Source organism: Heptranchias perlo, chromosome 24 (assembly GCF_035084215.1).
Source record: "Heptranchias perlo isolate sHepPer1 chromosome 24, sHepPer1.hap1, whole genome shotgun sequence".
In the NCBI taxonomy this organism is placed as follows: Eukaryota; Metazoa; Chordata; class Chondrichthyes; order Hexanchiformes; family Hexanchidae; genus Heptranchias; species Heptranchias perlo.
Genome location: NC_090348.1, coordinates 447,431 through 519,519, shown reverse-complemented (window position 1 = coordinate 519,519; position 72,089 = coordinate 447,431). Strand labels below are relative to the sequence as shown.

Sequence of the window (72,089 nt, the reverse complement as noted above, 5' to 3'; positions counted from 1 at the left end):
GTCGACATCAATGATCAGGATTTCCCTGGAGTAAATCTGCTGTACACAGAGAATAAGGAAAGTGGTAGGAGAGTGGGCATGGAGTTGGATGGTGGTGACACGTTTCAGAGCCTTAGCAAGCAAGAGGGAGTTGGACATGAGATGATAGGTGATTAGGATGGAGGAGTTGAGAGTGGGCTTTTTAAGGAGTAAGAAGGAAACGCCTAAGAGGGAGCGATTGCTAATGAGTAACCCAATGATAGGTGGAGTTGAGTGGTCAAGAACTGAGTGAAGTGGGAGTCATGGGAGCAGGAGGTGGATCACATGGAGGAGATGTATGTGGTGAGGATTGGATTGAAGATGGGGAGACGTTATCAAGCACTGAGGGATTGGAGTTGGAGCAAAGTGAGTTTGAGGTGGTGAGCAGAAAGCCACAATTTTGCAGAGAGAAATCAATGAGCTCCTCACAAAAGAGACCTCAGATGTGGGGTTGGAGGGGGTAGGGGAGGGAGCTCGCTAGAGGTGGTTAGTAATGAGCAGACTTTGGTCAGGCCTAGGATGTTATTCAACTTGTTCAGGATGAGGTCATAGATTGTAGTACATGATTCTCTTTGTTTAATCATAATCTCTTGCCTGTGGTGTGGTGTGTAGGTATATCAACTTGACATGAAAAGGTTGGGATATATTGATGTGTAGCAAAAAGGTGATCAATCGGGCGTCCCAAGGTGGAATCCAGTAGGAATTCCGTCTGTAGCCCCAGCATACAGGGAAGTGGCTTGGGTTTAACTGTAAGAACTGTGATCACCTTAACATTATTCCAAGTCTGAAGCAATCCCCATATCTTGAAAGTGTGACCAGGTCAATTGGTCTATAGTACACAAAACAGTGAAATCTGCTCTTCAGAATCCGAACCATTAAAATATCTCCAGAGTTGGCACTTTTTCTACAGATCTTTCTAGGAGCTTCTGGTATAACTTAAAATGGCAGACTTTGAAACACAGCTGGGTAAATAGTAAACATCCATTAAAAAGCATTAAAATGACTTTTTTTTCTTTTTTATTATACAATAGTTTTATTTTGCTTATAAAACAATTCCTTCTAATTGCTGGAATATTTTAGAGGTCCACACTAGAATGTAGCTGCTCTTGTAACAGGATTTCTTTGCGATCTGTACAATCTGCAGCACATCACTTAGTAATGGAGTTAATTTTAGAAATGATCAGCTGTCTCGTAGGAACTGACTTGCAGAGGCTGAGTGACATTATGTGTGACATGTTGTCTTTGTCCATTATGAACATTCTGCTGCTGGTTTCTGAAGCGAGACCTTGGGCAGTAATGGGACTGCTGATTGTGTGGCTGAGCCTTGTTAACATACCATACATCACAGAAACTCGTCTTTTTCAGAAAGCACTTTGTGGAGAGCAATCAAATAGGTACTGTTTTCAGCTGGAACAGATGTGCTTAATGATTATTACCAGTGCTATCAGCTGTGACAAAAGACAGGCAATAATGGGCCCCTATCACTTACCTGGGTGACTCAGCAGCTACTCCTTTATGTAAGCGCTGCTGTTAATTATTAACTCTGCTTAAACCAAATAATTGTAAACAATTTTACAACACCAAGTTATAGTCCAGCAATTTTATTTTAAATTCACAAGCTTTCGGAGGCTTCCTCCTTCGTCAGGTGAACAATGTGAAAATGAAATCCTCGAAATGAAATCGCATTTATAATTCACAGAACAATGCTTGGTGATTACAGACAGTTTTTTCAACTGCCCGTTGCCAAGGCAATCAGTGTGCAGACAGACAGGTGTTACCTGCCAGGTCTCAGAATATACAAATCACCAAAAAAAAACAACAAACAAAAAAAAGAGATAGAGAGGTAGAAACATAGAAAAGACAGCAACTGACCAGTTATATTAAAAACAGATAACATTTGTTCGCTGGTGGGGTAACGTGTAGCGTGACATGAACCCAAGATCCCGGTTGAGGCCGTCCTCATGGGTGCGGAACTTGGCTATCAATTTCTGCTCGACGATTTTGCGTTGTCGTGTGTCTCGAAGGCCGCCTTGGAGTACGCTTACCCGAAGGTCGGTGGATGAATGTCCATGACTGCTGAAGTGTTCCCCGACTGGGAGTGAACCCTCCTGTTTGGCGATTGTTGCGCGGTGTCCGTTCATCCGTTGTCGCAGCGTCTGCATGGTCTCGCCAATGTACCATGCTCTGGGGCATCCTTTCCTGCAACGTATGAGGTAGACAACGTTGGCCGAGTCACAGGAGTATGAACCATGCACCTGGTGGGTGGTGTCCTCTCGTGTGATGGTGGTATCTGTGTCGATGATCTGGCATGTCTTGCAGAGGTTACCGTGGCAGGGTTGTGTGGTGTCGTGGACGCTGTTCTCTTGAAAGCTAGGTAATTTGCTGCGAACGATGGTCTGTTTGAGGTTGGGTGGCTGTTTAAAGGCGAGTAGTGGAGGTGTGGGGATGGCCATAGCGAGGTGTTTGTCCTCATTGATGACATGTTGAAGGCTGCGGAGAACATGGCGTAGTTTCTCCGCTCCGGGGAAGTACTGGACGACAAAGGGTACTCTGTTGGTTACGTCCCGTGTTAGTCTCCTGAGGAGGTCTATGCGATTTTTTGCTGTGGCCCGTCGGAACTGTCGATCGATGAGTCGAGCGTCATATCCCGTTCTTACTAGGGCGTCTTTCAGCGTCTGTAGGTGTCCATCGCGTTCCTCCTCGTCTGAGCAGACCCTGTGTATTCGCAGGGCCTGTCCATAGGGGATGGCCTCTTTGACGTGGTTAGGGTGGAAGCTGGAAAAGTGGAGCATCGTGAGGTTGTCCGTGGGCTTGCGGTAGAGTGAGGTGCTGAGGTGCCCGTCTTTGATGGAGATTCGTGTGTCCAAGAAAGAAACTGATTCTGAGGAGTAGTCCATGGTGAGCTTGATGGTGGGATGGAACTTGTTGATGTTATCGTGTAGTCTCTTTAGTGATTCCTTGCCGTGGGTCCATAGAAAGAAAATGTCGTCGATGTATCTGGTGTATAGTGTTGGTTGGAGGTCTTGTGCAGTGAAGAAGTCCTGCTCGAACTTGTGCATGAAAATGTTGGCGTATTGGGGTGCGAATTTGGTCCCCATGGCTGTTCCGTGTGTTTGGGTAAAGAACTGGTTATCGAAGGTGAAGACATTGTGATCCAGGATGAAGCGGATGAGTTGTAGGATGGCGTCCGGAGATTGGCTGTTGTTGGTGTTGAGTATTGATGCTGTCGCAGCGATGCCGTCATCGTGGGGGATACTGGTGCATAGTGCCGAGACGTCCATCGTGGTGAGAAGTGTTTCTGGTTCAACTGGTCCGTGGGTACTGAGTTTTTGTAGGAAGTCTGTAGTGTCGCGACAGAAGCTGGGGGTTCCCTGTACGATGGGTTTCAGGATGCCCTCGATGTATCCAGAGAGGTTCTCACACAGGGTTCCGTTGCCTGATACGATAGGACGTCCAGGTGTGTTGGCTTTGTGTATCTTTGGGAGGCAGTAGAAGTCTCCCACGCGGGGAGTACGTGGGATGAGAGTGCGTAGGATGCTTTGAAGGTCTGGATCGAAGGTCTTGATCAGTTTGTTGAGCTGGTGGGTGTGTTCTTTGGTCGGATCTGCGGGTAACCGTCTGTAGTGTTCCTGGTTGTCCAGTTCTCGGTATGCTTCTTTGCAATAGTCCGTTCTGTTCTGTATGACTATGGCTCCTCCTTTGTCCGCTGGTTTGATGACGATGTTGCGGTTGGTCTTGAGAGCGTTGATGGCGTTGCGTTGTGCTCGGGTGACATTCTGGACTGTCTTCTGAGTGCGGCTGATGAATCTGGCATTGACGCATTTCCTGACAGCTTGAGCATACATGTCCAGCTGAGGGCAGCGACCCTCCGGAGGAGTCCAGTTTGACTCTTTCCTCTTCAGTTGCTGTACCGCGGATCCCTCTGTCTGCTGTTCCGGATCGTCGATTGTCTCATTGGGTTCGCTGCTGAAATCTTGGGGTTTGTGGTAGAATTCCCGGAGCCTCATTCTCCTGATGAATTCCTCTGTGTCCGCCGCGAGACTAGTGGGGTCCATTTTGGTAGTGGGGCAGAAATTGAGCCCTCGGCTGAGAACTTCGATTTCGTCTGGTTGAAGGGTGTGGTCGGACAAATTGACGATAGACTTCCCTGTGGTTGCAACCGTGGTACCAGGGGAAGCTTGGTTGATGCTGGTGGTGATGCCGAGTTTCTCAAGCTTCCTGCTCTTGGTTTTCATGTAGGCAGCGTAGTTCCGTTGCCTCGTCTGTTTGGCGGTATAACGTAGCTGGTCTGCTGTGTCCTGAGTACAGGTTGAGAGTATGGACTCTATCTTGGTTTCGAGGTTGTGGCGTCTGCTGTAGAGTTGGTGTATGAGATGGTTGCGGAGTGTGCGAGAGGTACGGCGGCAGAGTCTCTCAGCGTAATCCGAGTTGTATGTGGACCTGAGTGGGTTCGTGATCTGGAGTCCTTTCGGGATCTTGTCTGCTTTCTTGCAGCTCTGTAAAATCTTGATGTCTGTGTCTAAATGCGCGATCTTCTTGGATATCCTTTCCACTGTGAGCCGGCAGTTTGTGGTGTCGATGGTAGTCATGATGTGGAGATGCCGGTGATGGACTGGGGTTGACAATTGTAAACAATTTTACAACACCAAGTTATAGTCCAGCAATTTTATTTTAAATTCACAAGCTTTCGGAGGCTTCCTCCTTCCTCAGGTGAACGATGTGAAAATGAAATCCTCGAAATGAAATAAACCAAATAACTACATGTTTTGAATATAATTTAAAATGTGAAGACTAAAATATGTATTTTTTAATAACTGGAGTGTTTATGTACACTTAAGCTCCCCAGAAGGTCAGCTGGTTAGTTTACAAAACCTTGGAAAAGCTAGAGAATCAGCAGTCGCTTCACACTTCAATCCTTCTGTGCTGTACGATACTAGTGGCAGCATTCTTGCCTCTGAGTCAGAAGGTTGTGGGTTCAAGTCCCACTCCAGAGCCTTGAGCACAAAATCCAGGCAGACACTCCCAGTGCAGTATTGAGAGATTGCTGCACTGTTGGAGGTGCCATCTTTCGGATGAGACGTTAAACCGAGATCCCATCTGCCCCCTCAGGTGGATGTAAAAGATCCCAAGTCACTATTTTGAAGGAGAGGACCGGGTAGTTCTCCCGGCGTCCTGGGCAATATTTATCCCTCAAGCAACATCACTAAGAAGATTCTGATCATTATCACATTTCTGTTTGTGGGCCCTTGCTTTATGCGATTTGGCTGCCCGTTTCCTACAACAGTGATGACACTACAAAAGTACTTCATTGGCTGTAAAGTGATTTGGAATGTCCTGAGGTTGTGAACATAAGAAGGCACTATATAAATGCAAGTCTTTCTTTTCTTTTATTCCACAGTAAGATGAACTGCAGAGCAATAGTTATGCCCAGATTTTCAATCAATACAACTTATCTCTGTGTGTGATCACGTGAAAATAATGAACAAACTAAGCTACAGCACTAACTTCTGCCTTCTCTCCTTGCACTCTCCCATCATTTGCAGTATTTTTCTCCCAAAACCAGGCTGCCATTTTGCTGTCTGTATGTGTGTTTCTCTCTTCATCCCTGCTTCACAGACAGACAAGAGAGTTTTCCAACACAATGGGTGAGAGCTGTTTTTCCCATTAGTCAGACAAGCTAACAAATCATTTATTGTATAATCTCTAGGAAAAACAACTTGTGTGTAGCATATTAACCACCCTTCATCTTGGTGCCCTTTTAAAAAATTTGAGAGCATACACATTGCTTTTAGAAACCCGGTGTTAAAAGTAACTCTTTCCCAAATCTTTTCTGTGGAAAAATGGTCACAAAAGATTCTGAATGTGACACATACCCAATAGTGCTTGCTTTGGGAAATGGTTAAACTGAGCATTATATTCAGCAGCATCAAGGAAGAAGAGCCAGGTTTCCAGACGCAGCAGTTGAATTGTTGATACAAGAAGTGGGGGGGAGGAAGGCTGTCCTGTTTGGCACCCTAGGGCGCCCTCCTCACAAGAAAGCAGTTCAGCGCACCCAGCAGGGGGAGATGGCGCAGTGTGTAAATGCGACCTCATGCATCCAGAGGAGGTGGTGCCAAAATGGAAAGATATTTTTGGAGCTAAAGGAAAACCACCAGTATCTTATACCAAGTAGATGCACAGGCATACACTCGTTCCTCCTTCCCGTTCCCATCGCCTGCTAAGCAAAGCACTCACACTATCTTACAGTCCTTTGATGCCAACCATGCGTGCCATTCTGCAGCAGGGCACAAATTCTGACTGCAGCTTATCACTGGAACTCATGGCACACTGAAATCATTACACAAGACTACGGACAAAGTTACATGATGGCTGCAGCATAGACATTCGAGTATCACTTTAGGTTAAATTTACTGTGGAGAGTTCTGCTCACAGGAGGCTTAGGTCAGAGAATTATCGATTTGTAGAGTTGCAGCCCTGCCTCCGACTTGTACTCCCTTTGAGCGTGGCTCCCTATTGGGAGCATGAGAGCACTGAATTCACCCTTTCGTGTGCTGTTGACATTTTCAGCGTCTCAACACTGCTTCTTTGCTTGCAGGAGCACAAGGTGACAAATAACATAACAGTAGGACCCTGCAACTATAAGCCTTTGAAAAGGCCCCCTTTGAAATACATGAGGCTGAGAGCATCGGGAGGCAGGAATAGGGTGAAGCCCAGAACTAGTACCGCTCTCAAGTTAAGTTGATGTGAGGCACCCAACTATTCAAATGATTCCAGGGTTTTTGCTTCCACTACTCTTATCCAAAAGTCCTTTCCATGTGTTGCCCGCTCTCTGAAGAAGAACTCCCACTACTACTTTGAACTTGTGACACCTTGTCCTACTAAAGAGTGACAAATCCCCAGGACCAGATGGTTTCCATCCCTGGGTTTTAAAGGAAGTAAGTGAGCACATTGCAGATGCCCTAACTATAATCTTTCAAAGTCCTCTAGATTCAGGAACTCTCCCTCTGGATTGGAAAATTGCACATGTCACTCTGCTTTTTAAGAAAGGAGAGAGAGGGAAACCAGGGAATTATAGACCAGATAGCCTAACATCCGTTGTGGGGAAAATGCTGGAGTCTATAATTAAGGATACGGTGACTGAACACATCAAGAATTTTCAGTTAATCAGAGAGAGCCAGCATGGATTTGTGAAAGGTAGGTCGTGCCTGACAAACCTGATTGAATTTTTTGAAGAGGTGACTAAAGTAGTGGACAGGGGAATGTCGATGGATGTTATTTATATGGACTTCCAGAAGGCATTTGATAAAGTCCCACATAAGAGATTGTTAGCTAAGTTAGAATCCCATGGAATCGAGGGAAAAGTACGGACTTGGTTAGGAAATTGGCTGAGCGAAAGGCGACAGAGAGTAGGGATAATGGGTAGGTACTCACATTGGCAGGATGTGACTAGTGGAGTCCCGCAGGGATCTGTCTTGGGGCCTCAATTATTCACAATATTTATTAATGACTTAGATGAAGGCATAGAAAATCTCATATCTAAGTTTGCCGATGACACAAAGATTGGTGGCATTGTAAGCAGTGTAGATGAAAACATAAAATTACAAAGCGATATTGATAGATTAGGTGAATGGGCAAAACTGTAGCAAATGGAATTCATTGTAGACAAATGTGAGGTCATTCACTTTGGATCAAAAAAGGATAGAACAGGGTACTTTCTAAACGGTAAAAAGTTAAAAACAGTGGATGTCCAAAGGGACCGAGGGGTACAGGTACATAGATCATTGAAGTGTCATGAACAGGTGCAGAAAATAATCAGTAAGGCTAATGGAATGCTGGCCTTTATATCTAGAGGGCTAGAGTACAAGGGGGCAGAAGTTATGCTGCAGCTATACAAAACCCTGGCTAGACCGCACATGGAGTAGTGTGAGCAGTTCTGGGCACCGCACCTTCGGAAGGACACGTTGGCTTTGGAGGGAGTGCAGCGTAGGTTTACTAGAATGATACCCAGACTTCAAGGGTTAAGTTACGAGGAGAGATTACACAAATTTGGGTTGTATTCTTTAGAGTTTAGAAGGTTAAGGGATGATCTGATCGAAGTTTATAAGATATTAAGGGGAACAGATAGGGTGGATAGAGAGAAACTATTTCCACTGGTTGGGGATTCTAGGAGTAGGGGGCACAGTCTAAAAATTAGAGCCAGACCTTTCAGGAGCGAGATTAGAAAACATTTCTACACACAAAGGGTGGTAGAAGTTTGGAACTCTCTTCCGCAAACGGCAATTGATACTAGCTCAATTGCTAAATTTAAATGTGAGATAGATAGCTTTTTGGCAACCAAAGATATTAAGGGATATGGGCCAAAGGCGGGTATATGGAGTTAGATCACAGATCAGCCATGATCTTATCAAATGGCGGAGCAGGCACGAGGGGCTGAATGGCCTACTCCTGTTCCTATGTTCCTAATGCAATTTACTTTATGTAATGAGGTGGGGGGGAGGGGGTTCAGGTAAGGGTAAATTTACAAGTCCAAGGAGAAAAGTCAAGGCTGTAGAGCAGAGATTTGGGTAAAAACAAGCACAGTGTGTTATGGAGAGACAGAGAGTTTAACAAAGGTAATAGGGCATTAGTGACTAAGGTCACATCAGGAAAAATAGTAAAAAGTTAAAATTAAAGACGCTATATCTGAATGCACAAAGCATTTGAACAAGATAGATAAATTAATGGCACAAATAGAGATAAATGGGTTTGATCTAGTTGCCATTACTGAAACGTGGTTGCAGGGTGACCAAGGTTGGGAACTAAATATTCCAGGCTACTGGACTTTTAGAAAAGACACAAAATGGAAAAGGATGGGGGGGGGGGGAGCCCCGATAATAAAGGATGAGATAGGCAGTTGTGAGAAAGGATCTTAGCTCAGAAAATCAGGATGCAGAATCAGTGTGGGTGGAGCTAAGAAATAACAAGGGGCAGAAAACACTGGTGGGAGTAGTTTACAGGCTCCCTAACAGTAGTTATAGCGTTGGGCAGAGTATAAATCAGGAAATTAGAGGAGCATGTTTCAAGGGTAATACAATAATCATGGGGGACTTTAATCTTCATATAGACTGAGCAAACCAAATTGGCAAAAGTAGTTTGGAGGACGAGTTCATGGAATGTATTCGAGACAGTTTTCTAGAACAATATGTAAAGGAACCAAGTAGGGAACAGGTTATTTTAGATCTAGTGTTGTGTAATGAGACAGGGTTAATTAGTAATCATATAGTTAAGGATCCTCTGGGGCAGAGTGATCATAATATGATAGAATTTCATATTGAGTTTGAGAGTGATGTAGTTAAGTCCGAAACTAAAGTTTTAAATTTAAATAAAGCCAATTACGTAGGTATGAGTGGCGAGTTGGTTAAGGTACATTGGGAAATTGGATTAAAAGATATGATGGTAGATAAGCAATGGCAAACATTGAAAGAAATAATTCATAATTCTCAACAAATATGCGTTCTCTTGAGGAATTCAAACTCCACGGGAAAAGTGATCCAACCGTGGCTAACTAGAGAAGTTAAGGATAGTATTAGATTAAAAGAAGAGGCTTATAGTGTTGCCAAAAAGAGTAGTAAGCCTGAGGATTGGGAGAGTTTTAGAAACCAGCAAAGGATGACCAAAAAATTGATAGAGAGAGAAAATTGAATAGGAGAAAAAGCTGGCAAGAAATAGAAAAACAGATTGTAAGAGCTTCTACAAGTATATAAAAAAGGAAGAGATTAATGCAAGTAAACATGGGTCCCTTAGAGGCTGAGACAGGAGAAATTGTAATGGAGAATAAGGAAATGGCAGAGACATTAAACAAATATTTTGTATCTGTCTTCACAGTAGAAGACACAAAAAAATACTGGAAATAGCGGGGAACTAAGGGTCTAATGAGAGTGAAAAGTTAAAGTAATTAAGTAATAAAAGTTCTAGAGAAATTAATGGGACTAAAAACCGACAAATCCCCTGGACCTGATGGCCTACATCCTAGGGTTTTAAGAGATAGTAGATGCATTGGTTTTGATGTTCTGGAATTCCCTAGATCCTAGAACGGTCGCCATGGATTGGAAGGTAGCAAATGTAACCCCACTATTCAAGAAAGGAGGGAGAGAGAAAACAGGGAACTATAGGCCAGTTAGCCTGACATCAGTCGTCAGGAAAATGCTAGAATCTATTGTTAAGGTCTTGATGACAGGGCACTTAGAAAACCATAGAATCGTAGAAAGTTACGGCACAGAAGGAGGCCATTCAGCCCACCGTGTCCGTGCCAGCCGATAAAGAGCTATCCAGCTTAATCCCACTTTCCAGCACTTGGTCCGAGGCCCTGAAGATTAAGGCACTCCAAGTACTTTTTAAATGAGTTAAGGGTTTCTGCCTCTATCACTGTTTTAGGCAGTGAGTTCCAGATCCCCACCACCCTCTGGGTGAAAAAAATTCTCCTCAGCTTCCGTCTAATCCTTCTACTAATTACTTTAAATATATGCCCCTTCTGCTAAGGGAAATAGGTCCTCCCTATCCACTCTATCTAGTCCTGTCATAATTTTATATACCTCAATTAAATCTCCCCTCGGCCTCCCTTGTTCCAAAGAAAACAACCCCAGCCTATCCAATCTTTCCTCATAGCTAAAATTCTCCAGCCCTGGCAACATCCTCATAAATCTCCTGTGTACCCTATCTAGTGCAATCACATCTTTCCTGTAAAGTGGCGACCAGAACTGCACATAGTACTCAAGCTGTGGTCTAACCAATGTTTTATACAGTTTTAGCATAACCTTCCTGGTATATATTCTGTGCCTCAGCTAATAAAGGAAAGTATCCCGTATGCCTTTTTAATCACATTATCTACCTGTCCTACCTTCAGGGATCTGTGGACATGCACTCCAAGGTCCCTTTGTTCTTATGCACCTCTTAGTATCCTCCCATTTATTGTGTATTCCTTTGCCTTTTTTGCCCTCCCCAAATGCATTACCTCACACTTCTCTGGATTGAATTCCATTTGCCACTTTTCTGCCCATCTGACCAGTCCATTGATATCTTCCTGCAGTCTACAGTTTTCCTCCTCACTATCAACCACACGGCCAATTTTTGTATCATCTGCAAACTTCTTGATCAAACCCCCCACATTCAAGTCCAAATCATTAATATATAACACACAAAAAGCAAGGGACCTAGTACTGAGTCTTGTGGGTCCCCACTGGAAACAGCCTTCCAGTCACAAAAACACCCATCAACCATTACCCTTTGCTTCCTGCCACTGAGCCAATTTTGGACCCAACTTGCCACTTTCCATTGGATCCCATGGGCTTTTACTTTTTTGACCATTCTGCCATGTGGGACCTTGTCAAAAGCTTTGCTGAAATCCATGTACACTACATCAAACGCGGTACCCTCATCGACCCTTCTTGTTACCGGCTCAAAAAGTTCAATCAAGTTCAAAAAATTCAAAAAATCATAACATGATGAGGCAGAGTCAACATGGTTTTATGAAAGGGAAATTGTGTTTGACAAATTTATTCGAGTTTTTTGAAGGTGTAACTAGCAGGGTAGATAAAGGGGAACCAGTGGATGTAGTATATTTGGATTTTCAAAAGGCATTTGATAAGGTCCTCACACAAGAGGTTGTTACACAAGATAAGGGCTCATGGGATTATGGGTAATATATTAGCACGGATTGAGGATTGGTTAACGGACAGAAAACAGAGAGTAGGAATAAACGGGTCATGTTCAGGTTGGCAGGTTGTGACTAGTGAGGTGCCGCAAGGATCAGTGCTTGGGCCTCAGCTATTTACAATCTATATTAATGACTTAGATGAAGGGACCGAGTGTAATGTATCCAAGTTTGCTGATGATACAAAGCTAGTTGGGAAAATAAGCTGTGAGGAGGACACAGAGGCTGCAAAGGGATATAGACAGGTGAGTGGGCGAGAAGATGGCAGATTGAGTATAATGTGGGGAAATGTGAAATTATCCACTTTGGTAGGAAGAATCGAAAAGCAGAATATTTTTTAAAAGTTGAGAGCCTAAGAAATGTTGGTGTTCAGAGGGATTTGGGTGTCCTTGTACACGAATCACAAGTTAACATGCAGGCACAGCAAGCAATTAGGAAGGCAAATGGTACATTAGTCTTTATTGCAAGGGGGTTGGAGTATAAGAGTAAGGAAGTCTTGTTGCAATTATATAGGGCTCTGGTGAGTCCACACCCGGAGTACTGTGTACAGTTTTGGTCTCCTTATCTAAGGAAGGATATACTTTCCTTAGAGGGGGTGCAACAAAGGTTCACTAGATTGATTCCTGGGATGAGAGGGTTGAGGAGAGAGTGAGTAGAATGGGTCTATATTCTCTGGAGTTTAGAAGAATGAGAGGTGATCTCAGTAAAATGTATAATATTCTTAGAGGGCTTGACAGGTAGATGCTGAGAGGATGTTTCCCTTGGCTGGAGAATCTAGAACTAGGGGTCATAGTCTCAAGATAAGGGGTCGGCCATTTAGGAACAAGATGAGGAAAAATTTCTTCACTCAGAGGGTTGTGAATCTTTGGAATTCTCTACCCCAGAGGGCTGTGGATACTCAGTCGTTGAATATATTCAAGACTGAGATCAATAGATTTTTGGACACTAAGAGAATCAAAGGATATGGAGATCGGACGGGAAAGTGGAGTTGAGGTAAAAGATCAGCCATGATCTTATTGAATGGCGGAGCAGGTTCGAGGGACCATATGGCCTACCCCTGATCTATTTCTTATGTTCTGCATTTACTTTTCCCATATTGTTAACTATCTTGTGTAAATTTGTAAGATCGCTTCTCTGATGCCCCCTTTCAAGACCAAAAAGCCCAAATTTCTCCAGTCTTTTGTCATAACTCAGACCTTTGACACTCGGGAATCAGCCTTGTGGCTCTGCTCTGCACTGCCTCCAGTGCTTGAATGTCTCCCTTGTATCTCGATGACCAACACTGGACATAATACTCAAGGTGGGTCTGACCAGAGCCCTGTACATTTTGACCTCAACTTCCTCAGTATTCTACTGTTCTGGCTATTGGCCTTATTAATTGCTGCTCTGCATTGGTTGGACATACTGGCCTAGAAATTCGATCGCGCTGCGCCCGTTTTATAGGCGTAAAACGATACCTGAGTGTCCAATATGGTGTGTGTCAGGCTGCTCAGCAGAAGTATTGAAAAACCTCTTTATAATATTGAAATAAGAGTCCTACGCTTGTTGTAAAATGGTCTGCTGCAGCATCCTGACTTACCATGTGATAAACTCGCCCAACAATTCAAGGTGCTAACTGCCAGCAAGGACCATTCAGCAGTACTATTTAAAGAGCTCATCTACTCTATATAGGTTAGTTGCTCATTTGTCTTCCTCGGCTGCTGATTAACTTCTGGGCTTTTATTTTAAGCTATTTTCTCTGTTCCACAAGTGAATTCTGACTTCTGGGAACAACATTTTTGCTTGTGCTGCATTGTCTGTCTGCTTTGCAAACAGTTTATTCAGTCATGGATGGCCTTTGGGTCTGGAGGATGAGGGGGAGCAACAAAGAAGACAGGAGAGAGCAGGAGCAGGAGGGGGGAGGAGGGCACTGCGCAGGAGGCCATATCCACAGCGGGTCTTCACAGAGCACTTCTCATCCCCTAACTTCACCGAGGAGCAATGTATTAACTCACAGTGCTCATTTAATTTTTAAATGCATTTTTATTTTGGTACAGAAATACAGTGAAAGTAAATAAATAGAGACCTTCTCCCTGGAGAAGCCAGTCTTCATGTATTAAACAGTTCAGTTTTCTGCTCATCAGTTTGATTCCATGAATCTGAAAATCTGCACTACAAAGTGATTATATTTGTGTGCCCTAGACATTTGCAAGATTACATTTTTCTTCAATATAATTTTTCCACTTATGAAGCTACTTTCTGCTCATAAATTCTAAATCATCTGTTGGGAGTGGGAGAGCAAGTTCTTCGAATCTGTTCACTGCTGAACTGTGTGACTGTTTGGTTCCAGCCAATGTCACAAGTCACTTTAAATGTGCTGTTGTTTTACACTAGTATTTGAGCTGCTTTTAGACCTCCGGTGTGGGAGCACAAATGATAACAAATTATTTGCTTTGTCTGGAATTGTGTCAGTTGCCCTGGTGGTGAACAATGTGATTACCGCCCATCATTACATTGTCACTACTGTTCTTTAGGGGATGCAGCAAATATTCTTTCTCTAATTAGTATCGTCGTGTCCCTGTCAGTTCTCATTTTATGGAACATGTTCTATTGTGGAACTTGACAAAAATAGTACAACATTGGGTTATCATCATTCCCATCATTGAGAATAGACCTTCTTCTTAGAATGCAATCCTATACTTTGATCTTTACATATTCTAGTTACATAAAATAATTCTTTATCTTGTCAAAATAACGTTCCTGCTTTCACAGCAGCTGCCTCATGACACAATGCCACGACTGGCTTTCAGTGTTTCAGTGCTCCCTCAAGGGAGGACTTCAGGCAGGGATCCATAAATCTCTAATTAAAACAGAAAATGCTGGTAATACTTAGGCAGCAGGCAGCATCTGTGGAGAAAGAAACAGAGTTAACATTTCAGGTCGATGACCCTTTGTCAGAACTGGAAGAAGTTGAAGATTAAACAGTGTTTAATCAAGTACAGAACTAGGGAAAAGGGGGGAGAAAGGGGAGGAGAGGAAAGAATAAAGGGAAGGTCTTTGATAGGGTGGAGGGCAGGCAAAGGCAACGGAAGAAGAGCTCAGCATTGTGTCGAGCTTGAAGTTCATTGAGGTCGGGGCCACCCCCCCATTCCCAGTCTCCCGAAGCTCCCCCTCCTGTCCCAGCCTTCCAAAGCCCCCCCTCCAGTCCCAGTGTAAATGGCACAATTCTCCTGGGCTGTGTGAGGCAGCACCCGGGAGAATCAAGCCCCATTTGTGAATGCACGGCAACCTTAAGCACAGGCTGGAGCACAGCACAGCACTCGTGGGCCATATGTTTGACAGCTCGATATAGCCAAAGGCTACTTGCCTGTGCAAAAGATGTTGTCATAGAAGAACAGCCCCTGGCAGCCAGTTGAGCTCAACTTACTTCCGATTTCTTCCCACCTCTGTTTATGATCTCACCTCATTTATACTGTTTCTAGGTTGCACTGACCTTGCCCTAATCTACAGGCCTCCACATCCATAATCCTTTACCCATATTTCCAGTACCAGTCTCTATTAAGATGATCCAGACCTGCAAAATATTTGTTCCTATTCTGATGTCTGACGGTCTTGAGTTTCCCAGAAAAACATTGGTGTTTTAGGGTTAGCGAGGCATAAAAAAAGCCATGTTACCAAAATGACAATATTGAGTCTGCAGTTTGGAGTGCTAAAGTGAATCTAAATGTAAGCATGTGCAAGCTAGCCTTGAAGAAGGCGATAGCTAGCCGTTGTACTACAGGCATATTACTGTCAATTGCTTTGCAATCTTTTAATTCTAAGATTTTAATTACAAAAATAGTACAAAATGGAAGCAATGTAAAGATTCTTTTGCGTAAAATGGTTTCCCTTACAATTTCTCAATTTTAACCTCAAATGGCTTGCACCTAGGTAGCCTATGGCAAAATGACAGAGCACTGCCCTTTCACTGAATGGAAGGATCTCCCAGGCCGAAGGAGTCATAGATTGCAGCCAGTTGTCCGAATGTGTTGCCCTCATTGATGCCAGTTTGTACGTTAACAGGAAAGCATTGCAGTCTCCAAGGAGGTCTCACAGTGCCCCAATTGCAGTCAAGGCATTGGCAAGAGTAGCAGCAGGAAGATGCAGAGAACAATCTGTTGGCAGCTACAGGCGACATCCGTGCCAATCTAATAGAGGAGACTTCTCTCGGCTGCCACATCCGATCGCTGCATGAGCAGTCCTGTGTGTTATCTTCCCTGCCCCCCCACCCCATCACAAATATGGACCCGCTCTATGTGTATCGACTCGCACGCCTCCTGTTCGTAACCCCTGATGAAAGCCACTTCCAGACCTTGCCAATAATGCCTGCAGGCACAGCTACTTTAGTGCTACCATCGTTTTAATGAAAACCCACTCCGTGAGTGTGCTTAGTGCTTCTTATCACCTTGTTTCCCCTCAGTGCCAGTGTGTGAGCTTTTAAACCCAGCCTCATGCTTCTCCTCAGTGTCAGTGTGTGGTGTGTGAATTCTTAAACCCAGACTCATGCTTCCCTTCGGTGCCACCTGAGTGGCTGGAATACATGAGGTGGCTGGTGTCCTATAGGAGCCTATTGGGACTGAGAGGGCCCGAATCTCACAGCTGAGCCTACTTGTACGCTGTGCCGTTTGTATGTCTATATGGGCAGTCTCTCTCTGTGCCCTTTCAGCCAAGTGTAGGCATTGGAGAGGCTGGCAGGAGGGTCCTGTGCTGTTATTCTGAGAGATGGAGAGCAGCATTATACATACCCAGCCCTGCCATGTCACTAGTACTCGGCACTGACTCCTCTTGGCCATTGATTTGCAGGAAAACTGACTGGAACATATCTACATATCTTGTCTGCAACCCAGCCCCAAATGTTTGGAGGCCGGAAGAGATGCCCCTCTCCAACGTGACACCCTTTGCCTCTAGGCAGCAATCTAAGCAGCCATGAGGATGCAGAGACTGCTCTTAGAACCTCTCACTCATGGTCCCTGCTGCAGTTATCCTTGAGCTGCCATCCACTCCAGGATGGACTGCATTGTTGCAAAGCATCAAGGTCCTGTGTATGGGCATAGTGGATTCCTCCAGGTTGAATTGCCATCTGCAGCCTGGCAATCTGTCTGACACAACCCCAGTTTGTACATTTTTTAAAAATTCGTTCATGAGATGTGGGCGTCGCTGGCGAGGCTGGCATTTATTGCCCATCCCTAATTACCCTTGAGAAGTTGGTGGTGATCCGCTCGATCTCTGCCTCCTTTAAAAGCAAGACCCATGAGATCTGACTCCCCAGACAGTTCAGCTGAGGGGTAATGTCTCATCACCCTTCATGTTCAACTCCCAGCTGCTCCTGCTCACTCATGCCCTGTGCACTCCCCTCTGCCTAACTCTCTAATTCCTTCAGGGTAGATGTCTCTGAATGGTTGCTTAGAAGGGATAGAATGTGAGCTGCGAAGCAGTGGCAGGGCTGGATGTACTGGGGATATATCTTTCTTTCGTTTCTCTATTGCTTCCTTTTGTCTTAGAATCATAGAAAGGTTACAGCACGGAAGAAGGCCGTTTAGTCCATTGAGTCTGCGCTGGCTCTGTGCAAGAGATCTATGCTGGCTCTAGTCTTACACCATCATTGTCGGGTAATCCTGATTTTCCAGTGATTCGTGAACCTGGACAATAGTCAGTCAAAGAATGTCATACTTACAGTAGTTTTGTTAATCAAAATGAATATTTAATGGTAAGCAAATCAAGCAATGCATGCAACCCTTTTTACACTTTGCAACAATATCATTTAATGATTTAAACAATTCACATGCATCAGGCAAAACAAGCAATACATACAACCTTAAAAACCAAGGGTTTCAGCATCAAGGCAGTTAGAGTGATCAGCAGGTTTTCTTCTTATTGGACGTCCTTTCTGTAGGCAAAGCTTTCTTTCAAGCTTCTCTGACTGCAGTGTTTTCATCGCAATGTCTTTATATGTTGTTTTTGACCAATAGGGTGTAGGATTAGGGAAAGTGCCATTTTTGTCCACTCATTCCCTTGTTGCCCATTACAAGGACTCTATGGTGGACAGGTACCTCAGTTAAAACCAGGTGCAATTACCTCAGAGCATTGGAATGTAGGCCCCTTCTTATCTGTGTGCAGACTCTCTCTTGGTCTCGGTGTCTCCTATTCTAGCTGCTTCAGTAGTTTTTAATTACTTTGTGTGGTACTCCTTCCCTTGGCAATTGTTTTTTTACAAGCCAAAGGCCTGTTGGAAACTTATGGAATTTTTTCCAATTTCTGCAGTTGCTGTGTTTGCAGTTTTCAAATATAATGTTTAAAAGGGGCACAGTTAACCCTTTCCTTCAAATGTAACACTGTTCAAGGGGTTTTAACCCCACATCATCACTTCTGTTATTTAATCATCTCCTGATCTTCACCTAATTACAGACCTTTTTTTTCTTCCCGCATCCATTTCCCTGGCTCTGTTCATCTATAACTTCACTCAGTTGTGACGAAAGGTCATCAACCTGAAACGTTAACCCTATCTTCCACTCTCCACAGATCTTGCTGAGTGTTTTCTGCATTTTCTGTTTTTATCTCAGATTTCCACCATTTTGGTTTTAGATTGGATGTACTAGTGTCTGATTATTCATCTTCAGCCACATCTAGAGGAGAAAAAGAGGGAGAGAGGTTAGAATGGGTTTCTCAGCAGCAGAGTTCACATGACTTTTAGTAGAAAGAGTGACATGAGGTTTTCATGATCTAGTTTTCTGATGGTTAATGTGGAGTAGAATAGGATGAGAAGGAAGAGAAGCAGAATGTGATGATGAAACTGTAGCTGACACCTGATGAAACTGTAGCTGACACCGGCATGGATGTTAGGGAACTTGGGGAAATAAATAGTGATGCCTTGAGGAGTGTACATATTACAGAGAGGGAGGTGCTGGAAGTCTTAACGCGCATCAAGGTAGATAAATCTCCGGGACCTGATGAAATGTATCCCAGGACATTATGGGAGGTTAGGGAGGAAATTGCGGGTCCCCTAGCAGAGATATTTGAATCATCGACAGCTACAGGTGAGGTGCCTGAAGATTGGAGGGTAGCAAATGTTGTGCCTTTGTTTAAGAAGGGCGGCAGAGAAAAGCCTGGGAACTACAGACCGGTGAGCCTGACATCTGTAGTGGGTAAGTTGTTAGAGGGTATTCTGAGAGACAGGATCTACAGGCATTTGGAGAGGCAGGGACTGATCAGGAGCAGTCAGCATGGTTTTGTGAGAGGAAAATCATGTCTCACGAATTTGATTGAGTTTTTTGAAGGGGTAACCAAGAAGATAGATGAGGGCTGTGCAATAGACGTGGTCTACATGGACTTTAGCAAAGCCTTTGACAAGGTACCGCATGGTAGGTTGTTACATAAGGTTAAATCTCACGGGATCTAAGGTGAGGTAGCCAATTGGATACAAAATTGGATTGACGACAGAAGACAGAGGGTGGTTGTAGAGGGTTGTTTTTCAAACTGGATGCCTGTGACCAGCGGTGTGCCTCAGGGATCGGTGCTGGGTCTGCTGTTATTTGTTATTTATATTAATGATTTGGATGAGAATTTAGGAGGCATGGTTAGTAAGTTTGCAGATGACACCAAGATTGGTGGCATTGTGGACAGTGAAGAAGGTTATTTAGGATTGCAACGGGATCTTGATAAATTGGGCCAGTGGGCCGATGAATGGCAGATGGAGTTTAATTTAGATAAATGTGAGGTGATGCATTTTGGTAGATCGAATCGGGCCAGGACCTACTCCGTTAATGGTAGGGCGTTGGGGAGAGTTATAGAACAAAGAGATCTAGGAGTACAGGTTCATAGCTCCTTGAAAGTGGAGTCACATGTGGATAGGGTGGTGAAGAAGGCATTGGTCAGAACATTGAATACAGGAGTTGGGATGTCTTGTTGAAGTTGTACAAGACATTAGTAAGGCCACACTTGGAATACTGTGTACAGTTCTGGTCACCCTATTATAGAAAGGATATTATTAAACTAGAAAGAGTGCAGAAAAGATTTACTAGGATGCTACCGGGACTTGATGGTTTGACTTATAGGGAGAGGTTGGATAGACTGAGACTTTTTTCCCTGGAGAGTAGGAGGTTTCGGGGTGATCTTATAGAAGTCTATAAAATAATGAAGGGCATAGATAAGATAGATAGTCAAAATCTTTTCCCAAAGGTAGGGGAGTCTATAACGAGGGGGCATAGATTTAAGGTGAGAGGGGAGAGATACAAAAGGGTCCAGAGGGGAAATTTTTTCACTCAAAGGGTGGTGAGTGTCTGGAACGAGCTGCCAGAGGCAGTAGTAGAGGCGGGTACAATTTTGTCTTTTAAAAAGCATTTGGACAGTTACATGGGTAAGATGGGTATCGAGGGATATGGGCCAAGTGCAGGCAATTGGGATTAGCTTAGTGGTATAAACTGGGCGACATGGACATGTTGGGCCGAAGGGCCTGTTTCCATGTTGTAAACTTCTATGATTCTATGATTCTATTCTATTTCCAGGCTTGGACTGCCTCTCATCTCCCTCCCTCAGAGTCTGCAAAGCTCCCTCCTTATAGGGGCGATAGGTCTTGTGTTTGGGGGCCAATCAGCTGTTGCCAATCGCCAAGGGCTGTGCTCTTTAAATATAATGCAAAAAGTGAGAATTACATTTGGGTACTGAGAGGCAGTAAAAGTGTCAACATGCAGCCTGCAGTGGGCAGGGAATGACCATTACATGCACCAGACAATTACATTCAATGTGAGACTGTGAGCGAAGGAACACTCCCAGGTGAAGGCTGATGGTGTAAATGGCAGCACACTGGACAGTGATGGTCAGCAACTCGAGCACTTTAACACAAGTGAGGGGGAGGTCGCTGCAAGCATTCTTGAAAATTGCCTTCTCTGCCCTGGTAAGGTCATTAAACATTTTCTGGCACTGAGCTGCTGTGCGAGGGGTGTAGGAGTTGGCACTACCCTGGCCGCCTGATGCCATTACTCCCGTGCCTCCTTCCTCAGCCTAACCTCATGCAGAACCCCTTCTACAGCTTCATCCCTGAATCTTGGGGCTCTCTGCTCTCCTGTAGACCTTGTACACCTCACTGACATTCTTAAGTACAAACATTTTCATGCTTTTGCTAAGACAGCATTGCTCCAGAGGGGTCTTAAATCCTGCAGCTGCAGCTAGTTCCCGTATCCCAAAGGGGAATCTCTCAATCGGAGGCGCTCAGCAGTGCACCATAAATATTGACATTAGGCAAACTCCAGAAACTACAGTGGGTCAGTCCACTCCACCATACTCTATTCAGGATTTGCACTGAGCTGAAAAATTTCAAAGTAACAGCTGGATTTTGTAGTTTTATGTAGACCTGAACTTGACAATCCTACATTGCCATAGTCGTATAATTGTGGTAAATGCAATGTCTGTATTGCTGTCCATTTGAGATGAAAGTTCCCTGCTATTGGAAACTCACGCCACTTTGTTTTTCCCCTCCATGTGTTTTGTGATTTGCGGTGGATAGGCCAGAAGAATCGACATCTGAAGATGAGAAACGGAGGTACTGTACTACACTTAATTTTCACTTTTAATCTAATGCAACACAAGTTATATGACAGGAGTAATTGCTACATATCACAAAAATTTAGTAAAGTTTTTAAAGCGATGGGAACACACTGGAGTCAGCACATTAGTGATTCTTCATATATTTAGTTCTCACTGATGGAAACTACCATTATCACCTTGAGTTGAAATCGCCACCCTTTAAGAAATGTTCATCATTACATTGCCACCTCCAGATTTGCCCCCGCCTTTAGTTGAATATAAGGCCCTCTTCTGAACTGCACAAGTAGTCTCTTTTTACCTTCTTGGCAGCATGCTTGACTGTTGTCTACACAAAAATCCATGTTCTTCAGATCAGGAGATGGCCAATACACTAAGCGTCAAGAGATAAAACGTCCTCTGTGGATTGAGGCTGCAAGTTCTCTGCATATTTCTTGCCCTAGTCACTGGGATACCCACCTGGACGGGCACTGAACTGAGGGCGTATACTGCTCCTGCTCGGTAAATAGACTTGAACGTTCAATGTGAAAGTGATCGTTTTACAATGAAACATTTTTAATGAAATATTGTTTAGCATGACAACATTTGTCAATGTCAGATACTGGCTGATGAGATGTTTCCGCTATTTGATTGTGAGCTGCAGAAAACACAAGAGGAAGGCAATAATTTAGGGTGCCTTCACACTATAACTGTAATGTTGATGCAGAGTGTAAATGGAGCCTGAGTCCAGAGCGAAGAGGAAAGAGATTTCTGAGAGGAGGTAGTCTCACTTTAAAGCACCTTGGGACTTTTTCTAGATTAAATGTGCTATATAAATGCAAGTTGTTGATTTGCTTTGCTTTGCTTCAGAGTCAGTTTAGGCCTTAATGCGTGATTTAGACTCCAAATTTATCATTTAATTCTAAATTAATCTACATATAGATTGGAAGAATCTGATTGGCAAAGGTAGCCTGGAAGATGAGTTCATAGAGTGCTTTCAGGACAGTTTCTTAGAGCAGCATGTTCTAGAGCCAGCTAGAGAGCAGGCTATTCTAGATCTGGTAATGTGTAATGAGACAAGATTAATTAATGACCTCATTGTAAAGGAGCCTCTAGGTAGCAGTGATCACAATATGATTGAATTTCGCATTCAGTTTGAGGGAGAGAAGAGTCTAAGACTAGTGTTTTAAACTTAAATAAGGGCAATTATGAGGGCATGAAGACAGAGCTGGCTAAAGTGAACTGGGAAATTAGGTTAAGGGATAGGTCAGTAGAGATGCAGTGGCAGACATTTAATGAGATATTTCATAACACTCAGCAAAGGTACATTCCAGTGAGAAAGAAAGACTCCAGGGGAAGGACGGACCATCCGTGGTTAACTAAGGAAGTTAAAGATAGTATCAAATTGAAAGCAAAAGCTTACAATTCCGCAAAGATTAGTGGCAATTCTGTCTCCCTCCTTTCTTGAATAGAAGAGTACATTCGCTATTTTCCTAGCTGATGGGACCCTTCCAGAAGATTGGACAGAATATAAAAAGCAGCAAAGAATGACTAAAAGAATAATAAGGAGGGAGAACATAAGAACATAAGAAATTGGAGCAGGAGTAGGCCAATCGGCCCCTCGAGCCTGCTCCGCCATTCAATAAGATCCTGGCTGATCTGATCCCAACCACAAATCTAAAGAACACAAGAAGTCGGAGCAGGACCTGGCCACATAGCCCCTGGGCCCTCTCCGCCACCCACAGGGCATTGACCGATCCGAACTCAGCTTCATGTCCAATTTCCTGCCCGCTCCCCATAACCCCTAATTCCCTTTACTTCTAGGAAACTGTCTATTTCTGTTTTAAATTTATCTAATGATGTAGCTTCCACAGCTTCCTGGGGCAGCAAATTCCACAGACCTACCACCCTCTGAGTGAAGAAGTTTCTCCTCATCTCAGTTTTGAAAGAGCAGCCCCTTATTCTAAGATTATGCCCCCTAGTTCTAGTTTCACCCATCTTTGGGAACATCCTTACCGCATCCACCCGATCAAGACCCTTCACAATCTTATATGTTTCAATAAGATCGCCTCTCATTCTTCTGAACTCCAATGAGTAGAGTCCCAATCTACTCAACCTCTCCTCATATGTCCGCCCCCTCATCCCCGGGATTAACCGAGTGAACCTTCTTTGTACTGCCTCGAGAGCAAGTATGTCTTTTCTTAAGTATGGAGACCAAAACTGTATGCAGTATTCCAGGTGCGGTCTCACCAATACCTTATATAACTGCAGCAATACCTCCTTGTTTTTATATTCTATCCCCCTAGCAATAAAAGCCAACATTCCGTTGGCTTTCTTGATCACCTGCTGCACCTGCATACCAACTTTTTGATTTTCTTGCACTAGGACCCCCAGATCCCTTTGTACTGCAGTACTTTCCAGTCTCTCGCCATTAAGAAAATAACTTGCTCTCTGATTTTTCCTGCCAAAGTGCATAACCTCACATTTTCCAATATTATATTGCATCTGCCAAATCTCCGCCCACTCACACAGCCTGTCTATATCCCCTTGCAGGTTTTTTATGTCCTCCTCACACTCTACTTTCCCTCCCATCTTTGTATCATCTGCAAATTTTGATATGTTGGAGAAATTAGAGTACAAGAGAAAGCTAGCTAGAAATATAAAAAGAGATAGTAGGAGTTTCTACAGGTATTTAAAAAGGAAAAGAGTAAGTAAAGTGAGCGTTGGTCCTCTAGAGAGTGAGTCTGGGGAATTAATAATGGAGAATAAGGAAATGGATGAATTGAACAGATATTTTGCGTCCATCTTCACTGTCGAGGATACAAGTAACATGCCAGAAATAATTGTGAATCAAGAGGTGAAAGGGAGGGAGGAACTTAAAACATTTACAATCACCAGGGAAAGAGTTCTGAAAAAAATATTAGAACTAAAAGCTGACAAGTCCCCAGGTCCTGACGGACTTCATCCTAGGCTCTTAAAAGAAGTGGCTGCAGAGATAGTTGATGCATTGGTATTCATTTTCCAAAATTCCCTAGATTCTGGAAGGGTCCCATCAGCTTGGAAAATAGCGAATGTACTCTTCTATTCAAGAAAGGAGGGAGACAGAAAGCAGGAAACTACAGGCCAGTTAGCTTAACATCTGTCATAGGGAAAATGCTAGAATCTATTATTAAGGAGGTTTTAGCAGGGCACTTAGAAAATCTCAAAGCAATCAGGCAGAGTTAACACGGCTTTGTGAAAGGGAAATTGTGTTTGACTAATTTATTAGAGTTCTTTGAGAAAGTAACAAGCAACGTGGATAAAGGGGATCCTGTGGATGTGGTGTACTTGGATTTCCAGAAGGTGCTGGAAATTTGACAAGGTGCTACATCAAAGGCTATTACATAAAATAAGAGCTCATGGTGTAGGGGATAACATATCAGCATGGATAAAGGATTGGTTAGCCAACAGGAAACAGAGCATAGGCATAAATGGATAATTTTTAGGTTGGCAAGATGCAATGAGTGGAGTGCCACAGGGATCAGTGCTTGGGCCTCAACTATTTACAATCTATATCAATGACTTGGATGAAGGGACCGAATGTATGGTTGCGAAATTTGCTGATGACACAAAGGTAGGTAGGAAAGTAAATTGTGAAGAGGACATAAGGAGTCTCCAAAGGGATATAGATAGGTTAAGTGAGTGGGCAAAAATTTGGCAGATGGAGTATAATGTGGGAAAATGTGAACTTGTCCACTTTGGCAGGAGGAATAGAAAAGCAGTATATTATTTAAATGGAAAGAGATTGCAGAACTCTGAGGTACAGAGGGATCTGGGTGTCCTAGTACATGAATCACAAAAAGTTAGTATGCAGGTACAGTAAGTGATTAGGAAGGCAAATGAAATTTTGTCATTTATTGCAAGGGGAATGGAATATAAAAGTAGAGATGTTTTGCTACAGTTATACAGGGCATTGGTGGGACCACATCTAGAATACTGTGTGCAGTTTTGATCTCCTTATTTAAGAAAGGACATAATTGCCTTAGAGGCGGTTCAGTGAAGGTTCACTCAACTGATTCCTGGGATGAGGGGGTTATCTTATGAGGAAAGGTTGGACAAATTGGGCCTGTATACACTGGAGTTTAGAAGAATGAGAGGTGATCTTATTGAAACATATAAGATCCTGAGGGGACTAGAAGGGGTAGATGCTGAGAGGATGTTTCCTCTTGTGGGAGAGACTAGAACTAGGGGCCACAGTTTAAAAATAAGAGGTCTCCCATTTAAGACGAAGATGAGGAGAAATTTTTTCTCAGAGGGTCGTGAGACTGGAACTCCCTACCCCAGAGAGCGGTGGAGGCAGGTCATTGAATATTTTTAAGGCTGAGTTACATAGATTCCTGATTTAACAAGGGAGTCAAAGGTTATAGTAGGTAGATGGGAAAGTAGGGTTGAGGTCACAATCAGATCAACCATGATCTTATCAAATTGCAGAGCAGGCTCGAGGGGCCAAATGGTCTGCTCCTGTTCTTAATTCGTATGTTTCAACCAAACTTGCAGTATGAATGCACCGTAAGGCTCGACCTGCTTACATATATTACATAGAATGACGTAGCATGCACAGCATAGAAACAGGCCATTCGGCCCAACAGGTCCGTGCCAGTGTTTACACTCCACATAAGCCGCCACCTCCCTCTCTACTTCATCTAACCCTTGTAAACAATTTTACAACACCAAGTTATAGTCCAGCAATTTTATTTTAAATTCACAAGCTTTCGGAGGCTTCCTCCTTCCTCAGGTGAACGAAATGAAACGGGATTTCATTTCGTTCACCTGAGGAAGGAGGAAGCCTCCGAAAGCTTGTGAATTTAAAATAAAATTGCTGGACTATAACTTGGTGTTGTAAAATTGTTTACAATTGTCAACCCCAGTCCATCACCGGCATCTCCACATCATCTAACCCTATCAGCATATACTTCTATTTCTTTCACCTTAAATGCATCTATGCTATTTGCCTCAACTACTCCTCCTGGTAGCGCATTCCACATTCTAACCACTCTCTGGGTAAAGAAGTTTCTTCTGAATTCCCTAATGGATTTATTACTGACTATCTTATATTTATGGCCCCTAGTTCTGGTCTCCCCCGCAAGTGGAAACATCTTCTTTACGTCCACCCTATCAAACCCTTTCATAATCTTAAAGGCCTCTATCAGGTCACCCCTCAGTCTTCTCTTTTCTAGAGAAAAGAGCCCCAGCCTGTTCAATCTTTCATGATGGGTATAACCTCTCAGTCTTGGTATCATCCTAGTAAATCTTTTTTGCTCCTTCTCCAGTGCCTCAATAAATTTTTATAAAATGGAGACCAGAACTGTTCACAGTATTCCAAATGTGGTCGAACCAAGGTTCTATACAAGTTTAACATAACTTCTCTGCTTTTCAATTCTATCTCTCGAGACATTAACCCCAGTGCTTTGTTTACTTTTTTATGGCCTTATTAATCTGTGTTGCTACTTTTAGTGATTTGTGTACCTATACCCCCAGATCCCTCTGCTTCTGTACCCTATTTAGGCTCTTATTCTCCACGGAGTATGTGGCCTCCTTATACTTCCTACCAAAATGTAATTCCCACTCTTCTCTATATTGAAATTGATTTGCCAATTACAGGCCCATTCTGCAAGTTTATTAATGTCCTCTTGTATTTTGATACATTTTTCCTTTGTATTAACTACACCCCACAATTTGGTCGTCCGCAAATTTTGAAATTGTACTTCTGATTCCCGAGTCCAAATCGTTTATGGAAATGGTGAACAATAGTGGTCCCAGCACCGATCCATGTGGTACACCATTTCCCACCTTTTGACAGTCTGAGTAACAGCCTTTAACGTCTACTCTCTCTTTTCTGTTTTGTAGCCAGCTTGCTATCTTGTCCCCTGACTCCACATGCTCTGAACTTAGTCATGAGTCGATTATGTGGTACCTTATCAAAGGCCTTATAAAAATCAAAATATATTACCTCTACGACATTACCTTTGTCTACTCTTTCTGTTACTTCTTCAAAGAATTCAATAAGATTGGCCAAGCATGACTTTCCTTTTGCAACATGCTATAGACAGAGCTAAGCAATTCCACAACCAACGGATCAGATCAAAGCTCTGCAGTCCTGCCACATCCAGTCGTGAATGGTGGTGGACAATTAAACAACTAATGGGAGGAGGAGGCTCTGCAAACATCCCCATCCTCAATGATGGCGGAGTCCAGCACATGAGTGCAAAAGACAAGGCTGAAACGTTTGCAACCATCTTCAGCCAGAAGTGCCGAGTGGACGACCCATCTCTGCCTCCTCCCGCTATCCCCACCATCATAGAAGCCAGTCTTCAGCCAGTTTGATTCACTCCACGTGATATCAAGAAATGGCTGAGTGCACTGGATACAACAAAAGCTATGGGCCCCGACAACATCCCGGCTGTAATGCTGAAGACTTGTGCTCCAGAACTAGCTGCGCCTCTAGCCAAGCTGCTCCAGTATAGCTACAATATTGGCATCTACCCGACAATGTGGAAAATTGCCCAGGTATGTCCTGTCCACAAAAAGCAAGACAAATCCAATCCGGCCAATTACCACCCCATCAGTCTCCTCTCAATCATCAGCAAAGTGATGGAAGGTGTCGTCGACAGTGCAATCAAGCGGCACTTACTCACCAATAACCTGCTCACCAATGCTCAGTTTGGGTTCCGCCAGGACCACTCGGCTCCAGACCTCATTACAGCCTTGGTCCAAACATGGACAAAAGAGCTGAATTCCAGAGGTGAGGTGAGAGTGACTGTCCTTGACATCAAGGCAGCATTTGACCAAGTGTGGCACCAAGGAGCCCCAGGAAAATTGAAGTCAATGGGAATCAGGGGGAAAACTCTCCAGTGGCTGGAGTCATACCTAGCACAAAGGAAGATGGTAGTAGTTGTTGGAGGCCAATCATCTCAGCCCCAGGACATTGATGCAGGAGTTCCTCAAGGCAGTGTCCTAGGCCAAACCATTTTCAGCTGCTTCATCAATGACCTTCCCTCCATCATAAGGTCAGAAATGGGGATGTTCGCTGATGATTGCACAGTGTTCAGTTCCATTCGCAACCCCTCAAGTAATGAAGCAGTCCGAGCCCGCATGCAGCAAGACCTGGACAACATCCAGGCTTGGGCTCATAAGTGGCAAGTAACATTCGTGCCAGACAAGTGCCAGGCAATGAGCATCTCCAACAAGAGAGAGTCTAACCACCTCCCCTTGACATTCAAGTGCATTACTATCACCAAATCCCCCACCATCAACATCCTGGGGGTCACCATTGATCAGAAACTTAACTGGACCAGCCACATAAATACTGTGGCTACAAGAGCAGGTCAGAGGCTGGGTATTCTGTGGCGAGTGACTCACCTCCTGACTCCCCAAAGCCTTTCCACCATCTACAAGGCACAAATCAGGAGTGTGATGGAATACTCTCCACTTGCCTGGATGAGTGCAGCTCCAACAACACTCAAGAAGCTCGACACCATCCAGGACAAAGCAGCCTGCTTGATTGGCACCCCATCCACCACCCTAAACATTCACTCCCTTCACCACCGGTGCACAGTGGCTGCAGTGTGTACCATCCACAGGATGCACTGCAGCAACTCGCCAAGGCTTCTTTGACAGCACCTTCCAAACCCGCGACCTCTACCACCTAGAAGGACAAGGACAGCAGGCACATGGGAACAACTCCCACCTGCACGTTCCACTCCAAATCACACACCATCCCGACTTGGAAATATATCGCCGTTCCTTCATTGTCGCTGGGTCAAAATCCTGGAACTCCCTTCCTAACAGCACTGTGGGAGAACCTTCACCACACGGACTGCAGCGGTTCAAGAAGGCGGCTCACCACCACCTTCTCGAGGGCAATAAATGCTGGCCTCGCCAGCAACGCCCACATCCCATGAACGAATAATAAAAATCCGTGCTGTCTATTTTTTCGTATATTTTCGACTTCTAGATGTTTTTCTATTACACCTGTGATTCCATTAGCTTTCCTAACACCGACATTAGGCTAACTGGTCTAAAGTTCCCTGGACTTGTTCTATCTCCCTTTTTAAAAAAGGAATCACATTAGCTGTCTGCCAGCCTTCTGGCACTACTTCCTTTTCTAATGAATTTTTATTCATATGTAATAGTGCCTCTACTATCTCTTCCCTAACGTCTTTTGAGATGTGCGGATGCAGTCCATCCTGAGTTCTGATAATAACGCTCACCGGATTTTCTGCACTTGGGGAATCAATTGGGGCCTTGTCTTCGCCAGGGACTTTCCCCTCAATTTGGGCGACGGAAACTGGTTTCTCCTCATGATTCACATGGGGCGGGGGATCTAGTGCAGGGAGGGGCGGCAGAGGGGGATATAAATTCTCACTATACTCATTTCTTTCTTGACCATAATCCACGTCAGGGTTCCCCAGGGTCATTGTCGTTACCACTGCATGTTGCACGCTCAGTTGTTTTTCTAACTGGCTAAGTCTGGCATGGCATTTAAGGGGGCGCTGAAAGGCTTCTCGCAAGAACCTCTTGCATCCTCTAAGTTTTTAGTGAGGCGAGTATTATCTTTCATTACAGTTTCTAGCTGGCATCGTGTTTCTTCTAAATTATGTAATGCTGATCCATGTACACCATTAACACTTTGATGTTGCATGATTGCAGCCGCCAATGCGACTTGGTATTTTAGACTGTCAATCTGACTATCTTACTCGGCAAGTTCGTTCTGCTGCTGTAGGATGATATCCCGATCTCGTTCCACACAATACGAGGCTGCGTAAGTGATCAAGTGGCTCGCCATATCCTGCCTCCATTTTTTATCGGTAATTTTCTGTTCAGTGAACGCCACGGCGTCCTTCAACATAACTTCCAGGCCTTTACCTAGGCATTCTAACAATAAGACCTGTACATCAGTCCCACTACACTTCGTCTCTATCCGGGTACTATACTTCTTCCAAAGATCCCCGTTCGGCATCTCGGTGTACTTTAGAGAGCCACTATCCGTTAGTTATTACTAACCCTCCACAAGGATTGACCGGTGATCAAGCGATAACCCTCGCATCCATTACCTTATATCCAGTAATACCAGGTTTTGGCTGTTGTCAGAAATAGTCCCTTCGTGGTCGCCAATTGTAGGATTTAAAGCCCTACTTTCAGGATTATAATTTAATCCAATCCAAGGACTGGTTCGTGACAACAACAAGACCCCCACAGTACTGGTATTATGGTTAAAGGCAAAACAGATTTATTAAGCACATCACAATTAGTACAAAGAAAGTGATACTTAACAAAGAGAAATAGTCACAGTCTGTTCCTTGAAACCTTGGAAGTATCCCTCCAAGTGACTGCGGCGCGGTCTCTCTCTCTCTCTCTCTCTCACTGTGTTCTGTTGACTGAAGAGTTCTCTTCTTCCTCACCAGAATCTTGCGTGCCTTCCTCAGCCGTTGAGGTCTCTTCTTATACCCTTTTTCAGTCTATGTGGCCGTTCACTATCTCATCCACATCTCTCAGCCTTACCATTAATCATTGTCTCTCACCTTTTAGAAGTTACATTCCAAGCAACTCCTGGTACCATCTGTGCCTTGCTGTTACAGACTTAACGGTATCTTATCTTAGAGTTTGCATTGCCAGCCTTCACAGGACCGTTGGTATAAACAAACTTCTATTCACTAGCTTGCGGGGGCTCGAGATAGAGAGGCCTGAACCTGTGTGACTCCTTGATTTAATTAACCTTCAATCCCTTTACCTACATGTCTTTTAGACACTATGCTATTCCAGCACATCCTCCCTTAGCGCCTGTGATTTCCCCAAGGTCTCCTAATTCCCACTTTTAATGTTGTCAGCATTCTTTTGGTTTTAACTGCAAACTTGACTACAATAACAATCATGCACCCTTCTCGGCCCACCAGCACTTTCTTATTAAACGCACGTTACATGGTTCATACTATATTAATACACAGTACAGTTTACATTTATGGATACATAGATTCATTGTACATTTCATTCTACTTCTACTATTGATTATAATTGTACTAAATTATATCTGTTATTGGATTAATTCTTACAATTTCTTCCTCTAATGTCATGCCCACCATGTTTGTCTCCCTGGTAAATACTGAGGCAAAGTAATTATTAATATTTCTGCCATTTTGCTGTCATTACCTGTGAGTTTATCTTGTTTCTTTTGTTATTTATGTGTCTAAAATACTTTACTATTTTTATATTTCTTGATAATTTAATTTCATAGTTTCTCTGTCTTCCTAATTTTTTTTGACTTCTTTCCTAATCTTTTCATATTCTCTTTTGTCATTCTCTCCTTTGTGTACTTAGAAAGAATCATAGAAAATTTACGGCACAGAAGGCGGCCATTCGGCCCATCATGTCTGCGCCGGCCGAAAATGAGCCACCCAGCCTAATCCCACTTTTCAGCACTTGGTCTGTAGCCCTGTAGGTTACGGCACTTCAGGTGCACATCCAGGTACTTTTTAAATGAGTTGAGGGTTTCTGCCTCTACTACCCTTTCAGGCAGTGAGTTCCAGACCCCCACCACCCTCTGGGTGAAAAAATATTTCCTCAGCTCCCCTCTAATCCTTCTACCAATCACTTTAAATCTATGCCCCCTAGTTATTGACCTCTCTGCTAAGGGAAATAGGTCCTCCCAATCCACGCTCTCTAGGCCCCTCATAATTTTGTACACCTCAATTAAATCTCCCCTCAGCCTTCTCTGTTCCAAAGAAAACAACCCCTGCCTATCCAATCTTTTCTTATAGCTAAAATTCTCCAGTCCTGGCAAAATCCTCATTAAAGTCCTCTGCACCCTCTCTAGTGCAATTACATCCTTCCTGTAATGTGGTGACCAGAACTGTACACAGTACTCAAGCTGTGGCCTAACCAGTGTTTTATACAGTTCCAGCATAACTTCCCTGCTCTTATATTCTATGCCTTGGCTAATAAAGGAAAGTATTTCATATGCCTTCTTAACCACCTTTTCTTCCTGTCCTGCTACCTTCAGGGATCTGTGGACATGCACTCCAAGGTCCCTCACTTCCTCTACACCTCTCAGTATCCTCCCATTTATTGTTTGCTCCCTTGCTTTGTTTGCCCTCCCCAAATGCATTACCTCACACTTCTCCGGATTGAATTCCATTTGCCATTTTTCTGCCCATCTGACCAGTCCATTGATATCTTCCTGCAGTCTACAGCTTTCCTCCTCACTATCAATCACATGGCCAATTTTTGTGTCATCTGCCAACTTCTTAATCATGCCCCCTACATTTAAGTCCAAATCATTAATATATATATCACAAAAAGCAAGGGACCTAGTACTGAGCCCTGCGGAACCCCACTGGAAACAGCCTTCCAGTCACAAAAATACCCGTCAACCATTACCCTTTACTTCCTGCCACTGAGCCCATTTTGGATCCAACTTGCCACTCTCCCTTGGATCCCATGGGCTTGTACTTTTCTGACCAGTCAGCCACGTGGGACCTTGTCAAAAGCCTTGCTAAAATCCACGTACATGACATCAAATGCACTACCCTCATCGACCCACCTTGTTACCTCCTCAAAAAATTCAATCAAATTAGTACTTAGTGGGCCCAATATTAGGGTGGTTGGTTCGCAGCGGGGGTCGACTGGGCAGGTGGGTAACGTGCCTGGTAAAATCGGGGTGCTCTGCATGGAATCGCAGGCTAACTGGAACCACTTACCTGTGCTTCCGGGTTTCCCGCTGGTAAGCTGCGCGGCGGGCGGACTTCGCATGCGCAGCAAGGTCTGTCAGCTGGAGGAGCCCTATTTAAAGGGGCAGTCCACTGACTGATGCTGCAAGAAATAGGCAAAATTACAGCATGGAGCAGCCTAGGGGGAAGGCTGCTCCCAGGTTTAATGGTGCCTCACTCCAGCTCTTATTTGATGGGGTGAGGAGGAGGGGGAGGACAGAGATCTCCCCCCCCACCGGCGGGCGGGAGGAAGCGGCCTGCCTCTGCCACCAAGAAGGCCTGGCTCGAGGTGGCAGAGGAGGTCACCTGCACCACCAACATATCACACACCTGCATACAGTGCATACTAAGTAGGTCAGCCGAAGTGAGTACACTTACTCATTCCCCTACACTCCGTCTGCCACATCTCCGCCCCCACCCCACGTCTCCTTCTGCACTGCCAACGCTACTCTATCATATCACGCCTCACGCCCACTCAAAGCTCATCCTCATCTTACCCACCTCGCCAGTACTCAACCCACCACTACCACTCAACCCAGTCCTCATACAATCTCATGGTTCTATCTCATACTCACCCTCTCGTGCATCTCTTTCATGGTCAGCCTCACTCAACCTGCCACTACCTGTGCTGCAGCCACAGGGCATGCATCACATATGTGCAGTAGGAAGCGTAAGGCAAACGTGTCGTGAGCATGAAGGGGATGCACAAGGGTGTTTGAGGGTTTGTCATGGTTTTTACTTATATTTAATTTCTGATCAACTCACATAACATATATTGTCACCACTACTGTCACATCTTTGCAAATCTTGTCTGGTTTGTGCAATAATGCCCTTTCCTGAGGATCACTATGAAGACCCACACCTGATGCCATCCATTGTGCCACTGCAGAGTGGGTGTAGGTGTATTTGCAGGGCTCTTTTGTGCAGACGATTGAGAGACGTCAGCAGTGTCCCTAGTGGCACTCTGGAAGGATGCGGAGGAGAAGTTGTTGAGGGCAGTGGTGACTTTGAGAGCGACAGATAAGAAGATGGTGCTCGGGCCAGCCAGGAGCAGCTTGGTGTGAAGGAGGCTGCAGATGTCCACAACTACATGTTGAGTGACTCTGAGCCTCCGTGTGCACTGCTGCTCAGAGAGGTCCAGGAAGCTGAGCCTCGGTCTGTCGACCCTATGGCGAGGGTAGTGCCTTCTGCGACGCATCTCTCTCTGCGGTTGCCCTCCCTCCTGCTGTGCAGGTGGATGTGTCACAGCACTCTGTTGTGGAGCTCCACGTGTCAGAGGTGGACAGCGTGGCTGGCGAGGCTGGTGATGCTGTTCGTCCTTCGAGGAGGTCATGACTGCAGCTACAGCAGCCCCCATCCGGAAGATGTACATCTGAGGGGGTCCGCAAGGTAGGTACATGTCTCTGGACACCGGGGTAAGTGTGCAAGTTGGTGAGTTTTATTGTTAGGAGGAGGGTGGAGGCCAAACTTTGTCCAGTGTCAGAGTGGCCTCCTGCAATGAGTGAGGGTCTCCCCCTCCCCTCCCTCCCCCCCCCCCTCTAAAGACCTGAAATACCTAAATAAATACTTCAAGTGGCACCCCGCCGGCTTTAATTGCCGGCGGGAGTCCCACATGCGGGGGCTGCGCGTGTCAGCGCATCACTGGGGAACCCGGAAGTGGGCGGGTTGGAGCCGGGCTCCAGAACCGCCCCGGGAATCCCCGATTTTCGCAGCCCCCCCGCCACGACCGCACCCGCTCGGGGGTGCAATAATCGAGCCCAGTGTATCTCTTTCTTTATTCATCCATGGTGTGTCATTACTGGCTAGTTTGTTCTTGTTTTTTTACTGGGATATATTTCTCCTGGACTCTCTTGATCACCGTTTTAAATGTTTCCCACTGCTGTTCTATCTCTTTGTCAGTAAATCTTTCAAGTTTATTTTCCCTAGTGCCATTCTTATGTGCTTCTTAAACCATATTCGTTGTGATCGCTATTGCCTCGATGTTCCCCGACGCTTACTTTTCATCTGTTCTGGTTCATTTCCCATTGCTAGATCCAGCAGTGCTTCGTCTCCTGTGCTTTTTACATATTGGGTAAGAAAGGAGTTCAGTACACATTGTAAAAACTCCATTCCCTTTCCCCTTTGCCTACCTCTTCTTGCCAGTTTATTTGGGGTTAGTTAAAATCTCCCATGATTATTATTCTATGTCCTTTACTCATTTCACATATTTGCTTATATATTTCTTCCTCCACCTTCTATTAGGTGGTCTGTAGTATACCCCTATGAGCGTGATCGATCCCTTCTCTTTTATTTCAATCCATATGGATTCTGTTTCTATGCTTCTGTTAGTTATGACCCTTTTTTCTACTGCCATTATGTTGTCTCCAATTAGTACAGCTAGTCAACCCCTCCCCCCCACCTCCTTCCCTATCCTTTCTGATTATGTTGTAGCCTGCAATATTTAGTTGCCAGTCCTGTTCTTTATGTAGCCATGTTTCAGTTAGAGAGTCATAGAGTTATACAGCACAGATAGAGGCCCTTCGGCCCATCGTGTCCGCGCCGGCCATCAGCCCTGTCTACTCTAATCCCATATTCCAGCATTTGGTCCGTAGCCTTGTATGCTATGGCATTTCAAGTGCTCATCCAAATGCTTCTTGAATGTTGTGAGGGTTCCTGCTTCCACAACCCTTTCAGGCAGTGAGTTCCAGACTCCAACCACCCTCTGGGTGAAAAAGTTCTTTCTCAAATCCCCTCTAAACCTCCCGCCTTTTACCTTGAATCTATGTCCCCTTGTTATAGTACCCTCAACGAAGGGAAAAAGCTCCTTAGTATCCATCCTATCTGTGCCCCTCATAATTTTGTACACCTCAATCATGTCCCCCCTCAGCCTCCTCTGCTCCAAGGAAAACAAACCCAATCTTCCCAGTCTCTCTTCATAGCTGAAGCGCTCCAGCCCTGGTAACATCCTGGTGAATCTCCTCTGCACCCTCTCCAAAGCGATCACATCCTTCCTGTAGTGTGGCGACCAGAACTGCACACAGTACTCCAGCTGTGGCCTAACCAGTGTTTTATACAGCTCCATCATAACCTCCTTGCTCTTATATTCTATGCCTCGGCTAATAAAGGCAAGTATCCCATATGCCTTCTTTACCACCTTATCTACCTGTTCCGCCGCCTTCAGGGATCTGTGAACTTGCACACCAAGATCCCTCTGACCCTCTGTCTTGCCTAGGGTCCTCCCATTCATTGTGTATTCCCTTGCCTTGTTAGTCCCTCCAAAGTGCATCACCTCGCACTTTTCCGGGTTAAATTCCATTTGCCACTGTTCCGCCCATCTGACCAACCCATCTATATCGTCCTGCAGACTGAGGCTATCCTCCTCGCTATTTACCACCCTACCAATTTTTGTATCATCAGCGAACTTACTGATCATACCTTTTACATTCATATCCAAGTCGTTAATGTAGACCACAAACAGCAAGGGACCCAGCACCGATCCCTGTGGTACCCCACTGGCCACAGGCTTCCAGTCACAAAAACAACCTTCGACCATCACCCTCTGCCTTCTGCCACTAAGCCAGTTTTGTATCCAAAGTGCCAAGGCACCCTGGATTCCATGGGCTCGTACCTTCTTGACCAGTCTCCTGTGCGGGACTTTATCGAAGGCCTTACTGAAATCCATGTATACCACATCCACTGCGTTACCCTCATCCACACGCCTAGTCACCCCCTCAAAAAATTCAATCAAATTAGTCAGACATGATCTTCCCTTGACAAAGCCATGTTGACTATCCCTGATTAATCCTTGCTTCTCCAAGTGGAGACTAATTTTGTCCTTCAGAATTTTTTCCAATAATTTTCCTACCACTGATGTTAGGCTCACTGGCCTGTAGTTCCCCGGTTTTTCCCTACTCCCCTTCTTGAATAATGGTATTACATTAGCGGTTCTCCAGTCCTCTGGCACATCCCCTGTGGCCAGAGAGGTTCTGAATATATGTGTCAGAGCCCCCGCAATCTCCTCCTTTGCCTCACACAGTAGCCTGGGATACATTTCGTCCGGGCCTGGGGATTTATCCATTTTTAGGCCTGCTAAAACCGCCAATACCTCCTCCCGCTCGATGTTAATATGTTCGAGTATATCACAGTCCCCCTGCCGTATTTCTATGTCCACATCGTCCTTCTCCATAGTGAAAACAGATGCAAAAAATTCATTTAGAACCCCTCCTACATCTGCCGGCTCCACACACAGATTGCCATTTTTGTCCCTAATGGGCCCTATTTTTTCCCTAGTCATCCTCTTACCCTTAATATACTTATAAAACATCTTAGGATTTTCCTTTATTTTGCTCGCCAGTGTTATTTCATGGCCCCTCCTTGATCTCCTAATTTCTTTTTTAAGTATCCCCCTGCACTTTTTGTACTCCTCTAGGGCTTCCTCCGTCTTTAGCCTTTTGTATCTGCCAAAAGCCCTCCTTTTTTTCCTAATCCATTCTCGTATATCCCCTGACATCCAAGGTTCCCTGGAGTTCTTGGAACCACCCTTGACCTTTACGGGAACATGTTGCCATTGTATGGTCTCAATCTCCCTTCTGAAAGACTCCCATTGCTCCGATGCGGATTTTCCTACAAGCAGCTGATCCCAGTCCATTTTGGCCAGATCCTGCCTTATCCTATTAAAATCGGCCTTCCCCCAATTTAGAACCTTTATTCCCGGCCCCTCCCTGTCCTTTTCCATGACCACCTTAAATCTCACCGAATTATGGTCACTGTCACCAAAGTGCTCACCTACTAGCACTTCTTCCACTTGGCCGGCCACATTCCCTAGAATTAGGTCCAGTACCGCCCCCTCTCTTGTAGGACTTTCTACATGCTGACTATATCTGGTTCCTCACTACGGATTATTGCCTCCAGTTTCCCCTGTTTTATTTTGGATGCCACTGTGTACATTGCTGTACAGGTAGTTTAAATCATCTTTAATAGTTGTTCCTTTTACTTTATATTTAACAGCACTTTTATACATATGTTTTATAACTGTATTTGTTCCTTGATTGTTATCTTTATTCCTTACCCTGGTCTGACCTTTACACTCATCTTCTGTTTCTTTTATCTTTAGGCTTTTGTTATTGCTACCAGAACCCTCCCCCTCCCCTCAATATTGCTAGTTTAAAACCTTATTCACTATTTATCCTTTCCACTCAGACTCCGGTCCCATTCCGGTTCAGGTGGAGCCCGTCCCAGGGGTACAGCTCCTTCCTGTCCCAGTACTGGTGCCAGTGTCCCATGAAGTGGAACCCCTCCTTCCCACACTAACTTCCAGCCACACATTCACCTTTCTGATCTGTCTATCCCTATGCCAAATAGCACATGGCTCGGGTCGTAATCCTGACATTACCACCTGTGAGGTCCTGCTTTTTAATTCAGTTCCTAGTTTCTGATATTCCCTTAGCAGAGCCTCCTCCCTGTTCTTCCTTATGTCATTGGTGCCGACATGGACCATGACAACTGGATCCTCCCCCTTTCCAAGCTCCTTTCCAGTTACTCAGCGATGTCCTTTACCCTTGCACAAGGTGGGCAACACACCCTCCTGGACTCTCGGTCGCAACTGCAGAGGACGCTATCTATCCTCCTGATTATAGAATCCCCTATGACTACAACATTTCTATTCTGATCCTCCACCTCCCTCCACCTTGGGCTGGCTCATGCTCCACGGTGCCATGGTTAGCGTTTTGGGCATCCTCCCTGCAGTCTTCATCCTTATCCTCATAGGTATCAATCACCTCGTGCCTGTTGGATAGGACCAGTATCTGCGGGACCTCCTTCTCTACCTCCCCTTCCCTTACGTGTTGGAGTGTCTCTAACTCTCCAGCTCAAAGACTCCGAGCCGGAGTGTCTCCAGCCAGAGACATTTACTGTAGACATGGCAATCCAGGACAATCTCGCTGACCACGAGCTCCCACATATTATAGTCCCGACACACAGCCTGTACTGCCATTCCTAGTTTTTATTTATTTATTCATTATTGTTTATTTATAGGACTAATAGAATCACATGAGATCTAGATTATATTTAGTGAATGGATTTAGCTTGATTTTGAAATAATTAGTAATTACTTTTTAATGTTTTTTTTATGTAAGTGTTGAAAGTTGCTAGATTAGTTTATAGTCCCTTGGCCTAAATCATTTAGCACCTCCTTCCCCCTCTGCACCTAATTCCCACACTCACTAGTTGAAAGTCCTCACTCTGTTGGCAATTCACTCTGTTAGAAGTTCACTCTCTGTCCTTACCAACCTCTGCTCAAGCTTGATATCTTTGATAGAACAATCTAGGCCATCCAGGTTCTATCACCATAGTGACAGCATTAGAAAAGCTAGCAACAGATGTGATGTTTAGTAAGTTCAGTTATAGTGCTTTGACTGTGACACCAGTGCAGATCAGTGCAGGAATGGCTTTAGTTTGACCAAGTGCAAGGGGGTAGGAGTATTGCCTGAAGTAGGTAGAGCAGTCACCGAGGCTGTAGATGATTCCTCATTTTCTTCAGCTCATTCAAAACTCTGCCCATATCCTTTCCCATACCAAGTCATGCTCGCCTATCACTCCCGTCTCTATTGACCTACATTGGCTTCTAGTCCCCCAATGTGTCAAATTAAAAAAATTGTCATCCTTATGTTCAAATCCCTTCATGGCCTCACCCATCCCTATATCTGTAACTTCCTTCAGCCCTACACCCTCGCCCCGAACTCTCCATTCTCCACTTTCTGGCCTCTTGCACAACCCCTCTTCCTGTGCTGCACCAATGGTAGCCGTGCATTCAGCAGCCTAGGTCTGACTCACTGAAACTCCCACCCTAAACCCCTCCACCTCACCACCTCTCTCTGCTCCTTTAAGACCCTTAAAACCCAACTCTTCAAGCAAGTCTTTTGTCACCCCACCTAATCTCTCCTCCTTTGGTTCACTCTCAGTTTTTCTTACTCCTATGTGAAATGCCTTGGGTTGTTTTACTATGTTGGTGTCAGCTGTGGCTCAGTGGGTCGCACTCTCGTCTCTGAGTCAGGTGGTCGTAGGTTCAGGTCCCACTCCAGAGACTCGAGAACATAATCCAGGCTGACACTCCAGTGAAGTACTGAGGGAGCGCTGCACTGTCAGAGATGCCTTCTTTTGGATGCGATGTTAAACCATGCTGCGTCTCAGATAAATGTAAAAAATCTCAAAGCACTATTCAAAGAAGAGCAGGGGAGTCCTCCCCGGTGCCCTGGTCAATATTTATCCCTCAACCAACATCACTAAAACAGATTATCTGGTAATTGCTGTTTGTGGGACTTTGCTGTGCGCAAATTGGCTGCTACAGCTCCCTACATTACAGTGACTACACTTCAAAAGTACTTTGATGGCTGTAAAGCGCTTTGGGATGTCCTAAGATTGTGAAAGGCGCTATATAAATGCAAGTTGTTAGGGCTGTTCATTGTAAATTCTACAGTGTTCAGCTCCACTTACAACTTCGCTGATAATGACGCAGCCCATGCCAGGCTACAACAGGATTTTGACAACGTCTAGGCTTGTGCAGACAAGTTGCAAGTAACATTTGTGTCACATAGTTGCCAGTAATGACATCTCTAATAAGAAAAGGCCTAATCACCTCCCCCTGACCTTCAAAGTCACCACCATCGCTGAGTTCCCTACTTTCAATTTCCTGGGTACTTTGCGATATGTGGATCACTTCCTGACTCTTCGAAGCATCTTCATTAGCTAAAAGGCTCAAATCAGAAATGTGATGGAATACTCACCATGAATACTCACCATGGTTGCAGCTGCAACAACGCTTGACACAATCCTCTTGAGCCTCTGCCATTGATCTCCATCTGCTCCACCACTGATGCACAATTTATGTACTATTTACAGGATCTATTACAGCAATTCACCAAGGTTATTTCGACAGCACCGCCCAGCCCTGTGACGTCTACCAACAAAAAGGGCGAGCAATAAGCTCATTGTAAGGTCACCTCCAAGTCTCTCACCTTCCTGACTTGCTCATATATTGCCATTCCTTCATTGTTGCTTGATCAAAATCATGGAATTCTCTACCTAACACCAACATGGGAGCACCATCACCCAAGGTGTGCACTGGTTTAAGGAGAAGGCCAACTCCACCTCAGGGCAGCTAGGGATGTGCAATACATGTGGCCATACCAGCATCACAAGAACAAGTAATAATAAAGAAATAAGTGGAATATAGGTATTATAGGCTGTTTGGACCATGTATAATTAGCTACTCGTGAAATATGGACTGAAAGTAGACAAAAGACAGAAATACAGTTGCATGATTTGAGCCCTGGCAAGAATAGGGTGGGTTGGAGTCAGACACCAGTTTTATGCCCCATCTGATTTTACTCTCCATTGACTTTAAAGGAGCATAAAATTGGACATGGCGTAAAACGGGAATCCGAATCCAACCCACGCCTGTTCTCACATAGGTTAAAATCAGGGCTCATTGGTGCTCAACCTGAAAGAAAGCATAACATATTATTGAACCTATTATTATACGTAATAGATGGCTACAGAAAATTAATCATTAGATTGACTGTTTGAAGCTGTGCATCAGGGTTTTTCTAATCTGATACAGGGCCAGCAATTCGACCACGCAGTGCTTGTTTTTCTTGACGGCCTCCTAAGCCTCCAGTGTTGGGGGGGCACGAATCGCATGCTCATTACAAGCCAGAAGTGCACCGCCTACCATAATCCATGTAGGCAAAAGAATCAGCTTCCAGGGCCAACACCTGAAACAGATGTTTCAGGTGTTGGCAAATAAGGGGCCTGATATCTGTTTGAGGCCTCCTCTGCAGTATTGGGCTGCCTCGACTCTGCAGTATTGGGCTGCCTTGAATACAGTCGGCACCAGGGGGGCTGTGACCAGAAAAACCAGGTCTAGATGCAGCCTAACCAAGGAGTCCTTAAAGGGACCGCTGCAGGCCTCCATCAACAAGTTAAGTGTTTAAAATATACTTAACTGAATGTGTAGCCAGGAGGAGCAGAAGCAGGAGCATGAATGTTCGTCCTGACTCCACATTCAAACCGGGGACCGCTGATGGCCACTGCTCCCACCCCATTGCGACCTCTATACCCCGCCATCGCCATCACTACCCCCCCGATCCCGGCCGGTGCCTTCATTCCCGATCCCGGCCGGTGCCTTCATTCCCGATCTGATTGTCCTTCCTTTACCGACTCACCCGAGGGCAGTTGCTGGCATCCCAGCAGCCCGATCTTCGAAGACTCTTTGTCGGCGAGCTGCCTGGGGACGCCCATTAGCTGGACCAATATTACGTGCATTTCGGGCCTATCCATTCAGGCGCGGGGATTGTTCCCTGCGCTCCCATTTTTGGGCGTGCTCAAATGTCTAGCCTGTAGTTTCTTGCTTTATATAATAAATTAGTATGTAGATTGAAAATACTTTGAAAATTATTTCAATTTTAGTGTTAATACTTTGACTTTACTGCTTGTATAATATATCCAGAGACTTAATATCGCTTATTTAAAGTATTTATTGTTGATTTATCAGAAGTAGTTTGCTGTTGTGTAAAATAATTGCTTTGAAATAATTGTTCAACTTGAAATACTTAAGGGGGCTAAAAGCAGCTACAGGCCCGAACTAATCTTCAGAACTGAATAATTATTGTGTAATTTGAAACTGTGAGTTTTCTTTCTCCACACAGTGATCTCACAGTTACTGCTTGTTTAACGGTTATTCAAGATGGTCAGTCATCACTGGAAACTATCCTCTCCACTTCTGAAAAACGACTGCAGGAGATTACATGGATAGGGAGAGGGCTCTTAAAGAAGGAGGGAGAGGTAGCCAGGGAGAGCATTAGAGTGTGCAGCCAAGATGTTTGGAGCCTTTGCCGCCAAAGTGGGGCAGAGGGCAGGAGAATTGGTAATGTCGCTGGCTGCGCCCACGATTTTCCCAATTTTCTTAATCATCTGGGAGGCTCCGTGCTGGGATTGTGCATTTGTAAGATTTACCCTTATTGGTTATATTTCCCTCGTGTGTGTAAAGTTAAGGATAAAACTCGTACTGAACTGTGAATATAAACTTATTGGTGACTTAGTAAAATACTTTTTCTTCAGCTTTTCACAAGAAGGATAATATGCCCTAAAGAGATTAAACGTTTAACACTCATCGTATTTTCTTTTTGTTTCAATAATGAAGGAATTATGGAGGAGTCTATGTTGGTTTGCCAGCAGATGCTGCCACCAAGCTTCCCAATCAAACAAAGACAACTGGGAAAGGTACCAGAGCCCCATATATTTAATTTGATGTGTACTTCAATTAGATCGATTTTTAAATTTGATTTGCTTGAACTTGCATGCATTAACTGTTAGTCACGCAAGGTGACTCCTCTGTGCCCCCAGTATCACCCAGTGTTCACTTTCAGCTTATAAGAGGCAAAGGAATTATTGAGTATCAACTTTATGTATTATTCCATTGGGACTGCACCTGTAAGTGGCACTGTCAGTGTAATGTTACATTACCTAACATTGATTGGAAAAACTTGGAAGTGTAGTGAACAGTGAGGAGGATAGTGATAGACTTCAAGAGGACACACACAGGCTGGTAAAATGGGCGGACACGTGGCAGATGAAATTTAACGCAGAGAAGTGCAAAGTAATACATTTTGGTAGGAAGAATGAGGAGAGGCAATATAAACTAAAGGGCACAATTCTAATGGGGATGCAGGAACAGAGACCTGGGGGTATATGTGCACAAATCGTTGAAAGTGACAGGGCAGATTGAGAAAGCGGTTAAAAAAGCATACGGGATCCTGGGCTTTATAAGTAGAGGCATAGAGTAAGGAAGTCATGATGAACCTTTTATAAAACACTGGTTCGGCCACAACTGGAGTATTGTGTCCAATTCTGAGCACTGCACTTTAGGAAAGATGTGAAGGCCATAGAGAGGGTGCAGAAGAGATTTACTAGAATGATTCCAGGGATGAGGGACTTTAGTTACGTGGATAGACTGGAGAAGCTGGGATTGTTGTCCTTGGAACAGAGAAGGTTGAGAGGAGATTTGTAAACAATTTTATAACACCAAGTTATAGTCCAACAATTTTATTTGAAAATCACAAGCTTTCGGAGGCTTCCTCCTTCCTCAGGTGAATGTCAAGAAATCCTCGAACCATGGTGAGCTTGATGGTGGGATGGAACTTGTTGATGTTATCGTGTAGTCTCTTTAGTGATTCTTCGCCGTGGGTCCATAGAAAGAAAGAAAGATTTGATAGAAGTGTTCAAAATCATGAGGGCTCTAGACAGAGTAGATAGGGAGAAACTGTTCCCATTGGCAGAAGGGTCAAGAACCAGAGGACACAGATTTAAGGTGATTGGCAAAAGAACCAAAGATGACATGATGAAAAACTTTTTTACGCAGCGAGTGGTTATGATCTGGAATGCACTGCCTGAGGGGATGGTGGAGGCAGATTCAAAGGGAACTGGATAACTACTTGAAGGGAAATAATTTGCAGGGCTACGGGGAAAGGGCAGGAGAGTGGGACTAGCTGGATTGCTCTTGCAGAGAGCGAATATGGGCTCGACGGACTGAATGGCCTCCTTCTATGCTGTAAGCATTCTATGATTCTATGATTGACAGCCCTACTATGCTCAGGAGAAAGCCATTAACTTGAAAATCCAAGGACCAAAACTGAAGCAGAAATGCAAAGAATCCTAGAGAACATATAACAAATAGAAGCCTGCTCATGGAAAGGAAAGAACAGTGAGTGTGAACCATAAAATACGACATTCACTCACCCTGCCACCCCCTCACTAAACAAGATTTAATCTATGGTCATATCCCACTGAGCAGGATATCGGCCCAGCACCCGCACACTGACCAGGATTTCAGCTATACTTAGGCCCAATGTGAAAGCTTTTCTCATTCCACTCTTCCCGCACACCCCCCACCCCACCCCCACCCCCCCCACCAAAGCGCAGGATTTCAGAACCCATCAGGGTTCTCTATCCCTCCACCCTCTCCCACTCAGCTAGATTTTGCCCCTACCCCATGGGGTTCCCCCACTATGCAATGCCCCCCGAGGGCAGACTCCCCCACCGAGCCAACACTCAGACGCACCCTACCGCGAGGCAAACTACCCCATGCCCCTTCACCTCCAGCCCCTCCTCCAATTGACCTTGGAATGTGCCTGAGTCAGTGACCTCAGCATGTGCCTATTTGCCACAAATTGATCATGTAGCTTCGACGGGACACCCACAAATTACACACAGTTTCCCCCCGAGCAGCATATTAATTTTTAAAATTTTTTTTATTCGTTCACGGGATGTGGGCGTCGCTGGCGAGGCCAGCATTTATTGCCCATCCCTAATTGCCCGTGAGAAGGTGGTGGTGAGCCGCCTTCTTGAACCGCTGCAGTCCGTGTGGTGAAGGTTCTCCCACAGTGCTGTTAGGAAGGGAGTTCCAGGATTTTGACCCAGCGACAATGAAGGAACGGCGATATATTTCCAAGTCGGGATGGTGTGTGACTTGGAGGGGAACGTGCAGGTGGTGTTGTTCCCATGTGCCTGCTGCTCTTGTCCTTCTAGGTGGTAGAGGTCGCGGGTTTGGGAGGTGCTGTCGGAGAAGCCTTGGTGAGTTGCTGCAGTGCATCCTGTGGATAGTGCACACTGCAGCCACTGTGCGCCGGTGGTGAAGGGAGTGAATGTTCAGGGTGGTGGATGGGGTGCCAATCAAGCGGGCTGCTTTATCTTGGATGGTGTCGAGCTTCTTAAGTGTTGTTGGAGCTGCACTCATCCAGGCAAGTGGGGAGTATTCCATCACACTCCTGACTTGTGCCTTGTAGATGGTGGAAAGGCTTTGGGGAGTCAGGAGGTGAGTCACTCGCCGCAGAATACCCAGCCTCTGACCTGCTCTAGTAGCCACAGTATTTATATGGCTGGTCCAGTTAAGTTTCTGGTCAATGGTGACCCCCAGGATGTTGATGGTGGGGGATTCGGCGATGGTAATGCCGTTGAATGTCAAGGGGAGGTGGTTAGACTCTCTCTTGTTGGAGATGGTCATTGCCTGGCACTTATCTGGCGCGAATGTTACTTGCCACTTATGAGCCCAAGCCTGGATGTTGTCCAGGTCTTGCTGCATGCGGGCTCGGACTGCTTCATTATTTGAGGGGTTGCGAATGGAACTGAACACTGTGCAGTCATCAGCGAACATCCCCATTTCTGACCTTATGATGGAGGGAAGGTCATTGATGAAGCAGCTGAAGATGGTTGGGCCTAGGACACTGCCCTGAGGAACTCCTGCAGCAATGTCCTGGGGCTGAGATGATTGGCCTCCAACAACCACTACCATCTTCCTTTGTGCCAGGTATGACTCCAGCCACTGGAGAGTTTTTCCCCTGATTCCCATTGACTTCAATTTTACTAGGGCTCCTTGGTGCCACACTCAGTCAAATGCTGCCTTGATGTCAAGGGCAGTCACTCTCACCTCACCTCTGGAATTCAGCTCTTTTGTCCATGTTTGGACCAACGCTGTAATGAGGTCTGGAGCCGAGTGGTCCTGGCGGAACCCAAACTGAGCATCGGTGAGCAGGTTATTGGTGAGTAAGTGCCGCTTGATTGCACTGTCGACGACACCTTCCATCACTTTGCTGATGATTGAGAGTAGACTGATGGGGCGGTAGTTGGCCGGATTGGATTTGTCCTGCTTTTTGTGGACAGGACATACCTGGGCAATTTTCCACATTGTCGGGTAGATGCCAGTGTTGTAGCTGTACTGGAACAGCTTGGCTAGAGGCGCAGCTAGTTCTGGAGCACAAGGCTTCAGCACTACAGCTGGGATGTTGTCGGGGCCCATAGCCTTTGCTGTATCCAGTGCACTCAGCCGTTTCTTGATATCACGTGGAGTGAATCGAATTGGCTGAAGACTGGCTTCTGTGATGGTGGGGATATCGGGAGGAGGCTGAGATGGATCATCCACTCGGCACTTCTGGCTGAAGATGGTTGCAAACGCTTCAGCCTTTTTCTTTTGCACTCACGTGCTGGACTCCGCCATCATTGAGGATGGGGATGTTTGCAGAGCCTCCTCCTCCCGTTAGTTGTTTAATTGTCCACCACCATTCACGACTGGATGTGGCAGGACTGCAAAGCTTTGATCTGATCCGTTGGTTGTGGAATCGCTTAGCTCTGTCTATAGCATGTTGCTTCCGCTGTTTAGCATGCATGTTGTCCTGAGTTGTAGCTTCACCAGGTTGGCACCTCATTTTTAGGTACGCCTGGTGCTGCTCCTGGCATGCTCTTCTACACTCCTCATTGAACCAGGGTTGATCCCCTGGCTTGTTGGTAATGGTAGAGTGAGGAATATGCCAGGCCATGAGGTTACAGATTGTGCTGGAATACAATTCTGCTGCTGCTGATGGCCCACAGCGCCTCATGGATGCCCAGTTTTGAGCTGCTAGATCCGTCCTGAATCTATCCCATTTAGCACGGTGGTAGTGCCACACAACACGTTGGATGGTGTCCTCAGTGCGAAGACGGGATTTCATTTCCACGAGGACTGTGCGGTGGTCACTCCTACCAATACTGTCATGGACAGATGCATTTGCGACAGGTAGATTGGTGAGGACGAGGTCAAGTAAGTTTTTCCCTCGTGTTGGTTCGCTCACCACCTGCCGCAGGCCCAGTCTAGCAGCTATGTCCTTCAGGACTCGGCCAGCTCGGTCAGTAGTGGTGCTGCCGAGCCACTCTTGGTGATGGACATTGAAGTCCCCCACCCAGAGTACATTTTGTGCCCTTGCTACCCTCAGTGCTTCCTCCAAGTGGTGCTCAACATGGAGGAGGACTGATTCATCAGCTGAGGGAGGACAGTAGGTGGTAATCAGCAGGAGGTTTCCTTGCCCATGTTTGACCTGATGCCATGAGATTTCATGGGGTCCAGAGTCAATGTTGAGGACTCCCAGGGCCACTCCCTCCTGACTGTATATCACTGTACCGCCACCTCTGGTGGGTCTGTCCTGCCGGTGGGACAGGACATACCCAGGGATGGTGATGGAAGAGTCTGGGACGTTGGCTGAAAGATATGATTCTGTGAGTATGGCTGTGTCAGGCTGTTGCTTGACGAGACTGTGGGACAGCTCTCCCAATTTTGGCACAAGTCCCCAGATGTTAGTAAGGAGGACCTTGCAGGGTCGACTGGGCTTGGTGTTTTGCCGTTGTCGTGTCCGGTTGCTAGTGGTCCGATGCCGGGTGGTCCGTCCGGTTTTATTCTTATTGTGACTTTTCGTAGCGAGATTTTACAACTGAGTGGCTTGCTGGGCCATTTCAGAGGGCAATTAAGAATCAACCACATTGCTGTGGGTCTGGAGTCACATGTAGGCCAGACCAGGTAAGGACGGCAGGTTTCCTTCCCTAAAGGACATTAGTGAACCAGATGGGTTTTTACGACAATCCGGTAGTTTCATGGCCATCATTACTGATACTAGTATTTTAATTCCAGATTTTTATTTAATTAATTGAATTTAATTAATTAATTGAATTTAAATTCGCCAGCTGCCGTGGCGGGATTTGAACTCATGACTCTGGATTTTAGTCCAGGCCTCTGGATTACTAGTCCAGTAACATAACCACTATGTGTTCCATGGTGTAACAATCCTGGCCTTATGAAATGTTGGCACCTGGAATTTCCGGGGCTGTTCCAATCTCCTGCCAGAACGTCAATGGAAACTCCCGAGGAACGACAAACGGTCCCTTACACTTTCTCTGGGGAATTGGACCTCTGGACAGGAGGTCGTTGAGCCTCTGGAAATGCTTGTCCTACATCTTCAAACTTACTGTCTGTTAACCATCAATATACGGGACACCGAGCGACATAAAGGGCACACCCACCATATGACACCAGCGCCCTTCATATTACGCTGAAAACCAGTTGTGAAAATCAGATGTGTGCACAGTGGTACTATCAAGTGGTTCGGTTTGTTGTTAATATTATGAGTGCTGTCCAATAGTTTAATGTGTAATTAAATTATCACTAACACTCAGATTTATTGAGTGGGGCGATCACAGTCTGTCCTCCCCTGACACCTACATGTGTACTTTCCAGCAGGGGTCACACAATAGCAATCAGGAGCCAGGCATCTCGGCTGGTATGGTATCTCCTTTTCCTGTAAATTTAGATTTTAAAAATATAAGTACAAAAAGTCTATTATTTTTTAAAAACCGCTATTGTCAACAAAATTTGCAACTGTTAAGCTAGTTCAGTACATTTAGAACCAATTAGATATTACAACAACTATTTGCATTTATACATCACCTTTAGTGTTTTAAAACAAAAGCCTCAAGGCACCACAACAGAAATAGAAATGGACACCAAGCCATGGAGGGAAAATTAGCAGGGGTGAGCGACAGCCTGGTTAAAAGTGGAATACTATTCATTGGGGAATAATATTAAACAGAAAAGCCAATATTTATCCGTTTGTAGCTACTTTGCTATTTAGGTATTGGGATGGATAACAGAAATTGGATTTATTTCTGGAAGGCTGTGTGTTAATGAGAATTGCAGTGACACTTGGACTGAGTTAAACTGTGTCTTAAATGTACATGCTGTTGTTTTTAAATGAACTGCACAAGACAAATTCTTGTTTGTTTATCAACAGTATTGTTTAAGGTTGGGATTAAAATGACAACTGTAAATTAAAATATAAAAAGAGACTGCTGCAAATCTACTGGCTCCTGAAGAGTGAAGCATTTGCCCATTTTGAGTCTGTTCGAAAGCTGACAGACCAGCTGTGTGATTCAAGATCATTTTGTCCTTCCTCTAAACGGGTTATTTTAAGTCTATTTGAGTTTCTTTAAGCAGTCTTAAGTTTTTAAAAATTTGTTCATGGCAAGGCCAGCATTAATTGCCCACCGTGCGCCCGGTGACCGTGCCTGCCCACTGACCAAGTGTGCTTCATTATTCTTTTTTTTTCCTTGGAAAGACTAGAAGCTGACACGAATGCTGAGGAATCTAATGATTAGAAGGTATATTTTTACTTAATTTGTAGTTCAGAAAAATATGTATGGATTGTGTTACTATGAGTGAGGTGAAAATTATGATTTCTAACTTGTATTAATTTGTACAAGTATTGTTCAAGCCAGAAAAAAATAATTTCTGTAACTTCTAAGGATGGAAGTTCCGTGCCCCAAATGTGGGGAATGGACAGGCGGTGGGGGGGATGGACAGGCGGTGGGGGGGATGGACAGGCGGTGGGGGGGGATGGACAGGCGGTGGGGGGGATGGACAGGCGGTGGGGGGGGATGGACAGGCGGTGGGGGGGATGGACAGGCGGTGGGGGGGATGGACAGGCGGTGGGGGGGGATGGACAGGCGGTGGGGGGGGATGGACAGGCGGTGGGGGGGGATGGACAGGCGGGGGGGATGGACGGACAGGCGGTGGTGGGGGGCGATGGACAGGCGGTGGGGGGCGATGGACAGGCGGTGGGGGGGGATGGACAGGTGGTGGGGGGATGGACAGGTGGTGGGGGGGATGGACAGGCGGAGGTGGGGAGATGGACAGGAGGTGGGGAGATGGACAGGAGGTGGGGGGGATGGACAGGAGGTGGGGGGGATGGACAGTCGGTGGGGGGGGGGATGGACAGGCGGTGGTGGGGGACGATGGACAGTCGGTGGTGGGGGGATGGACAGGCGGTGGTGGTGGGGGGATGGACAGGCGGTGGTGGTGGGGGGATGGACAGGCGGTGGTGGTGGGGGGATGGACAGGTGGCGGTGGTGGGGGGATGGACAGGCGGTGGGGGGGGGATGGACAGGCGGTGGTGGTGGGGGATGGACAGGTGGCGGTGGTGGGGGGATGGACAGGTGGCGGTGGGGGGGGATGGACAGGCGGTGGGGGGGGATGGACAGGCGGTGGGGGGGGATGGACAGGCGGTGGGGGGGGATGGACAGGCGGTGGGGGGGGATGGACAGGCGGTGGGGGGGGATGGACAGGCGGTGGGGGGGGATGGACAGGCGGTGGGGGGGGGGATGGACAGGCGGTGGTGGTGGGGGGATGGACAGGCGGTGGGGGGGGATGGACAGGCGGTGGTGGTGGGGGGATGGACAGGCGGTGGGGGGGATGGACAGGCGGTGGGGGGGATGGACAGGCGGTGGTGGTGGGGGGATGGACAGGCGGTGGGGGGATGGACAGGCGGAGGGGGGGGGTGGACAGGCGGCGGGGGGGTGGACAGGCGGCGGGGCGGGGGTGGACAGGCGGTGGTGGGGGGATGGACAGGCGGTGGTGGGATGGACAGGCGGTGGTGGTGGGATGGACAGGCGGTGGTGGTGGGATGGACAGGCGGCGGTGGTGGGATGGACAGGCGGTGGTGGTGGGATGGACAGGCGGTGGTGGGGGGATGGACAGGCGGTGGTGGGGGGATGGACAGGCGGTGGTGGGGGGATGGACAGGCGGTGGTGGGGGGATGGACAGGCGGTGGTGGGGGGATGGACAGGCGGTGGTGGGGGGATGGACAGGCGGTGGTGGGGGGATGGACAGGCGGTGGTGGGGGGATGGACAGGCGGTGGGGGGATGGACAGGCGGTGGGGGGATGGACAGGCGGTGGGGGGATGGACAGGCGGTGGTGGTGGGGGGATGGACAGGCGGTGGGGGGATGGACAGGCGGTGGTGGGGGGATGGACAGGCGGTGGTGGGGGGATGGACAGGCGGTGGTGGGGGGATGGACAGGCGGTGGTGGGGGGATGGACAGGCGGTGGGGGGGGGGATGGACAGGCGGTGGTGGTGGGGGGATGGACAGGCGGTGGGGGGGGGATGGAATATTCAGACCTGGACTCCACATGGACTGGACTGAATGATCTTTCTTGCTGTGGATTCTCTTGGGGTAATGTTAATTTTGGGCGATGGTGTAAATCGGGCGATATTGAATTAGCCGCCCGTTATACCGCCTGTTTTTTTTCCAATGAACTCAGTAGAAGGGAAGATCGTATGAGATGTACAATGGGTGGCCGATTCCATATCGCTCGTTTTACACCATTGCCCAAAGTTAAAGTTACCCCCCACTTATGTATTTGCCTTTCTCTGTATGGAATGTTTGAAGGGACTGTAACGCCAGCCATGCTGTATCGCTGGTTTAACACTTTATTGCACAAAATAGAGAAAATGCAAAGCCACCCATAATTGGCCTTGTTTTAAAAATAAAGTTTAAATATGAGCCATCCACCTTCAGTCAGAAAGTATTATATTGTGACTCAAATAAATGAAGAATCTAATGTGAACTCAGCTATACTTATAATAATACCCGGTTGGGGTGCTCGGTGGCGTCCCTCCCTGGTCGGGGCGCTCGGTGGCGTCCCTCCCTGGTCGGGGCGCTCGGTGGCGTCCCTCCCTGGTCGGGGCGCTCGGTGGCGTCCCTCCCTGGTCTGGGCGCGGCGTCCCTCCCTGGTCGGGGCGCTCGGTTACGTCCCTCCCTGGTCGGGGCGCTCGGTGGCGTCCCTCCCTGGTCGGGGCGCTCGGTTGCGTCCCTCCCTGGTCGGGGCGCTCGGTGGCGTCCCTCCCTGGTCGGGGCGCTCGGTGGCGTCCCTCCCTGGTCGGGGCGCTCGGTGGTGTTCCCCCCCACCCCGGTCTGGGCACTCAGCGGTGCCCCCCAGGTTTATTTAAGTCCTTTGCCAACAAAAATGTGTCCTTAAACTCATAGCGATAGTGAATTTTGAAATTTATAATGAAACTTTTGGATTACTGTGTTCATTTTTTGAAACTTATTAACTGCCTGTATTTATGTACTGCAAGAACATGTACCCCATTAGTTGACTTCAAGAGATCACTATCACTGCCAGTGGCCTTGGTTTTGTAAAACTAAGTAAGGTTTCAACATTCCTTCAACTCCATAAAAATGTGAATTCATATTCTTTTAAATTATTCTTTCAAGAATATTATTGCAGTAGCCATTTGTCATTTGTGTCAGTAAATCAGTCAGTACATAGATGTAATTTGCCTCTATATTGTGCATGTAGATTTTAACTGACAGTCCAGTAATATTGCTTTCTTTTTATTTCAGTGTACGCAAGCTGACACCTCACCCAGGGCAGTGTTTGCCTCTTTTTAGACGGGAGTTTCGACTGAACAGCATTCATTTTTGAATGGTTAAATAATTTTTTTATTCGGGTGCAATCAGGTGACTTTAGAGAATGGAGCTGCCTAGATTGCTAATGGTTGCCAAATGTTTCCTGTCGCTTGTGACAAAATGGAGCTTTCGTGCTGCTAGCAGGTGAAGATACTTAGTCTGTGGGCGAACAAGCTGTAAGGACTCTCACGTTGTGCATCCTCGGGATATGTTTGACTGGAGCTCCAGCAGCACTCTTGATTTCCTCCAACAAGTAAGGCTCCTGGAAGCTTCATTCTTACTTTGGATATCTCAGCAGCGCCTGTTATCATCAGGAATTACCTCATGATGTGATTGGAAGAAGAGAACGAGAAGTCCTTTAAATGACTATAGCTAAGGCTAGTGATTGGTGGTGTGTAACATGATAGCAACTTTGTATTTTTCAATTGTTTCCAAAAGTCTACTGCTTTCAACAAAGTTGTTTAAATCATGTCTTTTAAGAAGAAATAACTTGTATTATACAGCATCTCATCACTAGGACATCTGAAAGTGTTTCACAGCCAATGGATTATCTTTGAAGTGCAGTCATGGTATAAAGTATAGTCATATATAGTAGGCAAATATGGCAGCTACTTTTCACACAGCAAAATCCCACAGACAGAAAAAAATGAATGACCAGTTAAAATGTTTTAATGGTGTTCATTCAGGGAGAACTCCCTGCTCCTCTTCAAATAGTGCCGTGGAATCTTTTACATCCACCTCTACAAGCAGAACTGGGCCTCAGTTTAACACCTCTTCTGAAAGACAACTAGAAGTGGAGCAAGCCTTCAGTACTGCTTGAACCCACAATCTTCTGCCTCAGAGGTGAGAGTACTACCAACTGAGCCAAGTTGCTGAGTCAAAAACTTAATGTGAGCACGGGGTGAGCTGCAGTATTCTAGTGTATCTGATATAGTTACAGTGGCTGCAACATAGACCAGCTGATTCTGGTATTAAGGTTTAATGGTACATATACCAGGGAAATTTATTGATAGCAAGATTTTCTTCAGTCCTATTAATAATTATGCAGCTTTGTATTGCGGAAGCACATTTTAGCACATGTTCATGACTTTTCCCGATTTTACCTGCAAGTGATCTGTGGATTTTGGGTAAATTTTTCATTCCAAATCATGTCATAATAATTATAACTAAACAAGAGTTTCAAATTACCACTTGGAGACCTCTTGTGCTGTTTTACTTCAAAATCATTATTTATTATGGCTATTTATTTGAACTTTACTACATTTCTGTGATCAATTCTTGTTTTCAGTTCTGGTGGAGAAATGGTCTAAATTATATTTTCACTTTGTATTTTATAAGCAGAATGGCCAGATGTAACCTGGCAAATACTCCTAGGCCCATTGTTGTGGCAAATGCCAGAGGAGCCCAGGTTTTATTCAGAATTGGAGGAATCAATTGATCTTTTTACTGCCTATTGAAATGATCACAATATGGTCTTCCACTTAAATTGACATCAAAATCATTCTCATAAAATGCTACTCAAAGTTCATTATACTACAACTAAAATTGGAATGTAGGTTGTTATCTTGCTACCAACATTTGTTAATATGTGTGTTACCTGGTCTATATCTGGTTTAATTGTATTTGTGTAAGGATTTTCTAAATCTTAGTGATTTTACAGTAAATTAATTAGTTCTGAACTGACAGATTTTTCAACATAAAAGCTGAAAATGCTGCAATCACTCAGTAGGTCAGGCAGCATCTGTGGAGAGAGGAAGTTAGGATTAACATTTCAAGACTATGGGCTCTGACGAAAGGTCATCGACCTGAAACGTTAACTCTGTTTCGCTCTCCATAGATGCTGCCTGACCTGCTGAGTGTTTCCAGCATTTTCTATTTTATCTCAGATTTCCAGCATCCGCAGTGTTCTGCTTTTTAAATTTTCAACATATTCACCTAGTTTCAAAAGGTGTTCAACACTATTAACTGTGCTTTTATATTAATCTTCAATGTTAATCTTTTCAAAAGCTGTTGAATGAGGAATTCTGCTTCAATGTTGCACGGTCCATTTCTCTGAATAATTTGACTGTGTTTTCATTATCAGGCAGAAGAGTGCTTACTCTGAAGGTGTTGTATGAATCAACAATACAACTTGCATTTATATAGCGCCTTTAACATAGTAAAACATCCAAGGCGCTTCACAGGTTATTCCTGCTTTGAAATGTTGTGTGGTGAGGTACAGAGACTGCTTGACGTAGTAGTGTTCAACAGTTGGTGTTAGTTGAGCCAGTGAATGTTACTCACAGACAGATCCATTGCAAAGGGACCAGCCAGATACATTGGAGAGTAATTAGATGAAGAATTTGCTCTAAAAACACTTATTTCTGCACATGGTATTGTTTAAAGTTCTTATCACTGGAGTCAGACCTTGAAATTACACCATGGCATATCAGTATATGGATGCTTAATACATTTGAAATCCTTTTCTCTGCTATTTTAATAGAGATGTTAACCTGCTAAAATAATAGCAGAATTTCAGATGAACAGACTGGTATCCCATAGTGTCATTTCAAGGCCTTAGTCTCGGCATATGAACAGAAAGTTGCCTTATTTGTTTTTGTTTTGTCAAGATAAATATACAATTGCAAACATATGAAACATTTCAACCTACAGTTCAAAAACCCACTGAATCACAATCTTGCTCTGTGTAGGGACAAAAGGTGCAATATGTTGTTTAATTTGGGGAAATGCCTTTTTATTTCCACATGGTTTAATTTTATATTTAACTTTGCGGGCTCTTTTTCCTAAAGAAACTTCAGACATAAACCATGGCTTTGTGAAAAAAAAACAATCATTTGTTACACACTAAAAAATTGACATTAGAATTAAACAACATCTTGGGTTTATGCACGATTTAGAATTGCTTTAACAACAATATAAAAAACACCTTCTGACTCTCCAAAATGCATAACCTTTTGGAAAATAAAAGATTATCATAGACTAAACCTGTTAACGAAAGTTTCTATACTCATGGTTGGCTCAGGCACGTCGAGGCCCTCTGATAGACACGGGTTGTGGTGGAGTACATGGTCTTCTCTCATGATCAGGTCACCCATTTCCACAAGCAATCAGTAAGAAACAGCGAGATAGAGAGCGATGAGGTAACGAGCCCTTCCTCTGCATGGTTGGGTTTTTATAGTTCTTTTAATTTTGAACCACAGCCCTGGGGCAGTTGCTTGCCAACAGTAGGCTTCTTCAAGTACAACCCCAGGATTGATTGACACTCCATTTTGTTTTCTTTCAGTGTCTTTAATGTAGCCAGGTTAGGTAAGTCTTCAGCTGGTCTGGAGCCAGGTTCTGCAAGTTGCTATGGTGATCTATTTTCCCTCTGTGTGGTCTGTAACAAGGTGTAACTCAGCAGGCCTTTTTGTTTCAGCCTGCCTGGAGTCGACTTTCCCCTTTAATATAACTTTCTTTTATATGTATTTTTACAACATCTGCCTCCCCATCCACCCCCCAAGTCTTTTTTTCCCCAGTGAAACAAATTTTTGTTCCTTCCCTTCATTCATAACTCAGATTTATCAAAGATCTGATGCAATCTTTGTTGCCCTTCAGTGATGGCTGCTGTGTTTTAGCACTTATCGCACACATTTAATTGCCCAGAGTGCGATGCCCAACTCCCGGTCAAACCTCACCCAGTGCCCAACTCCCGGTCCAACCTCACCCAGTGCCCAACTCCCGGTCAAACCTCACCCAATGCCCAACTCCCGGTCAAACCTCACCCAGTGCCCAACTCCCGGTCAAACCTCACCCAGTGCCCAACTCCCGGTCAAACCTCACCCAGTGCCCAACTCCCGGTCAGACCTCACCCAGTGCCAACTCCCGGTCAGACCTCACCCAGTGCCCAATTCCCGGTCAAACCTCACCCAGTGCCCAACTCCCGGTCAAACCTCACCCAGTGCCCAATTCCCGGTCAAACCTCACCCAGTGCCCAATTCCCGGTCAAACCTCACCCAGTGCCCAATTCCCGGTCAAACCTCACCCAGTGCCCAATTCCCGGTCAAACCTCACCCAGTGCCCAACTCCCGGTCAAACCTCACCCAGTGCCCAATTCCCGGTCAAACCTCACGCAGTGCCCAACTCCCGGTCAAACCTCACCCAGTGCCCAATTCCCGGTCAAACCTCACCCAGTGCCCAATTCCCGGTCAAACCTCACCCAGTGCCCAACTCCCGGTCAAACCTCACCCAGTGCCCAACTCCCGGTCAGACCTCACCCAGTGCCCAACTCCCGGTCAGACCTCACCCAGTGCCCAATTCCCGGTCAAACCTCACCCAGTGCCCAACTCCCGGTCAGACCTCACCCAGTGCCCAACTCCCGGTCAGACCTCACCCAGTGCCCAATTCCCGGTCAAACCTCACCCAGTGCCCAACTCCCGGTCAAACCTCACCCAGTGCCCAACTCCCGGTCAGACCTCACGCAGTGCCCAATTCCCGGTCAAACCTCACCCAGTGCCCAATTCCCGGTCAGACCTCACCCAGTGCCCAACTCCCGGTCAGACCTCACCCAGTGCCCAACTCCCGGTCAGACCTCACCCAGTGCCCAACTCCCGGTCAGACCTCACCCAGTGCCCAACTCCCGGTCAAACCTCACCCAGTGCCCAACTCCCGGTCAAACCTCACCCAGTGCCCAACTCCCGGTCAAACCTCACCCAGTGCCCAACTCCCGGTCAAACCTCACCCAGTGCCCAACTCCCGGTCAGACCTCACCCAGTGCCCAACTCCCGGTCAGACCTCACCCAGTGCCCAACTCCCGGTCAGACCTCACCCAGTGCCCAACTCCCGGTCAGACCTCACCCAGTGCCCAATTCCCGGTCAGACCTCACCCAGTGCCCAATTCCCGGTCAAACCTCACCCAGTGCCCAATTCCCGGTCAAACCTCACCCAGTGCCCAACTCCCGGTCAGACCTCACCCAGTGCCCAACTCCCGGTCAGACCTCACCCAGTGCCCAACTCCCGGTCAGACCTCACCCAGTGCCCAACTCCCGGTCAGACCTCACCCAGTGCCCAACTCCCGGTCAGACCTCACCCAGTGCCCAACTCCCGGTCAAACCTCACCCAGTGCCCAACTCCCGGTCAAACCTCACGCAGTGCCCAACTCCCGGTCAAACCTCACGCAGTGCCCAACTCCCGGTCAAACCTCACCCAGTGCCCAACTCCCGGTCAAACCTCACCCAGTGCCCAACTCCCGGTCAAACCTCACCCAGTGCCCAACTCCCGGTCAAACCTCACCCAGTGCCCAACTCCCGGTCAGACCTCACCCAGTGCCCAACTCCCGGTCAGACCTCACCCAGTGCCCAACTCCCGGTCAAACCTCACCCAGTGCCCAACTCCCGGTCAAACCTCACGCAGTGCCCAACTCCCGGTCAGACCTCACGCAGTGCCCAACTCCCGGTCAGACCTCACCCAGTGCCCAACTCCCGGTCAGACCTCACCCAGTGCCCAACTCCCGGTCAGACCTCACCCAGTGCCCAACTCCCGGTCAGACCTCACCCAGTGCCCAACTCCCGGTCAGACCTCACCTCACCCATTTCCTGGTTGGTGAGAGCATGTTGAAATATTAGCATTCATTCTCATTTGTCTTCCTAATCATTTAATTAGTAAAATGACTAATAAGAATGTGGTGTGGCACTGGTAGTCTTTCATGTTATGTTCTTCATATGAAATGCACTCTGGTTACATTTTAGCCCCATTTTTCTTGTTTATCTTGTTTCCCAATGCACGTGGATCTGGAAAAAATTCGACTTTTGTCCCAACCAAAGTGGATTTTTCAGGCTACCAGCGGTCCTGTCTCTGGGAGAATATAGTCTGGTCTGGGGCTGTCTGTTGCCTGCACTATCGGTTTTAAATGCTCTGGTTAATGAATGACAACACATGTGTCCTCCTGTAGCAGTCTCACGTGTCCCAGGAAGCAGGACAAATAGGCAGGCCCCTGCCACCCCCTCCCCTGTCCCCCCTGCCCCTGCCCCTGCCCCTGCCCTCCCCCCTGCCGCTCCCTCCCCTGAACCACTGCAGTCCATGTGGTGAAGGTTCTCCCACAGTGCTGTTAGGGAGGGAGTTCCAGGATTTTGACCCAGTGACGATGAAGGAGCAGTGCTATATGTCCAAGTCAGGATGTTGTGTATTTATTTATTTTTCTTTCCTAACCCAGGAGTGCTGAGACTGCAATGCTTGTACTGCTGCTTTGGCTGAGATCATTTAGCGCAACATAGACCAGAAATTTGACTTGTGACCTTTCAGGGTAATATTTTAAACATTCTTGAAACACATCTTACTTTACATTGTTGTATGGAGCATATACAAGTAGAATCATGGCTAGGTGTTTTATACCATTTTTTAATCAAGTTACAGTCCGTTTGCTACCAGCGGTTGTTGTGAAGACCAGTAGGCTTCTCACTTGATCGTGTAACGTGGGCTGTTATATGAGACAATGTGAACTGTAGTGATACTGGATATTATTTTGCTGCATGGTACATGGGAACAGACTACCCCGTATATATTTACAGTTCAAATGTAACAGACTTATAAAACAAGACTGAAACATCTTTTTAAGGTAACAATTTTACAAATGTATTCAAGGAGAGACTTTAATATGTGTGAGCAAACCTTATGAACTGCTGTGTACATGATTACAAATGTAATTGCTTGGAACTTGTCAAAGCTCAAAAAGTCTTCACTTTACTTTGTTCTATAAAGTTGGCTCCTGCTGTTATATATAAAGTTGACACAAATTTAAAATGAAAGCAGCTATCTGTGGTGTGCTAACTGGTATAAATTTGTAAGTTTAATATGAACTGAAAATCGGCTTTATCTTTATACCAGAATTTGAAATGTTTGCAGGAAAAGTATGCCACAAAGTTAGCAGGTGACACAGATTCCTGAATAGAAACATCACCTTACGATGTATTGTCTGAAGTTGTACATGACATAATTCATCCTTTTTTTGGTCAATAATTGTGTATTCGAAAGCTCAGTTCTATCAATACCTGTGTATCAGTGAGGTTACTGGAGGTTGTGACCAATCTTCAGAAATTCAGTAGCTTCAGATGCTGTTATCAATAATCTTTAAAGCCTCTGCTACTGCCCAATGGGAACGAGGATCAGAGGTCGGGTGTGAGGTCACTGTGCCCCATTTGCTCAATTTTTCAGCTCGCTTATAACTTTACAGCTTAAAGCTAAAACTAATCAGGTTTAGTGTGAAGATAGTGGCTGATGTCTGTGCTTTATCCATTGATATTAATGTCCTGTTATTAAAATTTCCCTTTCACTGTGTGGAGGTAAGTAATTGTTTGACTAAGGATGAATTATTTTAACAGCTGACTATAATTTCAATATAACTGAAGTTGAACCAGGTGAATTTTTGCTCTTACTGTTACAGCCCTGCTCTGACACATATCCTTGCTTCAGAAGTTAAGAAACCTACACTCTGATAAGTTGACTTAAATATAGTATTAACAAGCAATGCTTTGTATTGTGAGAAATTGTTACAAAGATTTGTTTCCATATCAATGTTTGAGTGCCAGATCTTTGAGTGCTGGAAGCTATTTTTGGTTTTCAAAATTCACTCACGTTTTCTTGCACATGACTGTATGTACAAATTATTCTATATAAATGTGTAATACTGACTGTTATTAGGTATAATTACAGTGTGTATAGAACCAAAGAATATTGTTCCACTCTTGATAACCACTGAATAAGTTTTAACAAAAAAACTGGTGCAGGATTATTACTACATTCATCAAATTAAATTTCTCACCCTTCCACCAATCTCCAGCTTTGGTTGAATCATTAGTTTTGAAATGTGTTTCACTTTCAAAATCTGCCTCTGAAAAGGTAGTTTTGATGTGCCAATATATCTAATGTTAAATGAATGATTACTCCTTCAAATCAAAGGAACCAAATCTGTTTAAACAGGAAATAGATCCTGTTCGCGCAGCAGGTAAAAAGTACCCAAATAATTGCAGTCTTTTATTCTTCATTTTAAAACTATTATTGCTTCACCCATTTATACCCCTCATTGAAGATAATGCCATTTTAGGCTTGTTTTAGCTTTAGCATTGACATAAGCCTCACTTGTTTGTTTCTGATTGTTATAGATGCACTGTAGTTTAAGTTCTATTAACACCTTTATATGCTATTTCATTTTGAAATTGAAATGAACTATAGTTGTGATATCTATCGAGAGGGGAAAAAAGAGGAATAATTTCCATTTGTCAGACTCCTCCGCACTTTGTATAACATACCTGAAAGATGCTCTCTCAGCCTCTCCCAACAATTATATAGAGTGTAAGACGAGGAGAGATGGTTTAACAAAATAACGTGACCAAGAGATATCGGGTAGCATATATTGGTAAATCAGGAGTCCAAAATTCGCAAAATTGAAGCCCATGGGATTAAAGGGACAGTGGCAGTGTGGATATGAAATTGGCTAAGGGACAGAAAGCAGAGAGTAGTGGTGAACGGTTGTTTTTCAGACTGGAGGGAAGTATACAGTGGTGTTCCCCAGGAGTCGGTGTTGGGACCACTGCTCTCTGATATATATTAATCACCTGGACTTAGGTAAAAAGGGCATAATTTCGAAGTTTACAGGTGACATAAAACTTGGAAATGTAGTAAACAATGTGGAGGATAGTAACAGACTTCAGGAGGACATAGACAGACTGGTGAAATGGGCAGACACATGGCAGATGAAATTTAATGTAGAGAAGTGTGAAGTGATACATTTGGGTAGGAAGAATGAGGAGAAGTAATATAAACTAAATGGTACAATTTTAAAGGGGGTGCAGGAACAGAGACCTGGGGGTGCACATACACAAATCTTTGAAGGTGGCAGGACAAGTTGAGAAGGCTGTTAAAAAAGCATATGGGATCCTGGGCTTTGTTAATAGAGGCATAGAGTACTAAAACAAGGAAGTTATGCTAAATTTTTATAAAACACTGGTTAGACCTCAGCTGGAATATTGTGTTCAATTCTGGGCATCGCAATTTAGGAAGGATGTCAAATTAGAATGGTACCACGGATGAGGGACTTCAGTTATGTGGAGAGACTGGAGAAGCTGGGGTTGTTCTCCTTAGAGCAGAGAAAGTTAAGAGGAGATTTGATAGAGGTGTTCAAAATCATGAAGGGTTTTGATAGAGTAAATCAGGAGAAACTGTTTCTACTGGCAGAAGGGTCGGTAACCAGAGAACACAGATTTACGATGATTGTCAAGAGAGCCAGAGGCGACATGAGGAAACATTTTTTTACGCAGCGAGTTGTTATGATCTGGAATGCGCTGCCTGAAAGGGCGGTGGAAGCAGATTCAGTAGTAACTTTCAAAAGGGAATTGGATAAATACTTGAAGGGAAAAGATTTACAGGGCTATGGGGAAAATGCAGGGGAGTGGGACTAATTGGATAGCTCTTTCAAAGAGCTAGCACAAGCACGATGAGCTGAATGGTCTTCTGTGCTGTATCATTCTATGATTCAATGAAAAGATAGGAGAATTACTATGCTCCTTTCATCCTGCCTTTCCCTACATTACAACAGTGACTATACTTCAAAAGTACTTCATTGGCTGTTAAGATCTCTTAGCCACCCCCACCAATGTCCCCGCCGACCTACAATCTCTCCGTCCGTCCCTCCCTCTGCTCCCCGGCTGCAGCCTGGTGCCTTCATTGGATGTCCTGACATTGTGAAACGCGTTTTATAAATGCAAGTCAGTTCTTTTTAGTTAAAGATTACTCGATTCCATTTCTGTACAACAGATAGCCCAGAACATACATGGGATATGGGAGTTATTCCACACACATGAGGTAAGAAACTGATCACAACTACTGTCCAATGAGCTTTTGTGTTTCCTCGCCAACCCCAAAAAAAGAAATAGTTTTAAACACCTCCAGCAAATCATCCTGAGATCTCCTGTTCTAATGAAAACAGTCCCTGTTTATAACTCTTTGTATTTGTATTTCCTCATACCAGCCAGCATCCTGGTGAATCTGTGCTGAGCCCTCTCTTTTGCCTCAATGTCCTTCCTATAGTGTGGGGGCCAAAACTGCAAACAGTGCTCCCCACTGCACGACGGTATTCCCTACTGTCGCCCTGGTTCCCACACAGCCACAAGTTTCCACCCCCTGAATCTCAAGGGGGTAATGTTCACCCATTCTTAGCTTGTAACCATCTTTCCACAGCAAAGTGGCACAGGAGGAGGAAGATGATGATGAGGAGGACATACATTTTTTTTCCCGAGTTGACTATGATGAGGACGGGAAACACAGGACTCCCTGGAACAAGATTCTGTTCCCTGTTCCTCTGCCCCAACCCCCTCAATATCACCCTCAATCACTTACCTTCTCATTCCTACACACCAGCTCATACTTTCACCTGATTGGAACAAGATAGTGTCAGTGAAGATGTGGCACCAGGAATTCATGGAGCACAAAGGAGCAGTGGGGAGGTGGGTGAGAATCTGTCCCCTTCCTAGCAGAGGCCAGGGAGAGGTCGGCCTACAGCTTTGGTGTGGTGGCCCCCAAAACTCATGGTACTATCATAGTTAACTGGGGGCGGGAATCGGGGTGGGTGCGGGGGCCGAAGCGGAGAGCAATCCGTCCGCTGCCCACTCCCCAGAGCCTGAAACCCGGGAGATTTTAACTCCCTACCCAGCCTCATTTAGATTTCCGACACTGCGACTCCCACCCAAAGCTGGTGGGGGATGGTGTAGAGGACGGTGGGCAGGAGTGGGAGATCACACGGCTGCACGCCACTGCCGGGGACCGAGGGAAGCGATCGCCAGTGAGGTAAGGGAAGGGTCCAGGCCAATCGAGGCTGGAGGAGAGAGAGGGGAAGCCCGGGGCAGAGGAGGCCTGTATGCAGATGTTCCTGTTACTGTTGCAACAAAGGGTTGTTAGTTCTTAAACAATAACTTCCGCGTGATTCGGGCCCGAGTAAGTATTCAACAACGAGCTTTAATATTGACTAACAACAGTATGATACAACTGTCTTCAGCTTTACATTAAATGACAAGCAAGTAATGCAACCTGGTTTCCCGCGAACTCGTGGTGATCAGACTCGACCTCCATCGGCTGCCTCCTGGGCTATGGACTTCCGACTGTCCCGAGAGCTCCAACTTTTGGGAGGGAGCATGCCCTATCTTTATACTATTCGACTGCTTTGTTCTGCGTGTCTGCATCTCTGGCCTTATCTCCTGGTCGTTAATTATCCCAACATGCTGATGCCATGATGAGCTGTTTCACACAGCGTAACTAATCACCTCAACCTTTGTCTTTGTTTTACAAGCTGTTACTGTATTCAGGAATGTGTAGGCCCTTCCTTATCTGTGTTTCATGGCCTTATGTATTCTGTTTTGCTTCACAATTCTAACTGCCTCAGCAGTCTTTCAATGATATCAGTTCTGTAGTATGTTGGTAATCACATCCCTTATCTAGGTGCAGACCTTTTCTTGACCTGGCGTATCTTTGTTAACCCAGAGATGAGGAGCTTTGCCCCCACCAGCACAGCCCTCTTGCTAAATGCCTGGACACTATGCGAAACGGGATACTTAACCATGCTTGTTAAACCATATTCATATAAGGCCTAAGGTTTCCTTGTTGAGCCAGAAGGAGCTTTGCTGGTACTGGGCCATAGGAACCGCTCTTTAAACATTTAATACTATTTATTAAAAATAATTTATTAAAAATGAGAGTATGCGAATAGACAGCCGGCTAACACAAAAGGGAATCCAAATGCCTTCTAGAGGCATATAAATAGTAAACTGGTAATAATAGGAGGGATGGGGCTGATTAGGAACCAAAAAGGAGATCTACGCATGGAGGCAGAGGGCATGGCTGTCCATGAGTACTTTGCATCTGTCTTTAACAAGGAAGAAGATGCTGCCAAAGCTACAGGAAAAGAGGAGGTAGTTGAGCTACTGGATGGGGTGAAAATTGATAGAGGAGGTACTAGAAAAGCTGGCTATGCTTAAAGTAAATAAGTCACCCAGTCCGGATGGGATGCATCTTATGTCGCTGAGGGAAGTAAGGGTAGAAATTGCAGAGGTACTGGCCATAATCTTCCAATCCTCCTTACATACGGGTGTGGTGCCAGAGGACTGGAGAATTGCAAATGTTACACCCTTGTTCAAAAAAGGGTGTAAGGATAAACCCAGCAACTACAGGCCAGTCAGTTTAATCTCATTGGTGGGGAAGCTTTTAGAAACGATAATCCAGGACAGAATTAATAGTCACTTGGATAAGTGTGGATTGATTAAGGAAAGCCAGCACGGATTTGTTAAAGGCAAATTGTGTTTAACTAACTTGATAGAGTTTTTTGATGAGGTAACAGAGAGGGTCGATGAGGGCAATGCGGTTGATGTGGTGTATATGGACTTTCAAAAGGCGTTTGATAAAAGTGCCACATAATAGGCTTGTCAGCAAAATTGAAGCCCATGGAATAAAAGGGGCAGTGGCAGCATGGATACAAAATTGGCTTGGTGACAGGAAACAGAGTAGTGGTCAACGGTTGTTTTTCGGACTGGAGGGAGGTGTACAGTGGTGTTCCCCAGGGGTCGGTATTAGGACCATTACTTTTTTTTGATATTAATGACTTGGACTTTGGTGTACAGGGCACAATTTCAAAATTTGCAGTTGACACAAAACTTGGAAGGACAGTGAACAGTGAGGAGGATAGTAATAGACTTCAAGAGGACATAGACAGGCTGGTGGAATGGGTGGGCACGTGGCAGATGAAATTTAATACAGAGAAGTGCAAAGTGATACATTTTGGCAGGAAGAATGAGGAGAGGCAATATAAACTAAATGGTACAATTCCAAAGGGGCTGCAGGAACAGAGAGACCTGGGGGTATATGTGCACAAATCTTTGAAAGTGGCAGGGCAGGTTGAGAAAGTGGTTAAAAAAGCATATGGAATCCTGGGCTTTATAAATAGAGGCATAGAGTACAAAAGTAAGGAAGTTATGATGAACCTTTATAAAACATTGGTTCAGCCACAACTGCAGTATTGTGTCCAATTCTGGGCACCGCACTTTAGGAAGGATGTGAAGGCCAGAAAAGATTTACCAGAATGGTTCCAGGGATGAGAGACTTCAGTCACGTGGATAGACTGGAGAAGCTGGGGTTGTTCTTAGAGCAGAGAAGGATGAGAGGAGATTTGATAGATGTGTTTAAAATCATGAAGGGTTTAGATAAAGTAAATAAAGAGAATCAGTTCCCATTGGCGGAACATCGAGATCTAGACGCAGGTTTAAAGTGATTGCCAGAAAAACCAAAGGTGATGTGAGGCAAAACCTTTTTATGCAGGGTGTAGTTATGATCTGAAATGCGCTGCCTGAAAGGGTGGTGGACGCAGATTCAATCGTGGCTTTCAAAAGGGAAGGGAAAAAATTTGCAGGGCTACAGGGAAAGGGCAGGGGAGTGGGACTAACTGGATAGCTCTTACAAAGAGCTGGCATGGGCTCGATGGGCCGAATGGTGGCCTTCTGTGCTGTAACCATTCTATGATTCTATAACTCTAATTGTTAAAATGAAAAGTATTATTAATTTTGATATTGACAGTGGGTTGAAATCAGAGCTTGAGGATGTGTAGAAACTGACAGGTGTCACTCTTGTATCTGCAGCTTTAATTTGCAGTAAAATCGGGGCTTTATCATCCAGATCTGTTCACCTCATTTTCTTCCCTGATGGGCTGAATTCATGGTGACAACTCGCAACATATCTGCTGTTGATGTAGGATCCTCTGCCTGTTGTCACACACAGGAGTGAGAAGCAAGCCCAGGTCTGTTTAGAATGATAATTCAGTGTAAAGAGTGTTTCCCAGCTGCAGAAATCAGTCCTGAAACGCTCAGCTCTTCAGACTCTCAGACTCCTCACTCTGCCTGTCTCGCTGATCTCAGCAATAGCTGCATCCTATCCTTCTCAGTCTATCTCACTCCAAGGGAAACTCGGAGATACCCCGCCACCGACCTTCATTAGAATATATGTTAATGAGGGAACTCGGGACTGGGAAGCTGGACTGCAGGCAGGTCCAGAAAATGTGAGGGAATCGGGAGGATTGATTTTGGAGCAGAAAACCAACGTGAACGGTCTCTGCCAATTTGCTGCGAAAAAAGGTTACTTGCCCCGATTATACACTGAAATGGTTTGGAAAATCTCCTGCTGTATATTTAGGAGGCGTGTAACACACACGCAGTCATTGAAGGAGCAGTGTGTGTCGGAATCAATAATGGTTCAGGTGGGAGGTATTTTTGGAACAACAGGTTAAGCCTATTGTATAAAAAACAAGAGCTCTGAGCATATCATAGTATCACAGTAGGTACAGCACAGGAGGAGGCCATTTGGCCCATGGTGCCTGTGACGGCCATTTGAAAGAGCTATCCAATTAGTCCCATTCCTCTGCTCTTTCCCCACAGCCCTGTACATTTTTTTCCCCTTAGTATTTATCCAATTCCCTTTTGAAAGTCACTATTGAATCTGCTTCCACCGCCCTTTCAGGCAGTGCATTCATTACAACTCGCTGCGTAAAAATGTTTCCTTATGTCACCTCTGGTTCTTTTGCCGATCATCTTAATCTGTGTCCTCTGGTTACCGACCCTTCTAACACTGGAAACAGTTTCTCCTTATTTACTCTAGCAAAACCGTTCATTATTTTGAACACCTCTATCAAATCTCCCCTTAACCTTCTCTGTTCTAAGGAGAACAACCCCAGCCTATCCACATAACTGAAGTCCCTCATCCCTGGTACCATTCTAGTAAATCTCTTCTGCACCCTTTCTAAGACCTTGACATCCTTCCTAAAGTGTGGTGCCCAGAATTAAACACAATACTCCAGCTGAGGCCTAACCAGTGTTTTATAAAGGTTTAGCATAACTTCCTTGCTTTTGTACTCTATGCCTTGTATCATCTGCAAACTTCTTAATAAAGCCCAGGACTTTTGAGTTTCCATTTATGTTAGCCGCTAATCTATTCTCATACTCTCTCTTTGCTGCTCTTACTCTCTTTTTTAGATCTTCCTGTACTTTCTGTATTCAGCCTAGTTCTCTACTGTATTCATAGAATCATAGAAATTTATGGCGCAGAAGGAAGCCATTCGACCAATTGTATCTGTACCGGCTGATAAAGAATCCAGCCTAATCCCACTTTCCAGCTCTTGTAGGTTATGGCACTTCAAGTGCACATCCAAGTACTTTGTAAATGCAGTGAGGGTTTCTGCCTCCATCACCCTTTCAGACAGTGAGTTCCAGACCCCCACCACCCTCTGGGTGAAAAAATTTCTCCTCAGCTCCCCTCTAATCCTTCTACCAATTACTTGAAATCTATGCCCTCTGGTCACTGACCCCTCTGCTAAGGGAAATAGGTCCTCCCTATCCACTTTACCTAGGCCCCTTATAATTTTATACACCCCAATTAGATCTCCCCTCAGCCTCCTTTGTTCCAAAGAAAACAACCCCAGCCTATCCAATCTTTCCTCATAGCTAAAATTCTCCAGTCCTGGCAACATCCTCATAAATCTCCTCTGTACCCTCTCGAGTACAATCACATCTTTCCTGCAATGTGGTGACCAGAACTGTGCACAGTACTCTAGCTGTGGCCTAACTAGTGTTTTATACAGTTCTAGCATAACCTCCCTGCTCTTATATACTATGCCTCGGCTAATAAACGAAAGTATTCCGTGTGCCGCCTTAACCACCTTATCTACCTGTCCTGCTACCTTCAGGGATCTGTGGACATGCACTCCAAGGTCCCTCACTTCCTCTACACCTTTCAGTATCCTCCCATTTATTGTGTACTCCCTTGCCTTGTTTGCCCTCCCCAAATGCATTACCTCATACTTCTCTGGATTGAATTCCATTTTGCCACTTTTCTGTCCACCTGACCAGTCCATTGATATCTTCCTGCAGTCTACAGCTTTCATCTTCCTGCAGTCTACAGCTTTCCTCCCCACTATCAACCATACGGCCAATTCTTGTATCATCTGCAAACTTCTTAATCATGCCCTCTACATTTAAGTCTAAATCATTAGAATATACCGCAAAAAGCAAGGAACCTAGTACTGAGCCCTGCGGAACTCTACTGGAAACAGCCTTCCAGTCACAAAAACACCCATCAGCCATTACCCTTTGCTTCCTGCCACTGAGCCAATTTTGGATCCAACTTGCCACTTTCCCTTGGATCCCATGGGCTTTTAGTTTTTTGACCTTGTCAAAAGCCTTGCTAAAATCCATGTAGATTACATCAAGCGTGCTACCCTCATCAACCCTTGTTACCTGCTCAAAAAATTCAATCAATTTGCTTAACAAATCCTTTGCTTAACAAATCCAATCTGACTGTGCTTAATAAATCTGTGACTTTCTAAATGACGATTTATGCTGTCCCTCAGAATAGTTTCCAATAATTTGCCCACCACTGAGGTTGGACTGACTGGCTTATAATTACTCTGTCTATCTCTTTCTCCCTTTTTTAAACAACGGTACGACGTTAACAGTCCTCCAATCCTCTGGCACTACGCCTGTAGCTGGGGAGGATTGGAAAATGATGGTCAGAGCCTCTGCTATTTCCTCCCTTGCTTCTTTTAACAGCCTGGGATACATTTCATCCAGGCCTGGCGATTTATCTACATTCAAAGATGCTAAACCCCTTAATACTTCCTCTCTCACTGTTTATCCCATCCAGTATTTGACACTCCTCCTCCTTAACTACAATGTCTGCATCGTCCCTCTCCTTTGTGAAGACTGACACAAAGTTTTCATTAAGAACCATACCCACATCTTCTGCCTCCACACATAGTTTACCTTTTTGGTCTCTAATAGGCCCTACTCCTTCCTTAGTTATCCTCTTGCTCTTTATGTATTTATAAAACATCTTTGGGCTTTCCTTGATTTTATTTGCCTATATTTTTTCATGCCCTCTCTTTGCTTTCCTAATTTCCTTTTTAATTTCACCCCTGCACTTTCTATATTCCTCTAGGCTTTCTGCAGTATTGAGCTCTCAGTATCTGACATAAGCTTCCCTTTTTTGCCCTATCTCACCCTGTATGCTCCTTGACATCCAGGGGGCTCTCGATTTGGGAGTCCCACCCTTTTTCTTTGTGGGAACATGTTTACTCTGAACCTCTTGAATCTCCCCCTTGAATGCCTCCCACTGCTCTGACACTGATTTACCTTCAAGTAGCTGTTTCCAGTCCACTTTTGCTGAATCAGTTCTCAGCTTAGTAAAATTGGCCTTTCGCCAATTGTGAACTTTAACTCCTGTTCTATCTTTGTCCTTTTCCATAACTATGCTAAATCTGACTGAATTATGATCACTACCACCAAAATGCTCTCCCACTGATACTCCTTCCACCTGTCCAGCTTCATTCCCTAAAACTAAATCCAGAACTGCCCTCTCTCTTGTTGGGTTTGCTACGTACTGGCTAAAAAAGTTCTCCTAAATGCATTTTATGAATTCTGCACTCTCTATACTTTTGCACTGATTCTATCATAGAAACTTAGAAAATAGGAGCAGGAGTAGTCCATTCGGTCCTTTGAACCTGCTCCATCATTCAATATGATCATGGCTGATCCTCTATCTCAATAACATATTCCCGCTCTCTCCTGCTACCCCTTGATGCCTTTTGTATCTAGAAATCTATCCAGCTCCTTCTTAAATATATTCAGTGACTTTGACCCTCACAGCTTTCTGTGGTAGAGAATTACACAGGGTCACCACCCTCTGAGTGAAGAAATTTCTCCTCATCTCAGTCCTAAATGTCCTACCCCATATCCTGAGACTGTGACCCCTCATTCTGGACCCCCCCAGCCAGGGGAAACATCCTCCCTGCATCCAGTCTGTCTAGCCCTGTCAGAATTTTATGCGTTTTAATGAGATCTCCTCTCATTCTTCTAAACTCGAGTGAATACAGGCCTAGTCAACCTAATCTCTCCTCATACAACAGTCCTGCCATCCCAGGAATCAGTCTGGTGAAGCTGCACTCCCTCTATGGCAAGCATATCCTTTCTTAGGTAAGGAGACCAAAACTGCACACAATACTCCAGGTGTGGTCTCACCAAGGCCCTGTATAACTGCAGTAAGACTTCCTTGCTCCTGGTCTCAAATCCTCTTGCAATGAAGGCCAACATACTATTTGCCTTCCTAACTGCTTGCTGCACCTGCATGTTTGCTTTCAGTGACTGGTGTACAAGGACACCCAGGTCCCTTTGTACATCAACATTCCCCAATCTATCACCATTTAAATAATACTCTGCCTTTCTGTTTTTCCTTCCGAAGTGGATAACTTCACCTTTATCCACATTATACTGCATATCCCAGTTAATATTCGGGTTGTTGAAATCCCCTACTATTACGGCCCTATTCGTTTTGCACTTCTCAGAAATTTGCCTACATAATTGCTCTTCTATGTCCCTCTGACTGGGGGTCTATAGTACACTCCCAGCAGTGTGACTGCCCCTTTTTTGTTCTTTAGCTCAACCCATATGGCCTCATTTGATGATTCTTCTAACATATCATCCCTCCTCATGGCTGTAATTGTTTCTTTAACTAATATTGCCACTCCCCATTCTTTTTTATCCCCCTCTCTATCTCCTCTGAACACCCTGTAACCAGGGACGTTGAGCTGCCATTCCTGCCCCTCTTTAAGCCATGTTTCAGTAATACCTGTGATATCATACTTACACGTGTCTATCTGTGCCCTCAGCTCATCTGCCTTACTCCCCAGACTCCTTGCGTCGAGGTATATACCATTAAGCACTGCGAAACTCCTTTGTTGTCTTTTTTTATAACCTTTGTTTCCTTTTCCTTCCAAACTCACTTACTAATTTTCTGCCTTCCATTTCCAGCTTTACTCCTCCTTTCTGAATCCACACTCAGGTTCCCATCCCCCTGCCAAGCTAGTTTAAACCCTACCCAACAGCACTAGCAAACCTCCCCACGAGGATATTCGTTCCGGCCCTGTTGAGGTGCAACCCGTCTGGCCTGCACAGGTCCCACCTCCCACAGAACCTGTCC

The 72,089-nt window shown here is 45.3% G+C and overlaps 1 long non-coding RNA gene across 1 annotated transcript; it reads left to right on the top strand.

Annotated features, from left to right (window-relative positions):
• Positions 1-21,219: 21,219 nt before the first annotated feature.
• Positions 21,220-54,247, top strand: LOC137341808 (uncharacterized). The gene is made up of 4 exons (XR_010967120.1): positions 21,220-21,260; positions 43,160-43,239; positions 49,929-49,971; positions 52,995-54,247. It is a non-coding gene; the product is annotated as an uncharacterized lncRNA (long non-coding RNA).
• The last annotated feature ends 17,842 nt before the right edge of the window (positions 54,248-72,089 follow it).